The sequence below is a fragment of the Pristiophorus japonicus genome, chromosome 12 (genome assembly GCF_044704955.1).
Source record: "Pristiophorus japonicus isolate sPriJap1 chromosome 12, sPriJap1.hap1, whole genome shotgun sequence".
Taxonomy (NCBI): Eukaryota; Metazoa; Chordata; class Chondrichthyes; family Pristiophoridae; genus Pristiophorus; species Pristiophorus japonicus.
The window spans coordinates 6,430,815-6,502,903 of NC_091988.1; positions in this window are offsets into that span (position 1 = coordinate 6,430,815).

Sequence of the window (72,089 nt, forward strand, 5' to 3'; positions counted from 1 at the left end):
GATGGCAGGACTGACAAATGAGGAGAGACTGGATCAACTGGGCCTTTATACACTGGAGTTTAGAAGGATGAGAGGGGATCTCATCGAAACATATAAAATTCTGCTGGGTTTGGACAGGTTGGAGACAGGAAGAATGTTCCCGATGTTGGCGAAGTCCAGAACCAGAGGACACAATCTAAGGATAAGGGGTAAGCCATTTCGGACTGAGATGAGGAGAAAGTTCTTCACTCAGAGAGTTGTTAACCTGTGGAATTCTCTACCGCAGAGAGTTGTTGAAGCCAGTTCATTAGATATATTCAAGAGGGAGTTAGATATGGCTCTTACGGCTAAAGGGATCAAGGGGTATGGAGAGAAAGCAGGAAAGGGGTACTGAGGGGAATGATCAGCCATGATCTTATTGAATGGTGGTGCAGGCTTGAAGGGCCGAATGGCCTACTCCTGCACCTATTTTCTATGTTTCTGTGATCTGATTGAAACATACAAAATTCTTGCAGGGCTTGACAGGGTAGATGCAGGGAGGATGTTTCTTTCCCCCGGGCTGAGGAGTCTAGAACCAGGGGTCACAGTCTCAGGATAAGGGGTCGGCCATTTCGGACTGAGATGAGGAGAAATTTCTTCACTCAGATGGTGGTAAATATTTGGAATTCTCTACCTCGGAAGGCTGTGGAGGCTCAGTCGTTCAGTCTAGTCACAACAGGGATCGGTAGAATTTTGGATATTAAGGGAATCAAGGGATATGTGAATAGTGCAGGAAAATAGAGAAGATCAGCTATAATATTGAATGGCAGAGCAGGCTCGATGGGCCGAATGGCCTCCTCCAGCTCCTATTTCTTATGTAAAGCTATAAGCGACCTCCTGAAATGATCATCTTTGTCTTGAGGATGAATAGTACACGATGATGTCTGGAGAGTCGCTGCCTGCTCCAAAGGCTCTGATGCATATCTGGTCATGTTATTGGCTGTAAAGAAAACCCAAGCAGGTCAAGATTGTTCGGCCATGAGTTCTGGTTTGTGGAATGGTGATGTGAACAAGTTTCCCACTGTGAGATGACTTGGAGCTCAAATGCCACAATAATTTGTGAATGCTGCGCCAGAGGGAAATTCCAAAAGATTGTGGGGTCGGAATTGCCCCTCTCTTTAAGGCCTGTTGCCACCGCAAATTGGCGGCCACGCTCCGGAGTGGAGTGGCCGCTGGCTTTTCGTGGAATGGCTGCTGATTGCCCAGTTGCCCTCCCGAGTTTTCCCGGCGGTGCCTCAATCCACCCCACCACCCCGCGGCGCTCCGCTGTTGCCGATCCACGGTAAGTGCGCCATCACCGTGTGCACCGCCAATCTACTCCCCCAACCGCGACATTCCCCTCTGAAAATCTTCGGCCTGCCCGGGCGGTGAGGCTGTGGCCTTCTGTAGGGGAGGATGCACTGCCGCTGCCGCCACGTTTGTTTCTTTTGTTGGACGACTGTCGGCCCGACATTTATGCCCCCGGGTTCGGCCGGGCCGCCAACAGGCAGCCTGGCACCCCCTCTTGGGTGCCAGGCCGCTGGCCCAGGCGATACCCTCCCTGGTGGCCCAGTGGGTCAAAGTTCTAAAATCGCGGAGAGGGAGAGCCGTGGTGATGCGACGGCGTGATGACGTTATCGCGGCAGTCACCCCGCACCGCCCCCAGCCTCCGCCCCTCAGGTGTTGTCACCACCCCCATTAAGAGCGACTTCCGGATCCAAGGAAAAACAACCATAAAGAATCGAATGTCGCTGAACCGCAGCTGTGGTAAAAACCATGGAAACAGGGTGGCAGCGCCCTGTTTTGGGTGGGGGCAATGTCTACCCCTGTATCGCTTGCCAACTCATCAACATGGCACCAGGCAACGATGGGACAATTCCCATCCTCCGTTATCTCTGCAAATATTAGCCTGTTGAGAAAGAAGCTGACATCCACTTCAAAGAAAGTGAGGAACATATCTCAGCATTTCTGTTATTTTTAAGTCAGGAAATAAGTAGACTGTAAGTTAAACCTTGTTGGCTGTATTCATCCAGTTTTGCATGAATTTCTTCTTGCAGTATTGAAGTTTAGTTATAGCTTGACCTGTGTGGTCTGACAGAGTCGTGCTTTTTGGCCGATTTGACAGAGCAAGAGCAATCTATACGATTTCTGGTACGTAACCCAATAGTACATGGCAGTATTGTTAATCCTGAAGCATGCTACTCTCTGTCATCACAGGCTTTAGATTGTCATTTTAGGATCACATGGAGCACAAGTTTGCATGTGGAAATTACAGTCTCACTTGAAGACGAGTTAGGAGAGGACCCAAATCATAACCCCAACAACATGAATCACTGGATAGCAATTGGGAGCAGGGCCCCTAGCTAACATAGCACAGATAAGGAATCAAACATATTTGTACTATTTAAAGATGTTTGTTTATTTTGCTGTATTCATTGTGAGTGTTCCCATTAGGCTTGAACTTGTAAACGGTGTTTGCAAAGATCAATTTTCAGAAATACAGTGAAGTCTTTATCAATCTGCACGGTAACTGGATCTTTATTCAAATACGAGCAACAGTTGTGACATTTAAGATGTCCCATGCTGCAAACCTGCAATTGCATTTTGAAAATGAAAGCATTTTAGGTCACTGCTTTAACAAATTGTTGGGTAGAAAACGTGGACTGGAGCACCGTGGCAGACACAGTGCTGACTGCAAAAGGAAGTGTCTGAGGGGTCAGCTCACCCAGAGGAAACAACGTAATCGTTTTTCTGCCTGTACCAAATTTTAAAAGGCAAGTTCTTTTTTATGATTGCAAAATTTCCTTAAATTAAAATGCTACCATCAAATTTGTGCCGGTAAAATACATTGACGGCAAGAAAGTATAAAGAGGTACCTCAAAATTTAATTCACTTTTATTGGCTCCATGATGTTGCCAGGTGAATTGTTTTGCCGTATGCCACCGATTCCACGCTAGTTAAACATTTTGCCACATGTTACATATAAAGTAATGAAGAAAAAAATAACAGACACTCAATACTTGCTGTGAGCTAAAATCATAAGCTGCACTTCCAGCTCAGAAATACGTTATACTTAAAAGTGGGAAAAGAAATCTTATGGGTATCTTAAAATCTTAAATATTGCAAAATTGCTCAGATTTTACAATAAATCCAGTTGCAGTATTGATAAATAAGACTTTATTGTGCATTCGGAATGAAAGTGAAAAATCTTTATGCAATGAGAGCCAAATATTTGGCATAATTTTCGGGCAATAAAGAAAAACAAAATACAGGTACAATACTTCAACAAGTGGCTGAATGCCACAATGCAAAGAGTTAGGATACAAGAGGGATGATCTTTGATGTGTAAAATGTCATTTATCACCCTTCACTTTGCTCAGTTGTTTAACCACGAGAGGGATACCTGGTAACGGAAAGGATCATGAAAGATACGTGTGTGTAATTATTGGCTGCTCAGTAACTGTACACGAGAAATCTGAGTTGGCTACCGGGAAAGTCAGTCGAATTTTAGGTTGTATCGCTAGGACATCAAGTATAAACCAAATCTATATAAAGTTTTTGTACATCTTGTTGTCGGGCATTTGGCACCTGCTGAATATATCTACACACGTATATGTTTAAAATGGCCAAATATAAAATGGCTGTCAGGAGGGCTCCCCCAAGCATGATGGGAACTCAGTTAGTCAAGCAATGAACTGCTGACTGAGGCTGACTGAGCAATGACCCTGTGAGGCCCACTACCAGGAATGGCTTGGATCAACAGCTCGAGACAAGATAACTACAACAAACCATTATAGTGCCTGGTTTGGAATGTCCTTAATCAATGACTCCACACAGCAGAGCCCCGAGGAACAGAGATAAGGGGGGCCTGCATCACATAAGAGGGTCATGAATCAGCCCGAGCTGACAAGAACCGAACATATAGCCCCTGAGGTATCAGGGGAATTCTATTGGGTTAAAGAAACCTATATGTAATCTATAATCGTTATGATTGGATTGTGTCCAGCCGAAGTGGGCTGAAGTAACTGTAATGAACTGTTGTAAAACATATAAATATCGATGGATTTCTTTGTTCGGTGGAGTGGAGTGCCTGGAGTTGGACCAGAGGCACTCTCCCCGCCGGCGTAATAAAAGCCGTTTTGGCGTTGGAACCGACCCAGAGTGTCGAGTGATTCTTGCAGGAAAACATTCGCGCTAACAATCTGCACTTGTTGTACTTCAGTGTTTGTCCTTGCATATGGTGAAGGGTATTGAGGCAGCAGAAAAGGTGCACAGATGGGTGACCAGAATGGCACCTTGTCTAACTGCTCCTATTTACAGGAATACAGTTTAAGAGTTCGGGCTCTTTTTCACCTTGGAGAGGCATAAGCCTTCGAAGGAACATAATTGCAATTTTTTTTAAATGTGGAAGTGATTTGTTGGATAGATTATTTGAATTTTCTCAAAGAGAACTGTCCAAGAGGTTTTTTTCTGAATTGGCCAGAGTATTTTTGTGCATCTCCCAGGAGATTGCATCATTGGTACATGGATCAATGGAGTGCATGGATAAATCATTTCTAGATAAAATGGGCTTGATGGGTCCGATAGTGTTTTCATGCCTATCCTTTCATATATTCAGAATGTTATAGAAACATCGAAACATAGAAAATAGGTGCAGGAGTGGGCCATTTGGCCCTTCGAGCCTGCACCACCATGCAATACGATCATGGCTGATCATGCAATTTCAGTATCCCATTCCTGCTTTCTCTCAATATCCTTTGATCCCTTTAGCCACAAGGGCAACATCTAACTCCCTTTTGAATATATCTAACGAACTGGCCTCAACAACTTTCTGTGGTAGAGAATTCCACAGGTTCACAATTCTCTGAGTGAAGAAGTTTCTCCTCATCTCGGTCCTAAATGGCTTACCCCTTATCCTTCGACTGTGACCCCTGGTTCTGGACTTCCCCAACATCGGGAACATTCTTCCTGCATCTAACCTGTTCAATCCTGTCAGAATTTTATATGTTTCTATGAGATCCCCTCTCATTCTTCTAAATTCCAGTGAATACAGGCCCAGTTGATCCAGTCTCTCCTCATACGTCAGTCCTGCCATCCCGGGAATCAGTCTGGTGAACCTTCGCTGCACTCTCTCAATAGCAAGAATGTCCTTCCTCAGATTGGGAGGCCAAAACTGCACACAATATTCCAGGTGTGGCCTCACCAAGGCCCTGCACAACTGCAGTTAAGACCTCCCTGCTTCTATACTCAAATCCCCTCGCTATGAAGGCCAACATGCCATTTGCCTTCCTTACCGCCTGCTGTACCTGCATGCTAACTTTCAATTACTGATGTACCATGGCACCCAGGTCCTTTTGTGGAGTTACCCACCCTTTTCTTATTAACTCATGGATGGAAAGACTCAGATCAGAAAATCATCTTGGGCGAATCCTGCTTCTCACACTGTGGACTATAATTGATGGGGTAAATCTTGAAGTTTGTTTTATTTATTAGTTCACAGGATGTGGGCAAGGCCAGTATTTGTTGCCCATCCTTCATTGCCCTTGGGAAGGAGCTGCCTTATATGACTGAGTGGCTCGCTGGTCCATTTCAGAGGGCAATTAAGAGTCAGCCACATTGCTGTGGATCTGGAGTCACATATAGGCCAGACCGGGTGAGGGCAGCAGATTTCTTTCCCTAAAGGGACATTAGTGAACCAGTTGGGTTTTTACCACAATCCGATAGTTTCCTGGTCACCATTATTGATACTAGCTTTTTATTCCAAATTTATTTTAATTAACTGCTATGGTGGGATTTGAATTCACGACTCTGAATCAGCAGTCCAGGCCTTTGGATTATTAGTCTAGTAACATAACCACTATGCTACTGCACCCATGCAGAATGTTACATTTTGTAACCTGGGCCAACCAATAAACTATTGGAGGTTCATAGTGAAAATGTGTCTTTTCAATATCACATGAAATTGTAATAGTGGCTGGATTCTATATATTTGAAAGAATCATTGTATAGTTTGACACGGTTAACTCGTTGTTGTCTACAAGGCAACACAGTTTGCAGTGGCTTTCTGAAACTTTACTGGCAGTCCAAGGGAGCTGGAAATGCAGCATTCAGTTAGTCCGTGTCGATCTGTGTCTGGACCTCACTGCAGAAACTGAGAGCTGTTATATGAGACTGACTGAAGGATGCCAAAAACTTTCTGTAAAATGCAGGAAGAAAACCAAGAGAAAGTGGTCTAAAAAAAATAAGAATCCCAATCTCGTCAAAGTAAAATCAATGAAAAGAAAATAAGATATTATCATGAACAGATTTAGGGAGCGAAATTGCCCCCTTTTTGCGCCCCATTAGCACCTCCAGCAGCATAAGGCAGTTTTCGCCCGGGGGAGGAGGGTGCTGCTGCCTCACGGAAAATTGCCCCGGAGGTTTGGGAGGTGCTGCCCCGGCAGTGCCGCACCTTGTGGTTAGCACTCCAGCCCGCCGCGCAACCAACAATGACACCCTCACTGTGCGTGGTGACCCCTTAACGCCCCACGGGGGAAATTGCCCCGCAAGCCGCAAGGCAGATGCCAACGGCGGTTTCGCGGGTCGTAAAGCTGCCGGACGTCCGCTCCTGGTGCGCTGTTTAATGGGGACGCCTGCAGTGCCCGGGCCAGCATCTTTGGTGGTCAGCCGACACTTGGGTTGACCCGAGCATGGTGGCCCGAACATGGACCGGGCTGTCACTCTGCCGCCTGGTGCTCCGTCTTGGGTGCCAGGCTGCTGGCCCCGTCTCTCGTGTCCCTGGTGGCCCAGTGCTGACCACCCACCAAAGGGCCATACACAGTGTGCAGCAGCCCTCCCCTTTAATTGAAGGGGAGGGGCGTTGTAGCACGTTAGTGCTTCGTGGAACATCCATGTAGCGCTGGACTCAGTGGCGCGCTACCGCCCCGAGACTGCCCACAAAGATGGCGGAACGCTGGAGAGAGCGTCAGTAAAGTACTTTTTGAAGTGTAGTCACTGTTGTAATGTAGGAAACGCGGCAGCCAATTTGCGCACAGCAAGCTCCCCCAAACAACAATGTGACAATGGCCAGATATCTGTTTTTTTAGTGATGTTGATTGAGGGAAAATATTTGCTCGGACACCGGGGATAATCACCTGTTCTTCTTCGAAATGATGCCATAGGAGCTTTTACATCCACCTGAGAGGGCAGATGGGGCCTCCATTTAATGTCTCATCTGAAAGATGGCACCTCCAACAGTGCAGCACTTCTTCAGTACTGCACTGTAGTGTCAACCTGGATTTATGTGCTCAAATCCCTGGAGTGGGAACTAAATCCACAACATTCTGACTCAGAGGTGAGAGTGCTGCCCACTGAGCCACAGCTGACAAACATGCAACTTAGGAACAAAGGAGCAGGAGTAGGCCATTCAGCCCCTCGAGCCTGTTCCGCCATTCAATGAGATCATGGCTGATCTGTGACCTAACTCTCTTCACCCAACTTTGGTCCACATCCCTGAATAACTTTGGTGAACAAAAAGTTATCCATTTCAGATCCAGTATCAATGAACCTTTGTGGAAGAGAGTTCCAAACATCTATCGCCCTTTGAGTCTAGAAATGTTTCCGAACTTCACTCCTGAAAGGTCTGGCTTTAACTTTGAGACTATGCCCTAGTCCTAGAATTCCCAACCAGCGGAAATAGTCTCTCTCTATCTACCCTATCTGTTCCACTTAATATCTTGAAAATTTCGATCCGATCACCCTTTAACCTTCTAAATTCTCAGGAACAAAACCTTAATTTGTTTAATCTCTCCTCGTAACTTAACCCTTGCACTCCCTCCAAGGCCAATTTATCCTCCCGAAGGTGTGATGCCCAGAACTGCTCACAGTGCTCCAGGTGTGGGCTAACCAGGGTTTTCCATAGCTGTAGCATAAGTTCTATTTTAGTCCTCTAGATATAGAGGCCAGCATTCCATTAGCCTTTTTGATTATTTTTTGTACCTGTTCCTGACATTTTAATGATCCATGTACCTGGAGATTAGTGCAATAGTTAGGATGGTCATTAGCTTGGATGATGTGGAATCTATATGTGTAGAGCTGCAGAACACCAAAGGGCAAAAAACGTTAGTGGGAGTTGTGTACAGACTTCCAAACAGTAGTGGTGATGTTGGGGAGGGCATCAAACAGGAAATTAGGGGTGCATGCAATAAAGGTGCAGCAGTTATCATGGGTGACTTTAATATGCATATAGATTGGGCTAACCAAACTGGAAGCAATACGGTGGAGGAGGATTTCCTGGAATGCATAAGAGATGGCTTTCTAGACCAATATGTTGAGGAACCAACTAGGGGGAAGGCTATCTTAGACTGGGTGTTGTGTAATGAGATAGGATTAATTAGCAATCTCGTTATGCGAGGCCCCTTGGGAAAGAGTGACCATAATATGGTGGAATTCTGCATTAGGATGGAGAATGAAACAGTTAATTCAGAGACCGTGGTGCAGAACTTAAAGAAGGGTAACTTTGAAGGTATGAGGCGTGAATTGGCTAGGATAGATTGGCGAATGATACTTCAGGGGTTGACTGTGGATGGGCAATGGCAGACATTTAGAGACCGCATGGATGAACTACAACAATTGTACATCCCTGTCTGGCATAAAAATAAAAAAGGGAAGGTGGCTCAACCGTGGCTATCAAGGGAAATCAGGGATAGTATTAAAGCCAAGGAAGTGGCATACAAATTGGCCAGAAATAGCAGTGAACCCGGGGACTGGGAGACATTTAGAACTCAGCAGAAGAGGACAAAGGGTTTGATTAGGGCAGGGGAAATAGCGTACGAGAGGAAGCTTGCAGTGAACATTAAGACGGACTGCAAATGTTTCGATAGATATGTAAAGAGAAAAAGGTTAGTAAAGACAAACGTAGGTCCTCTGCAGTCAGAATCAGGGGAAGTCATAACCGGGAACAAAGAAATGGCAGACCAATTGAACAAGTACTTTGGTTCAGTATTCACTATGGAGGACACAAACAACCTTCCGGATATAAAAGGGGTCAGAGGGTCTAGTAAGAAGGAGGAACTGATGGAAATCCTTATTAGTCGGGAAATTGCATTGGGGAAATTGATGGGATTGAAGGCCGATAAATCCCCAGGGCCTGATGGACTGCATCCCAGAGTACTTAAGGAGGTGGCGTTGGAAATAGCGGATGCATTGACAGTCATTTTCCAACATTCCATAGACTCTGGATCAGTTCCTATGGATTGGAGGGTATCCAATGTAACCCCACTTTTTAAAAAAGGAGCGGGGAGAGAAAACAGGGAATTATAGACCGGTCAGCCTGATATCAGTAGTGGGTAAAATGATGGAATCAATTATTAAGGATGTCATAGCAGCGCATTTGGAAAGAGGTGACATGATAGGTCCAAGTTAGCATGGATTTGTGAAAGGGAAATCATGCTTGACAAATCTTCTGGAATTTTTTGAGGATGTTTCCAGTAGAGTGGACAAGGGAGAACCAGTTGATGTGGTGTATTTGGACTTTCAGAAGGCTTTCGACAAGGTCCCACACAAGAGATTAATGTGCAAAGTTAAAGCACATGGGATTGGGGGTTACATGCTAACGTGGATTGAGAACTGGTTGGCAGATAGGAAGCAAAGAGTAAGAGTAAATGGGTACTTTTCAGAATGGCAGGCAGTGATTAGTGGGGTACCGCAAGGTTCTGTGCTGGGGCCCCAGCTGTTTACATTGTACATTAATGATTTAGACGAGGCGATTAAATGTAGTATCTCCAAATTTGCAGATGACACTAAGTTGGGTGGCAGTGTGAGCTGCGAGGAGGATGCTATGAGGCTGAAGAGCGACTTGGATAGGTTAGGTGAGTGGGCAAATGCATGGCAGATGGAGTATAATGTGGATAAATGTGAGGTTATCCACTTTGGTGGTAAAAACAGAGAGACAGACTATTATCTGAATGGTGACAGATTATGAAAAGGGGAGGTGCAACGAGACCTGGGTGTCATGGTACATCAGTCATTGAAGGTTGGCATGCAGGTACAGCAGGCGGTTAAGAAAGCAAATGGCATGTTGGCCTTCATAGCAAGGGGATTTGAGTACAGGGGCAGGGAGGTGTTACTACAGTTGGTGAAGCCACACCTGGAGTATTGTGTACAGTTTTGGTCTCCTAAATTGAGGAAGGACATTCTTGCTATTGAGGGAGTGCAGCAAAGGTTCACCAGACTGATTCGTGGGATGGCGGGACTGACATATCAAGAAAGACTGGATCAACTGGGCTTGTATTCACTGGAGTTCAGAAGAATGAGAGGGGATCTCATAGAAACGTTTAAAATTCTGATGGGTTTAGACAAGTTAGATGCAGGAAGAATGTTCCCAATGTTGGGGAAGTCCAGAACCAGGGGTCACAGTCTAAGGATAAGGGATAAGCCATTTAGGACCGAGATGAGGAGAAACTTCTTCACCCAGAGAGTGGTGAACCTGTGGAATTCTCGACCACAGAAAGCTGTTGAGGCCAATTCACTAAATATATTCAAAAAGGAGTTAGATGTAGTCCTTACTACTAGGTGGATCAAGCGGTATGGTGAGAAAGCAGGAATGGGGTACTGAAGTTGCATGTTCAGCCATGAACTCATTGAATGGCGGTGCAGGCTCGAGGGGCCGAATGGCCTCCTCCTGCACCTATTTTCTATGTTTCTATGTTTCTATCCCCAGGTTTCTTTGGACCACCACTGTTTCTAGCATTTCATCATTTAGAAAGTACCCTTTTTAGGTCCAAAGTGGATGACCTCACATTTGCTTGCATTGAAATCTATTTGCCGCAGTTTTTGTCCAGTCGCTTAATATTTTAATATCCCTTTTTAATTTTATGCCGCCTATCTTTGTGTCACCGGCAAATTTGGATATATGACTTTCCATGCCAACATCTAACTTGCTAATAAATATTGTGAATAGTTGAGGCCCCAACACAGATCCCTGCGGACCACCACTAGTCACATCCTGCCAGTTTGAGTACCTACCCATTATCCCTACTCTCTCTCTCCTGTCGCTCAGCCAATTTCCTAACCAGGCCAATAATTTGGCCTCAGTTCCATGGGCTTCTACATTATTTAATAGTCTCTTATGTGGATCTTTATCAAATGCCTTCTGGCAGTCCATATAAATAACATCCGTACACATTCCCCTGTCAACTACTTTAGTCATCTCTTCAAAAAATTCAATCAGGTTTGTCAGGCATGACCTCCCTTTCACAAATCCATGCTGGCTCTCTCTGATCAACTGAAAATGTTCAAGGTGTTCTGTAAGCCTATCCTCAATTATAGACGCTAGCAATTTCCTGCCAAAAGATGTTCGGCTAACTGGTCTGCAATTCCCTGGTTTCCCCCTCTCAGCATTCTTAAATAGCAGAGTGACTTGCAATTTTCCAATCTAAAGTAATGGTTCCTGAACCGAGAGAACTTTGGAAGATTATAGTTAGGACATCTGCATTGTGCTCACCTACTCCCTTTAAAACCCTGGGCTGGAAACCATCTGGTCCTGGGGATTTGTCACTCTTTAGTCCAATTATTTTCTTCATTACTGTTATTTTCCTTACATTAATCTTATTGCATTCCTGTCCCCGATTCAATATTAGTTTCCTTGGGATTTCTGGCCTGCTATCCTCTTCCTCTCCTATAAATACTAACACAAAGTAATTATTCAGCATATCTGCCATTTCCTTATTATCATTGACAATATCACCACTTGCAGTTTTCAAGGAGCCACCCTCTTTCTCCTAATATAATTGTAAAAATTCTTTGTGTTGATTTTGACATCACTTGCAAGTTTCTTTTCATACTCCCTTTGTGTAGTACTTCATATCTGTTTTGTGACTCTTTGTATCTTTTCCATTCGCTGAGATCTGTGCTATTTTTTGCATTTTTGAATGCTTTCTCTTTTAGTTTCATGCTGTCCTGTACCTCTTAAGTTGCCCATGGCTGTTTTTTTTTTATGGCAAGTAGAGCTCTTGTCCCTCAGGCGTATAAACTGGTTCTGTATCACATTAAATTCGTTTTTGAACATCTCCCACTGATCTTCTGCCGTTTTACCCATTAACAGATTGCCCAGTTTACTGCGGACTGTCTCTGTCTCATCCTGTTACAGAACTCTCTTAGGATTTTCAAACAAATCTTATTTGTTCTGAACAAAACCTTTGGATAGAGGTCTTTAGCAGATAAGAAATGATGAGTATCACGGATGAAATGTCATTTTCAGATACCAACCTGGAGTAAACCCTTCAGCAGTCAAATTTCACACTTTGTTGGCTGGATGATAGTTAATTTTAACTTTCTATCTTCATTAATACTGATCTGAATTTAAACTTTCTCACTCCAGAATGAGGTATTTTCACTTTCCTTGGAGTGAACCACTCAGACATTTCGAAACAGCTCACCCTTGAATGTTGAGGCATGTAGTTGTTACTTTGCACTGTACATGCAAAAATACATTCTGAAAAGCTGTGAATAATCTCTCCAATAAATAGTTGAGGAAAAGAAAGACAATTTACAAAGTTATTAAAAGCAAAGCACAACTCAATCTGCATATTGCAGGCAAACTGGGATTAAATCTATTGGAACCACTGATATTATGTCTTTGTGACATTTTCCATACAACCCCATTTTCACTATCAAAATCAAAATGTATATTGTAGAACTATTGTTGGTCACATTTATGCAAAACTTTTGCTTATCCTGTGAATTGAAGTCATTCATCGTTTGAGCTCATGTTCTCTCTGAAAGGCAGGAATGTCAACTTACCATCGCACCATGCCCAAATTATGCAGGCATGATAAGGATTCAGTGGTGCAGTTTAAAATGACCTGTATTTAACCTTTAAAAAATCGAGATAGAAAGTGGAACTGGTGGTTCTTTCGTGTGATGATAAATGTCCCATGCTGCAGAAAGCATTAAATAAGCAGAAAAGCATTGACGCCGCCAGTTGGATGAAGCTGCAGTTTTTCTGAAACATATGATACCATCATATCATAGGCAGTCCCTCGAAATCGAGGAAGACTTGCTTCCACTGCTAACATGAGTTCTTTGGTGGCTGAACAGTCCAACAGGAGAGCCACAGTCCCTGTCACAGGTGGGACAGATATTCATCAGGGGAAGGGGGAAGCGGGGGGTGGTGGGACTGATTTGCCGCACACTCTTTCCGTTGCTTGCGCCTGGTCTCTTCACGCTCGCGGCGTTGAGATTCGAAGAGCTCAGTGCCCTCCCGGATGCACTTTCTCCACCTAGGGTGGTCTTCGGCCAGGGTCTCCCAGGCGTCCGTGATGATTTCGCACTTCACCAGGGAGCTCTGAGGATGTCCTTGTAACGTTTCCGCTGCCCACCTTTGGCTTGTTTGCCATGAAGGATCTCCGCATATAGCAGTTGTTTAGGGAGTCTCGTGTCTGGCATGTGAACTAAGTGGCCTGCCCACTGAAGCTAATCGAGTGTGGTCAGTGCTTCAATACTGGGGATGTTAGCCTGGTCGAGGACACTGATGTTGGTGCGCCTGTCCTCCCAGGGGATCCGAAAAAAAATGGTACCATGTACCTTTCAGTAACCTGATTTAGGGTAGACCGTTATCTAACCCCGTATTCCATATTCTCCGTACTTAGTATTGCTATAATTATGAGGAGTTGGAGCCAAAAAACTTATTGACAGCATTTCATGAGCTTATGGTAAGTTTGTAAAAGTTAAAAGTGAGCTGATTGCCTTAAAAAAGAACATTCATTTCAACTTAATTTACTTTGCAAAGATGTGACACAAATTATTCGCCTTTCATTATCCTCCCATTAAATTTCCTGACTTCACATGCCTCCCTATGGTGCTGAAAAGATAATAGTGTTCATAATTAAGTTATACCAAGATTCAAACCTCATCGAGAACCGAGCTCCTCTTTGTGCTTATTGCCAAATTAACCGGGGGAAGGTAACACAGCTGTATGCATGTTATATTGAGATGTCTGAGCATCTTGTATGTTTAAATAACTGCCAGCCAGATATTGCATGTGTTGGAAAGGTTCTATTTTCTTTGTTATATGTGATATTTGCCTGTGCCAATACCTAGAATTACATAGAACATACAGCACAGAAACAGACCATTCGGCCCAACTAGTCCATGCTGGTGTTTATACTCCACACAAGTCTACTCCCATTCCATCTGCCTCGTCTCAGCCTTTCAGCCCATCTTTCTATTCCCTGTTCTCCCATGTACTGGTCTAGTTTAATTTCGAAAGCATCTAAGGTATTTGCCTCAACCTCTTCCTGTGCTGGCTCATGAAAGGTTGTTAATTGCTGCCCCAAATACCAGCAATACTAAGTATGAAGAATATGGAATACAGGATTAGATAAGAGTCTCCTGCAGATTTGATCACGGAAGTAATTATTTATCAACTCTTGCCTCATTGTAAAAATGATACTGGGCTAGAATTTACTGTCAAAATAACAGTCGGGCTAAAGGCACTCACTGTTATCTAGGCGCAAATCGCAAAGCAACTTCAAGCGAAGGCAGATGCATGGTTAAACATGAAACTCAGAAGTTGCTGTCCGAGATGCGCCACTCCATCGTTAGCTTCCGGAAAATGGCATCTCGCTGTCTGCCACACCATCATCATCATCATCAGCATAGGCAGTCCCACAGAATCGAGGAAGACTTGCTTCCACTCTTAAAATGAGTCCTTAGGTGGCTGAACAGTCCAATACGAGAACCACAGTCCCTGTCACAGGTGGGACAGACCGTCGTTGCCTCACCATAGAAATATATTGAATGGCGTGAAATTCCTGTACTTGAATTTTGGTTTGGGTGCACATCTCCTTTAAGGGGCGGTGTGGCCCATTTAGAATGCCGTGCATGCATGGTTTTTTCCGATTTATCAGCCAGCGGGAGCTGCAGGGTGGCGGCACAGTTTTAAGGGAACATTGCTTGCATGGTCGACTAAACTCGCCACAGAAAGTTAGAGTATTTCCATTTCAGTCTAAGTACCCTTTTTAATTCTATGATAATTACTGCTAAACAACATCTCTGGCACTGAAAATTAACATTTACAAGTATGAAGTCTCATTCCTTCAGCTTATTATTGTTATTGGAGATTTAAATATAGATTAAAATTTAAATGTTATTTTTCTTACTTTTTTTCTTTGTCTTTTTTTTTCTCTCTCCTTTTAATCTAATCTTTCTTTCCCTCTTTTCTTTGCCTTCTGTACCTGAATTGGTTTTGAATTCACGATTCGAACTTACACTTCCTGGTTCAGACTTTGCGCTGTTCAGGAATGATTCTTCAACGTGATTGGTTAAGGATTGCTTGTCCTGTTCACACATATTCCAGACCCCCTGTAGAGGGCACCACACCATTCCAAACTCTCACTTGCAGCAACTTGTCATGCAAAAGTTCACTGAAATTGAACAGGCAAGGGCTCGTCTGTCACTGTTCGCTCGTCGGTGGCAGTAAGTTCTGGCCCATTAGGTGTTGTATTAAGTTATGGACAATTTGAAGAAAAAAAATGTGTATTCACTTACTTTAAGCAAACAACAGTTGATCAGATGCACTGCAGTCGATGTTGATACAACGTTAAAGAATCAATTATACAGATACTTCTATAAAATATGCGTCTCTATTTGTTTTATTGCTATAATGACCATGATATCCTGTAGTTCCAGATTAAAATTAGTGAATTGTGTGCATAGTAGCATACCACACAATAGTTGGTTTATTGATGAGACAAATAGTTGATCAACTTTCTGTCAGCTATCATTTTATCAGTTATACTTGGATTGACACTTTTACTCGCAGCTGTTATTTTGTCGATTGCTTGATGCCCAACGTTTTTGTTTGCAACATGCAAATAAAGTCATTACCCTATTGCACTTGCTTGTAATACTCCTGTGAAGTGCCTTGGGACATTTTACTATGTTAAAAGGTACTGTAAGACCACCAGCAGGCTGGGGCCATTGGAGGGAGCAGCGTGCGGGGGTATACCACTGCAGGGAGCAGCGTGTGTTGCTGCAGGAGGGCGACGGCTGCGAAGCCAGGTCGCTGATTTCAGTGCGGGCAGGTACAGCAGGAGGGGCGAAGGAACGGCAAGAGTTTGTAGATGGAAATGACCGGGGCCCAGGAGAGGCGCGAGTTCGGGGCTCAGAAGAGGCGAGGGCCCAGGGGCAGCACAGGCCCAGCCCATACTGCGATATGTGTCTGCGCTCGGTCTGTGCAGCAGAGCTGGTCTCCAGTTAGGCTTGGGTAACCCTTGCCACTGGGCCAAGACCTCGCTCTGTCAAGCCCGTGTGGTGGCTGGTGTGCAACGGTCACCCCACATTAAAACAATCCACGCACAGGCATCTTCCACCCTTCAGGATGTAGTTCGGGATCTGGAATATTAGGTCCTTCATTGAAACACCTGTGAACTCATCCCTTTTTGGTGTGGAAGCAAGTCATCCTCGCTTCGAGGGACTGCCTGTGATGATGACTTGCTGAATGGTGGATATGTTGTGGCCACTGTGCCATCATGTTACAACCTGACTTTTGTTTAATAGTTACTCATTTAGTAAAATTAATTTATTCATGTAGTTATTGACTTACATCTGGTCAATATGTTGTTCAATCACACAATGCCATGCGGATGTAACGTTCTATTGATTGCAAGCCAGGAAGATTAGATTGCAAATCTGAAGCTAAACCAAGGGTAATGCTGACCTGGAGGTAATGTATTCAAGCCTAATGTTTGGTGGAGAGCTACGCGGAAAAAGCATTTGGGACGTTTAGTACCTCATTTCTTTGACTAACAAAAATCCAATCATACCTGTAGCCAGACCTGCATATTGAGTGATTGACTGACCAATCTTTAATAAACTGGCTACGTGTATATTACTAAAGGCCTCATCGCATGACAAAATTGAGATTGCCTCAGTGTAATTCTGAATGATGTGAAATCTGCTGCTGTGCCTTGTTCCAATCTGAGGTTAAACTGTCAACATTTTTAAACATAGTCGTGCATCCAGCTTTCTCATCAAAGGGATGATTTTCTTTGCCATTTTAAAGGTTACATTCAAAAAACAATAATGAGTGTGTCCTTTGTTTATCTGTGTATTCTCAAATGCCCAGGATATAATGAGTAGCAGAGGTAATGAATTATTTCACTGAATTTCCAAATAATGTATGATATTATGCAAAGACTGATATTTTTCTTCGTGCTATTTTGCATATCTTACCGCTGATTAGCAGCAGCACTGAAAAAGCAGTTAAATTAACACTTCAGAATCATTGCTGGGCAGCAGGACCACACACTGTTATTCCTCAATCTGCCCATTGCAGGAAGCCCTCTACAGTGCCGGGCTCATTCATCCAACAATTTAATTTTATTCGTTCCTGGGATGTGGGCATCACTGGCAAGGCCAGCATTTATTGCCCATCCCTAACTGCCCTTGAGAAGATGGTGGTGAGCCGCCGCCTTGAACCGTTGCAGTCCGTGTGGTGAAGGGACTCCCATTTGACCCAGCGATGATGCAAGCGCATCCTGAAATCCCGAACTTGCTGCCCATTTCAAACAGCGTACTCTGAGGTCATACCCACCACAAATTCTGGCCCATCATCTAAAAATGCTCTACGCTTGTGCACAAATTGCAAAACTATTTAAAACTGCTTTACAAAAGATGCTAAAACTGCATGCTTGTTGGGAGGAAGGGTTTGCATTATATTTAGACTGCAGTAGACACTTACTGAACTGATTTATTTTATATAATGAAATGCGCTTCATGCACTAACTTCCTATTTAGGAATAGATATTATGGATCGGTAGGGTGGTCATAGTATGGCTTCCAAGCTGTAGAGAAAGCGCTAAAGCCATCTCCAACCTCCCATTCCTTTCCAAAGTCCATGAACCTGTTGTTGCCTCCCAAATCCGTGCCCAGCTTTCCCGCAACTCCATATTTGAATCTGTCCATTCAGGTTTCTGCTCCTGCCACAGCACTGTAACAGTCCTTACCAAAGTCACCATTTACTTCATATGTGACTGTGACAAAGGTAAACTATCCCTTCTCGTTCTGCTTGACCTGTCTGCAGCCTTTGACACGGTTGACCATGCCTTGCTCCTCCAACGCCTCTCCACCGTCGTCCAGCTGGGTGGGACTGCACTTGCCTGGTTTTGTTCCTATCTATTAATCACCTGCAATGGCTGGTCTTCCTGCTCCCACACTGTTATCTGTGGAGTCCCCGAAGGATCTATCCTTTGCCCCCTCCTGTTTCTCATCTATGTGCTGCCTCTCAGTGATAAATACTTTCAGAAACTAAAAATGTAGTCTCCAGCTAGCAATGTACAAGAACACATGATTGATGTGTAAACTGTTGTGATAGACTCATTTCCATTACTTCAGGGTATTTAATTACCTACTCAGGGTTTTAATTTTACCAATGGCTGTATTAGATTGAACAAAATTGAATTGGTTTATGAGCATAACTGTATCAGTAAATCTAAACTAATTTCTTGACATAATACTGTAAACAGTGCTGTAATGTGTACAGAGGGCGACTGCAGCGAAGAGTGACGTCATCAAGGTCCAGGTCGGTGATCGGAGCGTGGGCAGGTGTTATGCATGCAGCCCTATGTATGTAACCAGTATTCTACTGCCACCAGAGGGCGTATGAAGTATAATGTGGATAAATGTGAGGTTATCCACTTTGGTGGTAAAAACAGAGAGACAGACTATTATCTGAATGGTGACAGATTAGGAAAAGGGAAGGTGCAACGAGACCTGGGTGTCATGGTACATCAGTCATTGAAGGTTGGCATGCAGGTACAGCAGGCGGTTAAGAAAGCAAATGGCATGTTGGCCTTCATAGCGAGGGGATTTGAATACAGGGGCAGGGAGGTGTTGCTACAGTTGTACAGGGCCTTGGTGAGGCCACACCTGGAGTATTGTGTACAGTTTTGGTCTCCTAACTTGAGGAAGGACATTCTTGCTATTGAGGGAGTGCAGCGAAGGTTCACCAGACTGATTCCCGGGATGGCGGGACTGACCTATCAAGAAAGATTGGATCAACTGGGCTTGTATTCACTGGAGTTCAGAAGAATGAGAGGGGATCTCATAGAAACGTTTAAAATTCTGACGGGTTTAGACAGGTTAGATGCAGAAAGAATGTTCCCAATGTTGGGGAAGTCCAGAACCAGGGGTCACAGTCTGAGGATAAGGGGTAAGCCATTTAGGACCGAGATGAGGAGAAACTTCTTCACCCAGAGAGTGGTGAACCTGTGGAATTCTCTACCACAGAAAGTAGTTGAGGCCAATTCACTAAATATATTCAAAAGGGAGTTAGATGAAGTCCTTACTACTCGGGGGATCAAGGGGTATGGCGAGAAAGCAGGAAGGGGGTACTGAAGTTTCATGTTCAGCCATGAACTCATTGAATGGCGGTGCAGGCTAGAAGGGCCGAATGGCCTACTCCTGCACCTATTTTCTATGTTTCTATGTTTCTATGTATCTGTTGGAGTCCCAAGGGATCACAGCATCCCTTGGGAGCACAGTATAGAAGCAGGCCTCCCATGCTGTACCAGCACTTTGGAGTCAGAATAAAGAGACTAAGGTCACACCTACATCTACAGTACTCAGTTACATTACTTTATTTGAGACATAACAGCAGGAGCAGCGAGGTCGGGGCGAATGAGCGGCGAGAGACTGTAGCGGGATGTGAGTTCGGGGCCCAGAAGAGGCGAGGACCCAGGGGCAGCACGGGCCAGCCCACACTGCGATATGTGTGCACACTAGGTCCGTGCAGCAGAGCTGGTCTCCAGTCATCCTGGGTAACCCTTGCCACTGGACCAAGGCCTAGCTCTGTCAAGCCCGTGTGGTGACTGGTGTGCAACGGCCACCCCACGTTAAAAAAATCCACCCACAGGCAACTTCCACCCTTCAGGATGTAGTTCAGGATCTGGAATATTAGATCCTTCATTGAAACACCTGTGAACTGATCCTTTTTTGGCGTGGAAGCAAGTCATCCTCGTTTCAAGGGACCGCCGATGATGATGATGTGTCCGCCCATTATATGTAGCTTTATTTTTTGTTTGTTCTGACAAGTAATTTTGAATTTAAATTGTCGGATAAAACTTCGAAGTTCGAACATTTCAGCAGAAGAAACGTCAAAACCAAAAAGATCCCACTTATAGCATTTTAACAAGATTGAGCGGAAAGTACTGTTTTGCTGAATATGATTTTTTTAACGCATTTGGCAGATTTTGTTGTAGCTGCTTTTTCGTAAATGGCAACAAGTGGTTCAATGTGCGTTGGCTACAGTGTTATGGCTGGCTAGAGGCTCTTTACTATATGAGTGTATATTGTTTTTATTGTATATGTAAGCACTCTGTTGATGACTCTACGAGGCAGGGTATGGCACTTGAACTGTACAGACTGTCGTCCTTTATTGCAGCTCCTAGAGTGCGGACACCAAGGGGTGAGCTCCCTTTTATACTGGGTTACCTGCAGTGTGCAGGTGACCCTTAGGTCTCCAGCAGCAGCACCCTCTGGTGTACAGGTATGGTATATACAGGGTTAAGCTACATTCAGGTCTAGTGTTACAGTACATCATTGACATGCATACATAACAGTTTTATGTGTTGGTTTTATTTTAACATTTTTAGCTTTGGCCTCTGCTACCTGTTTGCTCCGGTTGGTGCATCTCTTGAGTTGATTTGCAAAGCAGCTGTGAACAGCTTGTTTGACTTTTCTAATCTAATGTTTAGAAACACCAGCCATATGTTAGAGCTGAATGTAGGGTTCCAAGTATTTGCAGCCATACTACATTCAGTTTTTATATGTGCCATGGAAGAATGTTGTGATTTCTATTCAGCTCCATATATGGCCAGAATAAGCTGAACAACTGAAAAACCAGCACATTTCCACTTCAATAACTTACCTGGACTTCAGGAAGATGCGATAAACTGCTTTTACCTTGTTGAACATTTGCAGCATTTTGCCGTTAATTGCTGGTAAATATCCAGGACAGTAAGTCTTGACCTGAAACACTCAGAATTCCTGACCCGGTTTTTACTGGCATAGAAACATAGAAAATAGGTGCAGGAGTAGGCCATTCGGCCCTTCGAGCCTGCACCATCATTCAATATGATCATGGCTGATCATACAACTTCAGTTCCCCATTCCTGCTTTCTCTCCATACCCCTTGATCCCTTTAGCTGTAAGGGCCATATCGAACTCCCTCTTGAATAGATCCAACGAACTGACATCAACAACTCTCTGTGGCAGGGAATTCCACAGGTTAACAACTCTCTGAGTGAAGAAGTTTCTCCTCATCTCGGTCCTAAATGGCTTACCCCTTATCCTTATACTGTGTCCCCAACATCGGGAACATTTTTCCTGCATCTAACCTGTTCAATCCCGTCAGAATTTGACATGTTTCTCTGAGATCCCTTCTCATTCTTCTAAACTCCAGTGAATATAAGCTTAGTCGATCCAGTCTTTCTTCATATGTCAGTCCTGCCATCCCGGGAATCAGTCTGGTGAACCTTCGCTGCACTCCCTCAATAGCAAGAATGTCCTTCCTCAGTTTAGGAGACCAAAACTGGACACATTATTCAAGGTGTGGCCACACCAAGACCCTATACAATTGCAGTAAGACCTCCCTGCTATAATCAAATCATAGCAGTGTGCATATCAATAGAGTTTCACTCTCTTCTTCATTATGTTTAGCTTCTTAAGGAGCTGCATCACTCCAGAAAAAGCAGTCGGCACTAAACAAACTGCACGTGACTGATTCATGACCATCTGGTGTGGTATTGGCTATAAAGTCGCATGTCACTTTGGTTTCAAAACGATTGCCTAATGAGTTCTAGATCCCATCTTTAAAAGTATTCATATAGAGCAGGCGATAAAGATGGCAAGTTCCAACCATTTATCACTATTGGGAAGTGGAAAGGGCACACATTTATTTTATTTATTTTTCTATGATAAAATAGGGGAGATGGTTTTATGTAATGAAACTATTAGATTATACCAGATCATAAAATTTACTTCTACATTGTGCAGTGCAATGATTTATGTCTCAAGGTATTTACAAAAAAATAGACTTTGTCCACAATCTTTTGGCACAGATTGTTTTTGCTCTGATTAATAGCTTCCATGCTTTATAGCTAATGATATATTGCAGGAATTTAATACTGAAATGCAGTCTCAGGGAGTAAAACCATATTATCAGATCTAACTGGCATAGCTCAGAAATTAATGATATTTAAATACTCGTTCCTATGACTCCGCGGCTGGTAATTTCTATAAAATGGTTTTATTTGTAGAACAAAACATGACATTTACATAATTTAGCAATGAAAATCTTTATCAATGAGGAACTGTTTCATTCTGAAATGCAATATGTTATTTCTGGTATTTCCCTGAAGGAAATGGTGTTTTATTTGCCTTATTATTGAACTGGGAAATTCTACTGATGACTGACATTAGGGTTATGTAAAAATTCTAATATTCTTGAGCTTCACTTGCACTCAAATGTCATCTGAACTTCTTGGTCAGATGCTGTCATCAGATAATCATTCGTAGAGTCCATTACTTGGCTTATTTAAATAGGTCCACTTCTTCGAGGAAGGAAGATAATGCAAACACAGGTAGATCCAATAGAAAAACATGATTAACGCCATACCGACAGTTGGAACCAGATCTGAATTGGATAGCACTCTGAAGTATTTGAATGAGTACAATTAAATGAACAAAAAAAAGAATAGCACATTTTACAACTTAAGGATGTCCCAAAGCACTGAATGATTAATTATTTTCAAAGTGTCGTCATGTTTTGTTGGCAAACATTGAAGCCAATTGCCTCACATCAAGATCTCACACATAGCAATGAAATAAATAACTGGTTAATTGGTTTTGGTGGTGTTGGTTCACAGATAAATTTTGGTGGGCACAGTGAAAGAATTTCCTGCTCTTCTTCAAATATTACCAGAATAGGCAGGCAGGGTTTAATATCGCATCAGCAAGATGGAACTTGTGACAATGCAACAGTCCTACTATACAAAAGGAACATAAGAAATAAGATCCAGGTCAGTGATTGGAGCGTGGGCAGGTACAGCAGGAGCGGCGAGGTCGGGGCAAAGGAGCAGCGAGAGATTGTAGAGGGATGTGACCGGGGCCCAGGAGAGGCGAGAATTCGGGGTCCAGAAGAGGCGAGGGCCCAGGGGCCTCACGGGCCCAGACCACACTGTAATATGTGTGCACACTAGGTCCGTGCAGCAGAGCTGGTCTCCAGTCATCTTGGTTAATCCTTGCCACTGGACCAAAACTTAGTTCTGTCAAGCCCGTGTGGTGGCTGGTGTGCAACGGCCACCACACGTTAAAAAAATCCACGCACAGGCATCTTCCACCCTTCAGGATGTAGTTCAGGATCTGGAATTTTAAGTCCTTCATTGAAACACCTGTGAACTTTTTGACATGGAAGCAAGTCATCCTCGATTCGAAGGACTGCCTATGGTGATGAAGAAATAGGAGCAGGAATAGGCCATGCAGCTCCTCGAGACTGCTCTGCCATTCAATAAGATCATGGCTGATCTTCTACCTCAACTCCGCTTTCCTGTCCTATGCCCATATCCCTCGATTCTCTTTGTATCCAAAAATCTATCGCTCTCAGTCTTAAATATACTCAGCCATTGAGCATCCACAATCCTCTGGGGTAGAGAATTCCAAAGATTCCCCAACAACGTTCCCGCTAAGCTGCACGGCCGAGCTGTGTCTGGAGGTCCTGCACAGTCCGGGACCGGTATTTCGAATCAGAGATTTTGTGCATGCGTGAAATTTTAAATGAGCCGTGCAGCACATTAAAGGGACCACACACCTAAAACAAAATTAAGGGGAAACGTTGTTCCCAACTCTCTGAGTGAAGAAACATCTCCTCATCAAAGTCCTCAATGGCCAACTCCAGATCGTGAGACTATGACCCCTAGTTCTAGACTCTCCAGCCCAGGGAAAACAGACTTTCAGCATCTACCCTGTCAAGCCTGCTTAGAAGTTTATACGTTCCAATGAGATCACCTCTCATTCTTCTAAACTCCAGAGAGTATAGACATATTCCACTCAATCTCCCCTCGTAGGACAGTCTTCTCATCCCACGAATCAATCTAGTGAACCTTCATTGCACCCACTATCAGCCAAAGATTTATAAGAATGATTCCAGGGATGAAAGATTTCAGTTACGTGGATAGACTGGAGAAGCTGGGGTTGTTCTCCTTCGAGCAGAGAAGATTGTGAGGAGATTTGATCGAGGTGTTCAACATCATGAGGGGTCTGGACAGAGTAGATAGAGAGAGACTGTTCCCAGAGGACACAGATTTAAAGTGATTGGCACAAGAACCAAAGGCGATGCAAGAAAAACATTTTATACACAGCGAGTGGTTAGGATCTGGAATGCACGGCCTGAAAGGGTGGTGGAGGCAGACTCAATAATGGCTTTCAAAAAGGAGCTGGATAAGTACCTGAAGGAAATAAATGTGCAGGGCTACGGGGAAAGGGCGGGGGAGTGGGACTGGCTGAGGAGCTCTTGCAGAGAGCCGGCATGGGCTCGACGGGCAGACTGGTCTTTTTCCGTGCTGTAACCCTGCTATGATTCTATGATAATTATGTCCTTCCTTCGGTATGGATACCAAAACTGTACAGTTTTATACAGCGCCTAAGTGTTGGGCTAGAGCATGTGCTCTGGACTAACAACTTGTCTCCATACCCACCTTACTCAGGGGTGAGAGTACGACCACTGATACTTACAGGGACTATATTAGGGAAAAAATCCAGCTGCCGGTCAAAAAGATAAACTGACTTTGAAACATAGAAACATAGAAAATAGGTGCAGGAGCAGGCCATTCGGCCCTTCGAACCTGCACCGCCATTCAATGAGTTCATGGCTGAACATGCAACTTCAGTACCCGCTTCCTGCTTTCTCGCCATACCCCTTGATCCCCCGAGTAGTAAGGACTACATCTGACTCTTTTTTGAATATATTTAGTGAATTGGCCTCAACAACTTTTTGTGGTAGAGAATTCCACAGGTTCACCACTCTCTGGGTGAAGAAGTTTCTCCTCATCTCGGTCCTAAATGGCTTACCCCTTATCCTTAGACTGTGACCCCTGGTTCTGGACTTCCCCAACATTGGGAACATTCTTCCTGCATCTAACCTGTCTAAACCCGTCAGAATTTTAAACGTTTCTATGAGATCCCCTCTCATTCTTCTGAACTCCAGTGAATACAAGCCCAGTTGAACCAGTCTTTCTTGATATGTCATTCCCGCCATCCCGAGAATCAGTCTGGTGAACCTTCACTGCACTCCCTCAATAGCAAGAATGTCCTTCCTCAAGTTAGGAGATCAGAACTGTACACAATACTCCAGGTGTGGCCTCACCAAGGCCCGATACAACTGTAGTAACACCTCCCTGCCCCTATACTCAAATCCCCTCGCTATGAAGGCCAACATGCCATTTGCTTTCTTAACCGCCTGCTGTACCTGCATGCCAACCTTCAATGACTGATGTACCATGACACCCAGGTCTCGTTGCACCTCCACTTTTCTTAATCTGTCACCATTCAGATAATAGTCTGTCTCTCTGTTTTTACCACCAAAGTGGATAACCTCACATTTATCCACATTATACTTCATCTGCCATGCATTTGCCCACTCACCTAACCTATCCAAGTCACTCTGCAGCCTCATAGCATCCTCCTTGCAGCTCACTCTGCCACCCAACTTAGTGTCATCTGCAAATTTGGAGATACTACATTTAATCCCCTCGTCTAAATCATTAATGTACAGTGTAAATAGCTGGGGCCCCAGCACAGAACCTTGCGGTACCCCACTAGTCACTGCCTGCCATTCTGAAAAGTACCCATTTACTCCTACTCTTTGCTTCCTGTCTGACAACCAGTTCTCAATCCACGACAGCGCACTACCCCCAATCCCATGTGCTTTAACTTTGCACATTAATCTCTTGTGTGGGATCTTGTCGAAAGCCTTCTGAAAGTCCAAATACACCACATCAACTGGTTCCCCCTTGTCCACTCTACTGGAAACATCCTCAAAAATTTCCAGAAGATTTGTCAAGCATGATTTCCCTTTCACAAATCCATGCTGACTTGGACCTATCATGTCACCTCTTTCCAAATGCGCTGCTATGGCATTCTTAATAATTGATTCCATCATTTTAACCACGACTGATGTCAGGCTGACCGGTCCATAATTCCCTGTTTTCTCTCCCTCCTTTTTTAAAAAGTGGGGTTACATTGGTTACCCTCCACTCCATAGGAACTGATCCAGAGTCAATGGAATGTTGGAAAATGACTGTCAATGCATCCGCTATTTCCAAGGCCACCTCCTTAAGTACTCTGGGATGCAGTCCATCAGGCCCTGGGGATTTATTGGCCTTCAATCCCATCAATTTCCCCAACACAATTTCCTGACTAATAAGTATTTCCCTCAATTCCTTCTTCTTACTAGACCCTCTGACCCCTTTTATATCCGGAAGGTTATTTGTGTCCTCCTTAGTGAATACCGAACCAAAGTGCTTGTTCAATTGGTCTGCCATTTCTTTGTTCCCCAGTTATGACTTCCCCTGATTCTGACTGCAGGGATCTACGTTTGTCTTTACTAACCTTTTTTCTTTACATATCTATAGAAGCTTTTGCAGTCCATCTTAATATTCCCTGCAAGCTTCCTCTCGTACTCTATTTTCCCTGCTCTAATCAAACCCTTTGTCCTCCTCTGCTGAGTTCTAAATTTCTCCCAGTCCCCGAGTTCGCTGCTATTTCTGGCCAATTTGTATGCCACTTCCTTGGCTTTAATACTATCCCTGATTTCCCTTGATAGCCACGGTTGAGCCACCTTCCCTTTTTTATTTTTACGCCAGACAGGAACGTACAATTGTTGTAGTTCATCCATGCAGTCTCTAAATGTCTGCCATTGCCCATCCACAGTCAACCCCTTCAGTATCATTCGCCAATCTATCATAGCCAATTCACGCCTCATACCTTCAAAGTTACCCTTCTTTATGTTCTGGACCATGGTCTCTGAATTAACTGTTTCATTCTCCATCCTAATGTAGAATTCCACCATATTATGGTCACTCTTCCCTAAGGGGCCTCGAACAACGAGCTTGCTAATTAATCCTCTCTCATTACACAACACCCAGTCTAAGATGGCCTCCCCCCTAGTTGGTTCCCCGATATATTGGTCTAGAAAACCATCCCTTATGCACTCCAGGAAATCCTCCTCCACCGTATTGTTTCCAGTTTGGTAAGCCCAATCTTTATGCATATTAAAGTCACCCATGATAACTGCCGCAGCTTTATTGCATGCACCCATAATTTCCTGTTTGATGCCCTCCCCAACATCACGACTACTGTTTGGTGGTCTGTACACAACTCCCACTTGCGTTTTCTGCCCCTTGGTATTCCGTAGTTCCACCCATATCGATTCCACATCATCCAAGCTAATGTCTTTCCTTACAATTGCATTAATTTCCTCTTTAACCAGCAATGCCACCCCGCCTCCTTTTCCTTTCTGCCTAACCTTCCTAAATGTGTAATACACTTCAATTGACTTGGTCGGATTGGCTCAAAATCAAGCTTTTGATTTAGAAACTTGAGTTCAGCCTTTCCAGATAACTTTTCACAGAATAAATATTAATAGGAGAAAGAGTCTTGGCCTTACTGTAATAAAAAACCTTCCCCTTGATGTCGTCTCCAAGCTAATAAGATCCTAAAAGAATATTAGTGTTGAGGCAATCCAGGGATCTTCGTACCCGGGTTGATCGCCTGAGTTGAAGTCCTGGTATGGGGGAGTCGGTCGGATCAGTGCTGCACTGCGGTGTGGCTGGTCTGATTGGACTGTCGGGCATGGTGGGTTCATCCTCGTGGTTGACCACGAGGTCGATTGCTGGTTGGGTGTCTGTTGGTTGATCAATGATGGTAATGTCCTCTTCAAACTGTTCTTGGTTGTCAGTGAATCGCAGTTTGGTCTGATCCAAATGCTTTCTGCACGTTTGTCCATTCAGAAGTTTGACAACAAACACTCTATTCCCCTCCTTGGCTAAAACAGTGCCTGCAACCCATTTGGAACCATGACCATAATTAAGAACAAATACAGGATCATTAACCTCAATGTCACGAGATATAGCCGCGCGATCGTGGTACGTGTTATGCCGATGACGCTGGGTTTCTACGTGATCATTGAGATTCGGGTGGACTAACGAGAGCCTGGTTTTTGCGTGCTCTCTTCATTAACAATTCTGCCAGGGAACCCCGGTAAGCGAGTGGGGTCACGTCCGGTAGCTGAGCAGAACCCGAGATAACCGGGTCTGCAGGGAACGGTCCGTCATGCGTTTCAAGCTCTGCTTGATAGTTTGGACTGCCTGTTCCATTTGACCATTGGATGCTGACCTGACATGCTTGATGGCATTGCGGGTCATAAACTCGTTGAATTCCGAGCTGGTGAAACATGGTCCATTGTCACTAACAAGGACGTCGGGCAAACCATAGGTGGTGAACATGGCCTGGAGGTTTTCAATGGTGGCAGTGTACGAACATGATATTATTACACATTCAATCTATTTAGACTAAGCGTCCACTGCTACTAGGAACATCTTTCCTCGAAAGGGGCCAGCAAAATCTACGTGGACCCTGGGCCACGGTTTGGAGGGCCATGACCACAGACTCACTGGGGCCTCCCTTAGTGCTCAACTCTGAGCAAGTGTTACATTGGTGTACGCATGATTCCAATTCCGAGTCAGTGCCGGGCCACCAAACGTGCGACCTGGCGATAGCCTTCATCATGACGATGCCTGGATGGGTCCTGTGTCGGTGACGTATAAATGTTCCCCTGCCTTTTTTTGGCTAAACCACGCGATTCCCCCGTAGGAGACAATCCGATTGGATGAACATTTGGATGAACAAAACGGCTTAATTTCGTCTTGCATTTCCCAGGGAACAGCCGACCAGCTCCCATTAAGGACGCAATTTTTCACGAGTGATAGCACAAGGACCAGGCCAGGTCCTGATCTGGCGAGCCGTGTTGGGTGATCCCTCGTTCTCAAAAACATCCATTACAAGAAGCAAGTTTGCGGGTTGCGCCATTTTCACGCCGGTGGTGGGCAATGGTAGCCGACTGAGGGCATCATCACAGTTCTCAGTGCCTGGTCTGTGGCGGATTACATCGTCATACGCAGATAATGTTAGTGCCCATCTTTGGATGCGGGATGAAGCATTGGTGTTAATAGCTTTGCTTTCTGAAAACAGCGAAATGAGGGATTTGTGGTCGGTTTAGAGCTCGAACCGGAGTCCAAATAGGTATTGGTACATTTTCTTAAATCCGTCTATGCTTCTTTCTCAACCATACTACAGGCTCTTTCAGCCTTAGATAAGCTTCTGGATGCATATGCAACAGGTTGCAGCTTATCTGACACATTGGCTTGCTGTAACACACAACCGACCCCGTAGGAAGATGCATGACAAGCTAGTGCTAAACGTTTACACGGGTCATAACTTGTTAGAACATAGCAGGTTTCTGGCCTTATCGAAGGCTGTCTCTGGGGATTTCCCCAAACCCAGTCGTCACCCTTATGTAGCAATAAATGCAAAGGTTCCAGCAAAGTGCTCAACCCGGGTAGAAAGTTACCAAAATAGTTGAGGAGTCCCAGGAATGAACGCAGCTCCATCACATTCTGTGGTCTGGGTGCATTCTTGATGGCCTCCGTCTTAGAGTCCATGGGTTTGATGCCGTCTGCCGCAATCTTTCTCCCCAAAAATTCGATGTCTGGCGCCAGGAAAACACACTTGGAGTGTTTTAGCCTGAGTCCCACTCTATCCAGTCACTTTAGAACCTCTTCCAAGATGTGCAAGTGTTCGGTGGTGTCACGACCAGTGATCAGGATGTCGTCTTGAAACACAACAGTGCGTGGAACCAATTCCAGCAGAATCTCCACGTTCCTCTGGAAGATGGCAGCAGCTGAGCGAATCCCAAAAGGGCATCTGTGGTATATAAACAGTCCTTTGTGCGTGTTGATGCACGTCAATCTTTTCGAAGATTCAGCCAGCTCCTGTGTCATGTAAGCAGAGGTTAGATCCAGCTTGGCGAATGACTTTCCCCCTGCTAGCGTTGTGAATAGGTCCTCCGCTTTGGGTAGCGGGTACTGGTCCTGTAACGAGACTCGGTTGATCGTTACCTTGTAGTCTCCGCAGATTCTGACCGTCCCATCACTTTTCAACACCAGAACAATTGGACTGGCCCACTCGTTGAACTCGACTGTTGATATAATTCCCTCTCATTGAAGTCTGTCCAGTTCAATCTCGACTTTCTCCCGCATCATATATGGAACCGCTCGAGCCTTGTGATGAACGGGCCTTGCATCGGGGACTAGATGGATCTGCACTTTGGCGCCTGTGAAGTTGCCGATGTCTGGTTCAAATAGCGATGGAAATTTGTTCAGCACTTGAGCACACGAGGCGACATCCACCGAAGACAGTGCTTTGATGTCGTCCCAGTTCCATCGGATCTTTCCTAGCCAGCTTCTGACGAACAGCGTTGGGCCATCGCCTGGTACAATCCATAGTGATAAGTCATGCACAGATCCATCGTACGATACCTTCACTGCCGCACTGCCAATGACTGGTATGAGCTCTTTGGTATAAGTGCGCAGCTTTGTATAAATCGGACTTAATTTTGGCCGTTGTGCCTTGTTGCCCCAGTTTCTCAAAAGCCTTCTGGTTCATAATTGACTGACTCGTCCCCGTGTCCAATTCCATGGAAACTGGAATGATGTTTAATTTGACTTTCAACATTATCGGAGGGCTTTTGGTGATGAATGTGTGCACCCCATACACTTCCTCTTAAGCCATGGGTTGAGTTGCCTCCCTTACTCATTCAGCGTGATCCGTGCTGGATCGATCATCTTCTGCTGACTCTGCCACATGGTGAATTGCAGCACGTTTGTACATTCGCTGGAGGTGCCCCATTGTTCTGCAGCCTTTGCACACGTAGTGCTTGAATCGACCTTGATGGGCCCGATGATTACCCCCGCAGCGCCAACATGGTGCTAATGGATTCGCATTCACGTCCCAAGGCGGACTCTGAATCATCCCAGGTCTGGCCTCTGCAGGTGTGTAGGCCCTGCCATGTACAGTTCTGCCTGCTGAAGGCGTTATTTTATGCACAGTACTTGCCAGTGAGCTTCGATGCTGAGAAGATATCTGCTTAGTGTTATTGTTCGTGGTCATGAAAACCTGGGCTATCGTGATGGCCTTGCTCAGATCTAGAGAACTCGACAGGCAGCAGTTTGCGAAGAATGACCTCGTGGCCGATTCCAAGCACGAAAAAGTCCCGCAACATTTCCCCCAAAAATCCAGAAAATTCGCATGGTCCCACAAGGCATCTTAGGTCGGCAACATAGCTTGCCACGTCCTGGCCCTCGGTGCAATGGTGCATATAAAAGCGATACCTGGCCATTAAGATGCTCTCCTTCAGCTTGAGGTGTTCCCGAACCAGCGTGCACAATTCTGCATATGTCTTGTCTGTTGGTTTCGTCGGTGCTAGCAGATCTTTGATCAGGCCATATATCGTGGACCCACAAACGGTGAGGAGAATCACCCTGCGCTTAACCACGTTACTGTCCGTATCCAGCTCGTTGGCCATGAAGTACTGGTCAAGACAATCAACAAAGGCTTCCCAATCATCACCCTCAACAAATCTCTCCAGAATATCAACGACAGCCATAACCGCGTGAAAGTTCGGGATCTGTTACTCGTCGCCAATTGTTATGTTCAGAATAACTCCACAAGACTGTATGCTATAAGCTCAAACTGATGTGACCTTAGTCTCTTTAATCAAACTCCGGAGTGCTGAAGCAGCATGGCAGACAACCTTTTATACCTGCTTGGAAGGGGTGTGCAGGTGACCCTTGGGTCTCCAACAGGTGCGCCTGCTGGTGGTAAGTCTTACACTATTATAAGGTTTACATACATAACAATTGGAATAATCGTCATTCTCCATCAGTTTACAAAAGCTGTGCACAGAGTAGATGGAGGGGTGGCAGATGAGAAAAAGTTGGATGTCAGGAGATGCTCTGGGGTAATATATGATATGGTACATGAAAGATTATTAATTTCCAGTTCAAACTAAGCCTAATGAGGGAGTTTACTGTCTGAAGCGAGGTTGCAATCAAGAAAAATAAGCTGAGGGAGCATACGATCGATGAAGCCACAATGGAAGAATACTGGAGAAAACTTGCTGGAAGCTAATAGGTTATTATTAAGAAAAAATGGACAAAACGGAGCTTCATACTGGAGCCTGTATGTCAAACTAAAGTACTAAAAAATGTGTGAGGGGACTCAATGGGGCAGAAGGTTTACATTAAGAATGGCAAATTAAAGCAGTTGGGTTCTCAATGTAATGATATCAGTGAGAAAGAAATCTCAGTTTTGTGGTGGGACTTGTCACTGAATCTTTCTCAGGGTTGGAATTGGTTGGTAGCGATACCTCCATTTTGGTGGTGGCTGGATGTTTTTCAGATTGGGAGGTGGTTTGCTGTGGTATCCCCCAAGGGTCAGTTTTGGGTCCTTCACCATTTGCAACTTTTATAAATGACCGAGATTCAAATGCATCACAACATTTACAGATGATACGAAAAATGGCAAAGTGATAGATCATGATGAGGATAGATCATAGTGAATGAATCGAGGTTTTCAAGATAATGGGAGGTTTTGATAGAGTAAATATTCTCTCTGGCAAGTGGTCATAGCCAGAGGTCATAGATTCACAATCACTGGAAAAAGATCTAGAGGGGAGACGAGGAGAATTTCTTTCACTCAGAGAGTTGTGGGCATCTGGAAAGCTCTACCTGAAAAGGTGGTGGAACCCGATTCCATAAATAATTTTAAAAGGTGCTTGAGTTGGGGAATTTACAGGGTCAAAGCGGGGATATGGGATGAAACATGGCTGCTCTTTCAAAGAGTCAGCATAGGTACAATGAGCTGAATGCCCTCTCTCTCTGCTGTCATTTTCTATGATTGTATGATTTTTTTGAGGTGGGGGGAGGGGGTTAGGATGATTAATTTGGTATATTCATATTTTTGGATCTTTGTATCGGTGGTGAGAGGACTTTTCGAGCCTTTAGTTTCAAGATTAATAGAGTTGGATTGGATTGATTTGAGCTGAACAAAGCCATTGAATCTAATCAACTCTGAACTTGCATTTAAACTGCTCAAGCAGCTCCGTTTATGTGAATATAAAAGACATGTATTTATTCATCCAAGCTTATGTGTGATGTTGTCAGTGCTCCGACTAAAACAGAATGCTGAGGAGAAAATGAATTTACCATGGGTGTCCCTAAAGAGAAGGTAGGCATCACTGACGTTAATATGTTGCTTACTTTTGCTGAATACTTAGAGATTCTTTATTATGAATTTATGAAGAAAGATAATATATCATGTCTCATCTAAGAAATCTGGAAAGGTAAAACGATCCGACAGCTTAAATATTGTACCGAAGAGATGTAACCTGTCTGAGGAATTTGTTTTGGGAAGTGTGTGGGGGGCGGGGTTGCGTGGGTGAGCTGGAGGGATTCACGGTAACAATATATTCCATTCAGAAAGCAATTATTTTGATATTGACATCATAGTACCCTTTTTAAAAGAGAACGCTAACTGATTTTAATTCAAGTAATTCACCTTATAGACGCTGTTAATGTTCTATATTAAATGTTTTACAATCTGGAATCAATAGACTGTGGAAGAGCTGATAAAATAGGCCTGTAGTATCTTACTGGGATTGTATTTGGCCTGCATAAATTATTCATGACCAAACTGATACAGCATCAGCTACTAAGAACCCAATATGAAAGTAACAGACTTGCTCTATCATTCATAATCTCTGAAAAGGCAGTCTGAAATTCGAACCACCGGCACTTGCTGCTATGTCTCAGAGTAATATGATATTGGAACATTTGAATGGACTACGCAAAACCATAGAAAGGAGCTTTGATTTCATTTTCTTGATCTGACCAAACCAACTTGCACCTGAGAAGAAAGTGGTTATTGATCTTTGTAATGCTTCAAGCTCCTTATTAGGAGATGGTTGTATCTTCATTTATCTGTGGTATGCTGTATTCTGGTGAGTAACCCACAACTGTTTAGTCTTTTCACAAATTTATTGCAGTGCAAAGTGGTTATTGTTTTTTTTAAAGATTCCTGATCCCATATTAAACTTCAATCATAAATAAATACATAATGCTGAATGATGGAAATTTGCATTCCCTGCATTTGGCACTCTCCATCTTAAGTTGGCACAGGCATTTTTTTCCTTTATGGTTGAATGCACAGCACAATGCATGTTAGACATTTTCTCATAAGAAACAATATTTCATAACATTTAATTTTTAAAAGCATACACTTTAGCTTGGCTACTAAAGTTATACATGGAAGAAAAATGATAAGGTAGTTGTTGGTCGCTGCATATTGCTCACATCCACAATCTCAGGTCAGGATTTTACTGTTGAGCATACACACAGCTGACCAACAGATTATAGTGCATTTTCCCCAAAATTAAACACACTGGTTTTTGGAAGGAAAGCATTTTATTTAACCCAAAGTCACCATTTTCTTCTGGGCAGAAATCTGCCATTATTACTCTCACCCACACAGCTTCACAACTTTGGGCAGGTTAGCGGAAGATGTGCAAGGATTACTACTTTAATCCTACAAAAGTCCCATTTTGTGAACCTTTGAAATGGCACCTGCATTTGTAACCTCTCCCAGTGAAATCAGGCACTGAATTTCATATCCATATTCAGGCCGACGACGCTGAGGCTGGTATGATTGCCTGTAATCGAAAAAACTAGCAACAGCTGCAATACTGTATTCTGACCAATTCAATGATGTCACTTGTAACTGAAGAGGTACAGGTCTTTAAAGGAGAATAGAATGTGGGTGGAGGCCATGGCTAGCAACTGTCTTAAGTTTTACAAATTGTGAGCAAGATGCTCTGAAAATATGAAGCAAAAGTTACTTTACATTTTCTGCTTTGGCGGATTGTACTGAGTAATAGGAATTGCTCAATATCACAGTGTATTTATTGAGTCACTAAAAATAATAACCTAATTAAAATGTGATCTGCATTGTATTTGTGATTTCATACAAATGGTTCAAAAATAGATTACATAAATAATTGATAATGGCAGAATGTGTCTGACTTCCTTTATATTGAATCTTCTTCCTGACAATAACTAGAAATAGAAGTGCTCTGTAAGATTACAGGCAAAGTCATTACATTCTGGTTTGGCTCATTGTTGGTCTGAAATCATCAGCTGCCAATGAAATAAGCAATTGTCATTTTTATCTTTAAAAATGGAAATGTGTCACATGAGCTGTGGTTACCCCCTCTGTACTTGTCTTTTCATAAGAGTGTGAATCATGCCAGTTGCAGCAATGCACAAGAAAAAAATGTTTGGTTATTTTGATGTTCAGAGTACTTGTTTAAGGAATTTCTGCATTGTTAGACTCGGTGGTTGGCTCCCGAGAGACCAATTATAAAGGTCTACAAGTTTGTTCGTTTTAGCCTTGGTGCCTTTTTAATGACAACTCTCAGTAAGCTGCAACTACGAAACTGTCTTCCTCTGTATGAATGTCTCAGATGAATGTCTATTACTGTCTCTACTGGTCATTTTTAAGTGACCCTCTAATAATATTTATCATAGGAACTATTCCAGAGATACTGGATCTAATGTTACAAAAAAAAACTTTTTAGCGACTGATGGTGAGTGACAAATTGGTGTTCGGCGTATCAGTAAAGCTGCATTAATCAGCAATATGATTATGTGACACTAAACATAGCTATCTTGAGATATTACAATTTGCGCCTTCTTTAATTGTCCTATATTAAAGCAGTGTAATGAAATAACTGGTTTCCATCATGCAAGTAAGTGAGGTGCATAATATAAAGAATACGTTTCTTCGCTTTTGGCATTATTTTTTTGTTGAATTTTATGTACAGTGTAGTGAGGGATGTCAGTTCTGGGAAAATAAGCATTTCGTACTGCAAGGACAGATCATAGTTATGGTCATGGTTTCTTTACTACAGCAATATGTCTGAAACTCAAGCTCAGAAAAATATATATGTAGCACGGGCACTGTGCCAGCATCATTTATTTCCATTTTTTGGAACAGCTTATGTGATTCTGCCAATTCAGTGGTGAACTGTGACTCACTTGTTCTGCGTGCCTACACACATAAGGAATTGCATTGACACTGACCAGACTCATTTCACTTGGAATTCAGTGAACAATCATAAGAGAGAGAAGTCTTTAATCCTTTCTGTTGGGGTACAATATGAAGCCAGGTCTGAAAGGTGAAAGTGCAGTATGATAATCTGTACTTGATGTCTTCTAGTTGAAAAGGTGATTTCTGTAACTTGATCATGGATATGGCCCAGAAATTCCTGTAACACCATTCCTGCGGGCAGTGTGGTAAAATAAAGCAGAAAAAATGTGCACGAACCATTCTCTCCTGTGCCCTCTTGAACTTCTGATTCTGTGAAGATTATTCCCGGGCAGCGTATGACGTCACGCCACCCGGGAACGCAGCGCGCGCAAAACCTGTGGCTTCTTTCGGAGTCTGTCCCGCCCACAGGAACTGTCAAAAGGAGCTCATTTACATAGGCCATGCCCCTGATTTTGTTTTACCTTCAGTGCTTCAGCTGCGTTAGAGATTACTACAAAGCTTTGAAAGGTGAGATTTTTCAATGAGTTTTTAATCTTTTAGAATAGTTTAAAGATTGTCTAATTTATTTTAAACATTTTAACAGCTTTAAACACTCTAAAAGTTAATTAAAGCAATATAAAGACTGTTAAAAACCTTTTAAATAATATTTTAATTGTTTATTGTCTAAACTGACCATTGCTTTAATTTTGGGGCGAGGTACCAGTAAATGGGGAGATAGGAGAGGGGCACCAGCAAATGGGGAGATAGGAGAGGGGCACCAGCAAATGGGGAGATAGGAGAGGGGCACCAGCAAATGGGGAGATAGGAGAGGGGCACCAGTAAATGGGGAGATAGGAGAGGGGCACCAGCAAATGGGGCCAACTTGCAATGATGTTTGTGAGTGAAAGAAGGTCAGAATGTTTTCTAGGGTTAAAAATAGAAATAAGAAGCTTCTCCTGATGGCTAAGTTGGCAGATGCTGGACCAGGCAGACGAGGAAAATCAGAGAATTGTACCTCATCTGTGTTAAGTTAGCTGAGGCCAGCAGCAAGCTCGAGACAACACACCAGTATACTACAAACCATTACAGAAAGCATTAGCTACTTTTACTATTGAAATGTTTTCATTCAACACGTAGGCTTCAAAGCAGCTATAAAGAACCAGCTCAAACAATCCTTCTATCTGCAGTGCTGATGTCAGGCTTTAAAAAGTAAAATTCCCGTAACGTACACTAATTACCTGGTTCCTCTAGCACCTCTGCACATAGAATGCAGGCTGTATGCCTGCTTTATCTCGCGCAGAACTTTTGTGCCCTAATCCTGGGCAGAAGATCTCTAAAAGTCGGCATTTTGCGCGAGAACTCATAGTTCTCTAACACATGGGGAAGACCTGTCACACTCCAGCTGCACAGGTCGGAAAAGCCGGTTTTCAGTGCATGCGCATTGTGCTACGGATCCGGGAAGGCATCGGAAAACCGGCTTTTCCGATGCCTTCTTGGGTCCGTAGAAACATCATACAGGCCCGAAACGTCGGAATTTCTATTTCATGATCTTTATTAGTTGGGTAAGTGTAAACTTGTGCTTTGTTTTTGTTGAACGTAGAATTGTGTGAAGGGGGAAACAATTGCATTGAAGTTTCCGAATGCTGCAATGTATTATATATTTACAACATGCCATATATTATATACATGGTGACTGTGAAGTAAATCTCAGGGTGCAGAGCATCGATGGTACTCCCGCTCCAACTGGTTTCACAACAGGAACTGGCCACAACGGTCTACAAGAAGCTCATGTTCTCTTTGGGTTTTTAAAAATTTGTTCCTGGGAAGTGGGCGTCGCTGGCAAGGCCGGCATTTATTGCCCATCCCTAATTACCCCTCGAGAAGGTGATGGTGAGCCACCGCCTTGAACCGCTGCACTCCGTGTGGTGAAGGTGCTCCCACAGTGCTGCTCGGGAGGGAGTTCCAGGACTTTGACCCAGTGACGATGAAGAAACAGCCGATATATTTTCAAGTCAGGATGGTGTGTGACTTGGAGGGGAACTTTGGAGGTGGCGGTGTTCCCACGCGCCTGCTGCCCTTATCCTGGTCGAGGTCGTGGGTAATATGTCCTTACTATACAGTATAAATGCACACGAGGCCCATACTTGAGAGAAGATCACGCTGTGACCAGTTACCTTTATTACCAAGACCTCAAGAGGCAGACGGTAGGTGGAGCTTCCCCTTTTATACCGGAAATTCCAGGTTAGGAGTGTCTCCCACAAGTTTGCCCCCTGTGGTCAGTGTTCTCAAGGTATACAACTAGGTCAGCTTATACATGGGTTACAATGACAGTTGAATACATAACAGTGGGTTTGGGAGATGCTGTTGAACAAGCTTTGGCAGTGTCATCATCATCATCATAGGCAGTCCCTTGAAATTGAGGAAGACTTGCTTCCACTCCTGAAGTAAGTTCTTTGGTAGCTGAACAGTCCAATACGAGAACCACAGACCCTGTTACAGGTGAGACAGACATTCATCGAGGGAAGGGTTGGGTGGGACTGGTTTGCCGCACACTCCTTCCGCTGCCTGCGCCTGACCTCTTCACGCTCTTTGCGTTGAGACTCGAAGAGCTCAACACCCTCCCAGATGGACTTTCTCTACCTAGGACGGTCTTCGGCCAGGGTCTCCCAGGTGTCAGTGGTGATGTCGCACTTTTCCAGGGAGGCTTTGAGGATGTCCTTGTAATGTTTCCGCTGCCCACCTTTGGCTCGTTTACCATGAAGGAGCTCCGCATAAAACATTTGCTTCGGGAGTCTTGTATCTGGTATGTGAACTATGTGGCCTGCCCAGCGAAGCTGATCGAGTGTGGTCAGTTCTTCAATACTGGGGATGTTAGCCTGGATGAGGACACAGATGTTGGTGCACCTGTCCTCCGAGGAGATTTGCAGTATCTTGCAGAGACATCGTTGGTGAGATATCTTCAGCGACTTGAGGTGCCTTCTATACATCGTCCATGCCTCAGATCCATACAGGAGGGCGGGTATTACTACAGCCTTGTAGACCATGAGCTTGGTGGTAGATTTGAGGGCCTGGTCTTCAAACACTCTTTTCCTCAGACAGCCAAAGGCTGCACTGGTGCACTGGAGGCAATGTTGAATCTACACATCAAAGTCTGCCTTTGTTGATACGAGGCTCCCGAGATATGGGAAATGGTCCACGCTGTCGAGGGCCGCGGCATGAATCTTGATGATTGGAGGGCAGTGCTGTGTGGCGGGGTCAGGCGAGTAGAGGACCTTTGTTTCACAGATGTTAATGGTAAGGCCAATGTTTTCATATGCCTCAGTAAGCGCCAGCCCTTATACATCGCCTTTTTCGATCTTACAAAGGCCTTGGACACTATGAACCATGAGGGTTCCTCCTCCGTTTCGGATGCCCCCAAAAGTTTGTCAACATCTTTCACCTGCTTCATGAAGACATGCAGACCGTGATCCTTACCAACGGATCAATTACAGACCCAATTCACGTCCGGACCGGGGTCAAACAGGGCTGCGTCATCGCTCCAACACTCTTCTCAATCTTCCTCGCCGCCATGCTCCACCTCACAGTCAACAAGCTCCCTGCTGGAGTGGAACTAAACTACAGAACCAGTGGGAAGCTGTTTAATCTTCGCCGCCTCCAGGCCAGGTCCAAGAACACCCCAACCTCTGCAGTACGCGGATGACGCCTGCGTCTGCGCACATTCTGAGGCTGAACTTCAGGATACAGTCAATGTGTTGGCAGTGTATCATGTAGATGTTACACACTCCAGACACAGTGCACCAGTGATGAAGGGGGTGAATATTTAAGGTAGTGGATGGGGTTGCCAATCAAGGAGTCTCCTTTGTCCTGGATAGTTTCAAGCTTCTTGAGTGTTATTGGAGCTGCACTCATCCAGGCAAGTTGAAACTATTCCATCACATTACTGACTTATGCCTTGTAGATGGTGGAAAGGCTTTGGAGAGTCAGGAGGTGAGACACTCGCCGCAGAATGCCCAGCCTCTGACCTACTCTTGTAGCCACGGTATTTATGTGGATGGTCTAGTAGAGTTTCTGGTCAATGATTGCCCCAGGCAGTTGATAATGAGGGATTTGGCGATGCTAATGCCATTGAATGTCAATGGGAGGTGATTAAACTTGCTCTTGTTGGAGATAGTCATTGCTTGGCACTTGTGTGGTGCGAATATTACTTGCCACTTATCAGCCCAAGCCTGAATGTTGTCCAGATCTTGCTGCATGCGGGCACGGACTGCTCTATTTTCTGAGGAGTTGCGAATGGAACTGAACACTGTGCAGTCATCAGCGAACATCCCCACTTCTGATCTTATGACGCAGGGAAGGTCATTGATGAAGCAGCTGAAGATGGTTGGGCCTAGGACACTGCCCTGAGGAACTCCTGCAGCGATGTCCTGGGGCTGTGATGATTGACCTCCAACCACCACAACCATCTTCCTTTGTGCTCGGTTTGACTCCAGCCAGTGGAGAGTTTCCCCCCTGATTCCCATTGACTTCAGTTTTACTAGGGCTCCTTGATGCCACACTCAGTCAAGTGCTGCCTTGATGTCAAGGGCAGTCACTCTCAAACCTCATCTCCGGAATTCAGCTCTATTGTCCATGTTTGGACCAAGGCTGTAGTGAGATCTGGAGCCAAGTCGACCTGGCAGAACCCAAACTGAGCATTGGTGAACAGGTTATTGGTGAGTAAGAGCTGTCAATGAAATCTTCCATCACTTTGCTGATGATTGAGAGGAGACAGATGGGGCGATAATTGGATGGCTTGGTTTTATCCTGCTTTTTGTGGACATTTTTCCACTTTGTCGGGTAGATGCCAGTGTTGTAGCTGGACTGGAACAGCTTGGCTCGAGGCACAGCTAGTTCTGGAGCACAAGTCTTCAGCACGAAGCCGGGATGTTGTCAGGGGCCCATCGCCTTTGCTGTATCCAGTGCGCTCAGCCGTTTCTTGATATCACAGGGAGTGAATTGAATCGGCTGCAGGTTGGCTTCTGTGATGTTCATGAAGCCTCCTCTTCCCATTACTTGTTTAATTGTCCATCACCATTCACGACTGGATGTTCTCCCTTCAAGTAGAAGCAGTTTTGCAATACATTGGAGCTCCCAATATGGTGTAATCCACCTTGGTTATATTGTAGGGTGGATACAACAGCACAGGCAACAGCAGACAAGCAAGTGCACATGTACAATTGTGTGAAAGTTGTCAACCGTAACTTTCACTTCGGTTTTCAGGAATTCCCCGGTGGCTTGGGTGGGAGGCATGTGTTCAAGTTAATGAAAAATCACCCTTCTGGTCTTTTTGGGTGCGTGGGTGTTCAGTTTGCAACTGGCCAAAAAATTGGGACCAGTACTGCGAGTAATACCTGTTATATTTAATACCTGTACACCCGCAGCATTGCTCCCTAATTCTTAATGAAACCATTTCGAAAGCTTCTCCAGATGCAGAAATATTACCCTGTTTACATTATAAAGCGTCAACTGAAATCAGAGCTGCCATTGACAGTGCTACAGTATAAAGGGTCCATCACTGGCATATTCACTGTCAATTGAAAATTGCACTGTGTAAGAAATTCAGAATGCTCCAGTCTCCAACTGACAGCATAAATGGATCATTTTATTTTTTTCAGTATTAATTCTGTATCCCTTTCAAATAGAACTTCTTTGGTGATAAAATTCCAGGTTTGATATTGATGCAAAGATAATGTGTCTGCAATCACCCAACATAAACAAAGGTAATGCAGCAGTTTGAAGCTCTTTTGATTGCACATTGGTTGGATATGACTGACTGTTTCTCATTAGCAGTTGGTGTAACACAGCACTCTAGGAATAGCTTTGTTATTTGTATTTGTATTTCCTTGAGAGATCAACATGGCTCTAAACATCAACAGAGCACAAATATAACAGTGTGGCATTGCAATTTTGTTGAAAGCATTTAAACCAGTCAGTTTTATTCAAAAGTGCCTCAAGAAATAGAAGTAGACACTGCAGAGATGATGAACAAGTTTACATCAATTATTTGGTTTGTTGTTGAAGCATAAAACGCTACTTAGCAATTATCTGAGAAATGAAAAAGATTTTCTGTTTCTCAGAACAGACCACATCGATATCCATAATAAAAGTTAACAAGATAAAACATCACAAGATAAAAGTTCACGGGGTTGGAGGTAATATATTAGCATGGATAGAGGATTGGCTAACTAACAGAGAGCAAAGAGTCGGGATAAATGGTTCATTCTCTGGTTGGCAACCAGTAACTAGTGGGGTGTCGCAGGGATCAGTGCTGGGACCCCAACTATTTACATTCTATATTAACGACTTGGAAGAAGGGACTGAGTGTAACGTAGCCAAGTTTGCTGACGATACAAAGATGGGAGGAAAAGCAATGTGTGAGGAGGACACAAAAAAATCTGCAAAAGGACATAGACAGGCTAAGTGAGTGGGCAAAAATTTGGCAGATGGAGTATAATGTTGAAAAGTGTGAGGTCATGCACTTTGGCAGAAAAAAATCAAAGAGCAAGTTATTATTTAAATGGAGAAAGATTGCAAAGTGCCGCAGTACAGCGGGGCCTGGGGGTACTTGTGCATGAAACACAAAAGGCTCGTATGCAGGTAGAGCAAGTGATCAGGAAGTCCAATGGTATCTTGGCCTTTATTGCAAAGGGATGGAGTATAAAAGCAGGGAATTCTTGCTACAACTATATAAGGTATTGGTGAGGCCACACCTGGAATACTGCGTGCAGTTTTGGTTTTCATATTTACAAAAGGATATACTTGCTTTGAAGTTCACTAGGTTGATTCCGGAGATGAGGGGGTTGACTTAAGAGGAAAGGTTGAGTAGTTTGGGCCTCTACTCTTTGGAATTCAGAAGAATGAGAGGTGATCTTATCGAAACGTATAAGATTATGAGGGGTCTTGACAAGGTGGATGCAGAGAGATGTTTCCACTGATGAGGGAGACTAGAATTAGAGGGCATGATCTTAGAATAAGGGGCCGCCCATTTAAAACAGAGATGAGGAGAAATTTCTTCTCTGAGGATTGTAAATCTGTGGAATTCGCTGCCTTGGAGGGCTGTGGAAGCTGGGACATTGAATAAATTTAACACAGAAATAGACAGTTTCTATGTTTCTATGATAAGGGGTTATGGGGAGCGGGCAGGGAAATGGAGCTGAGTCCTTGATCAGATCAGCCATGATCTTATTAAATGGTGGAGCAGGCTCGAGGGGCCATAAGGCGTACTCCTGTTCCTATTTCTTTTGTTCTTATGTTCTTAAATGAAATGAGATGTGCATGGCACAAAGCTGTCGTTTGAACTTCTGAAGACAGTGTTCTCACATGATCATTAGAACTTTCTTGTCATGTAACTATTTGTAGTTTTTCTCATTTGGTTTCATATATTTTCCCTGTAGCTAGCGAAGTAAAAATATGTCAAGTAAAGAACAGAAATGCTGATACTGATATTTTAGTGAATATTAAAGGAATAGTTTTAAGCTTATTAACCCATTTGGCTCGACCACATGTTTGACTATTGCTATTTCAGTGCTGGCTGTTTACATTCCGATGGGTTACATGCATCCTGCCTGTTCTGTTTCCTTAAGCATGACTTTCTCTGTCTTCATTCTTTCAACCCTTATCAACAAGTCACACCTTGGTCTCTCGCTCTACTCCTCTTGCACCCCCTCCTCCAGTGAGCATCTCAACTTGTTCCATTCCTCAGACCTTCAACATGCTCATTGTCTACCGGCCCCCGTGCCCCACCCCAAGTTTTTCAGTGAGATATTCTCTATCCATTCCTTCCTCAGCCTCTGCACTGAGCCACTTCTCATCCTTGCTGATTTCAGTCTTCATCTCACTCCCCTTGCCGTCTCTCCTCAATGCCTCCTGTCCTTCCTAAACCTCTCCTTCCATATAAACTCTCCGACCCATATTCATGACCATCCTCTCGGCCTTGCATTCTCCTGTGCTGCCTCTGCACCCACCTTGAAGGTAATCTCCAGCCACTTCCTGTGCATCCCTCACCTGCATCCCCAATCCATTTCCAACCACACTTCCTTCTGCATCTGTCCTAAAAAAACTCTCTCCATTTGCAAGTGCACTTTCAAACTCCCAACTGCATAGCTTTTAGCCGACCGTTCGCTCTCCATACTTCTGCAGTTCTCAATTTGCTCAACCATTCCCTCACCTCCACCTTTAATATCCTTGACTCCAGCAAAACCTTGACTCTCTCCAATCCTGTTGTTCCCCCCGGTACTTTCCCCCAATTTCACTTTCTCAAGCCAAAGATGTGCAGACTTATGTGTATCTGGCACACAACTTGTTTAACCATCCATTACCAGATCTGCTATCAGTCTTCGCTGTCCTCTGCCAAAACCACCCAATATTCCAGGATCATTCAACAGAGCAAAGATAATCCTGGGATTTTTCTCCCCACTACGAACTTTCTCCTTAAACCTCTCCAACCGCACCTCCAACAAGTGTGTGGAGGTCATGGTCTTCTTTATCACATCGATTAGGGTCATTCCTTCAGCTGCTTGACCTCTTCGCCTTTCCCTTCATATCAAGTCTCCCCCTCATGCTGCTCCTGTCCTAGCTCTGAACCCATGTATCTCTTCTGTTTCTGTCCCATATTCCTCCATGTCCCCTCCAAGCTTATCAAGTCCATGAGTCCCATCTCCTGCTCCCTTGATCTCAATCAGATTAAACTGCTGACCATCCAACTTCCCTCCCTGACCCCCACATGAGCGGACATTGTACATGGCTTTCTCCCTTCAGGTGCTTTCTGCATCCCTTTCAAAATTGCTGTCTTCACCCGATTCCTCAAAAAACCCACGCTTGACTCCTCTGTCCTTACAAACTGCCAACCCCAAATCTCCTCCTTCTCTTCAAAGTGCTTGAAAGTGTTATCATTTCCCAAATCCATGCCTATCTTTCACGTGACTCCCTGTTTGACATCTCCAATCAGGATGGGCAATTTGCAAAACTGCTCCCTCATCACCATCAGCAAAACCATCACTAGTTCTATCCCAGCTATTCCTTTCTGGCACACATCTAGCATAGCCATCCATGCAGTATAATGTGGATAAATGTGAGGTTATCCACTTTGGTGGCAAAAACATGAAGGCAGAATATTATCTGAATGGCGACAGATTAGGAAAATGGGAGGTGCAACGAGACCTGGGTGTCATGGTACATCAGTCATTGAAGGTTGGCATGCAGGTACAGCAGGCCGTGAAGAAGGCAAATGGTATGTTGGCCTTCATAGCAAGAGGATTTGAGTATAGGAGCAGGGAGATCTTACTGCAGTTGTACAGGGCCTTGGTGAAGCCTCACCTGGAATATTGTGTTCAGTTTTGGTCTCCTAATCTGAGGAAGGACATTCTTGCTATTGAAGGAGTGCAGCGAAGGTTCACCAGACTGATTCCCGGGATGGCAGGACTGACATTTGAGGAGAGATTTGATTGACTAGGCTTGTATTCACTGGAGTTTAGAAGAATGAGAGGGGATCTCATAGAAACATATAAAATTCTGACGGAATTGGACAGGTTAGATGCAGGAAGAATGTTCCCGATGTTGGGGAAGTCCAGAACCAGGGGTCACATTCTAAGGATAAGGGGTAAGCCATTTAGGACCGAGATGAGGAGAAACTTCTTCACTCAGAGAGTTGTTAACCTGTGGAATTCTCTACCGCAGAGAGTTGTTGATGCCAGTTCATTGGATATATTCAAGAGGGAGTTGGATATGGCCCTTATGGCTAAAGGGATCAAGGGGTATGGAGAGAAAGCAGGAAAGGGATACTGAGGTGAATGATCGGCCATGATCTTATTGAATGGTGGTGCAGGCTCGAAGGGCCGAATGGCCTACTCCTGCACCTATTTTCTATGTTTCTATGTTTCTATCACTTTACTTAACTGAACTACATCAAGCTTTATTGGAACTCACTCTTCTATGCCACAGCTATCCTCAATTAAGGATCATGCTGGAGAGGCAAACATGAGCCCCGACTTCTTTTCTGTATTACCATCCATCTACTTAGAACCTTTTCCCCTTCCCCCTCTACCCCCACCTCCAACAACAAATGCAAAGAGCTCATGGGGTTCTTGGTCACCAAAGTAAAGACTATCAGTTCAGCTGTGCCTTCTGCTTCCCTGCCACCCCAGCTCCCTTCCCCTTGTCGACCAAACCAAGCCTCCCTCAGCCCCCTGATCATAGCTCTGAACCCCAATTGCTGTCTCCCGTCACCCCATTGCTCATCTCCAAGCTTATGTCATCCAAGCAATCCATCTCCTGCTCCCTGCTCCCCATTCACACTATGTAAATGATTCCCTCTCTTCAGGCACTGTTCTCAATTCCTTTCAAAACCATTGTGATAATTAATGCCCACCTTGTTTAAAAAAAAATCACCCACGACATCTCTGTCCTTACAAGTTGGCAACTCATCTCTAATGACCCTTTCTTCTCAAATCTTTGAATGCATTGTTCCATGGCCAACTCTTCTGCAAACTCTCTGTTTGAATCTCGCCAAGCAGGCACCCATCCCTAATATCTTCTTTGGCTCTGCATTTATTTTATCCTTACACCAGTTATTTTTCTGTGTAGAAGGTGCAATATAAATATATAAACGCATGTTAATGGCCCAGATTTTGCGGTCACCGGCAAACGACTGGCGCTCAGCATTCATTGTACTTAGAGCTGTCCGCAGACTTTTTGTGGGCTTTTGAGTGGCAACTTACTGTTACCCAGTGTCTGATCCAGCGCGGAAACCCTCTAAAGGGGATCTGGGATCTGTGTGAACAGGGCAAGCAACAGCGTGTCTCCTCACCAATCAGATTGAAGAATACTCACTGAGACATGCAGAACCTAAACCAGTATAAGTGTAAGTTAGAATATTTAATTTGATGTAAAAATCATGTACAGAAAGCGAAAGAAAGGTGGGATTAAAAGAGATAAGAGACAAAAAAAAATATTTTTTTTCAGTTAATTTTTAATTCTCTTAAATTCTCCAACAGTAAATAAAATCTGAAAGAAAGTGACTCCATACTTACAAAAGTTAATTTTCAGTGCCAGAGAGGTTGTTTGGCAGTAAATAAGACTTGAATGGAGAAACCTGAACATTTTCTGCATGTTCAGTGGGTAACTAGTGGGTAAGTACAGCTGCTTCATGTCTTTCATGTGTTTGAATGTTGAGTCTGTTGGCGAGGAACTGGTGGAGGAGCAGGGCAAATTGGACAGCAACTTTCAGCTTTCTGCGTTTTATTGTGCATATGTGGACATCAGAATATGCTGTCCAATTCACAACATAATAACGTTGAGTGCTGATAGCTTCACCTTTATTCTTACTGCAAGTAATTTCTACAGACTCAAAAGACTACCTGGCTACCCTTTGGCTGAATCTGTTTGTTCCTATTTTTGTCAGCCTTTCAGTGGGAGCATCCTTTCCTTTCAATTCGAAGGTCGTGCATTCAAGTCACACTCCAGACACTTGAGCCCATAATCTAGATTGACACTTAAGCGCAGAACCGAGGGAGTGCTACACTGCTGGAGGTTCCATTTTCTGTACGTGATGTTCAACCAAGGTCCCACCTGTCCTCACAGGTGGATAGACAAGATCCCGGGGATTATTCAAAGAACAGCAAGGGAGATCTCCCGATGTCACTTATCCCAAAACCAACATCACCGAAACAGATTATTTGATCATTCATCTCTCTGCTGTTTGTGGGAGTTTGTTGTACGCAAATTGGCTGCCACGTTGCCCTATATTACAACGTTGATGACACTTAAAAAGTACTTCGTTAGCTGCAAAGGGCTTTTGGACATCCTGGGTGACAAATGACATGATATAAATTCACTGCTTTATTTCATCTTGTTCCTCTTTCTTTCTTGTCATGTTATGCTCCCAGATGTTGCTTCACTGGTGAATAAAACCAATGTTTAGTTGCTGCAGGAGCTGTTCCTGACACTTACCCATAATACGATAATGTGACTGAGCCTGGAAACTATGGTAGAACCCATCACATTAAGAGGGTGTTGAATTATAAATTGCCTTACTTCTGGTTGGGATTCATGCCTAATTGGAACATTTGGGTTCTTGTGCCTTGAGACTATTTTCTGTGGAATGAAAATGGATCATACCAAAAAAACTGATGCGTAACTGGACTCTGTACCATTTGTATCAGTGTTTGAATATTGCCTCACCTTTATAGTATATTTGATTCAAGTATAAATAAATAGAGTTAATTTTATCTTGTATCAGTTGGATCCTAAATTTAATCTTTCTGTAAAAAATTGACAGTAGAAATGGTGGAAATTCCAATGCACTGCATAATCGGGTAATTTAATTCAGGACTATACAAACAAAAACATTGATTTCCAGATGTGGGGCTCACTTGCAGGGTGTTTGGTACAAACATTGAAAGGATAATTGTGATTAAAAAGTCTGAATGGTCACGGGGTTTCAAAAGTGATTCCATTCAGGAGTTGCTCACCACACTGGCATCAGTCCTCTTAACAGTCTCCACTGTTTTCTCTCATCTGCCCATTTATTTTCCATTACCAAGATTATCTTCAGTTCCCTTGCTTCAAGCTTAAGTAGCAGCCTATGGGAACATGGAAAATAATTGGCATTTTGCTTCATGTTTCAATAGCCTTGGCAGCTAAAATGATTTCTCCATTTCTAATACTTACCGTTATTTGATTTTATCTGAATACTTTCGATTTTCATTCAGTAATGCTAACTGAGAATTGTCAGCTGAAAGCTGAGTCATGCTTGTGACATCAGAACAACTGAATAAAAGTAAATGGCCTAATGTTGCTTTTCATTATAGAGAATCTTTCCAATAAAACAACCTAACTAGAATTTTTAGTGCACTTTATTTATTGATCTGGCTATAATTGAATATGCCATGTAGATCACTAGAAAATGAAGGGCAGACAACATTATTGCACCATGTTCAGAGCCACTCAAGAATGCTTGACATACCATAGCAGTTGGAATATCCTTTCATTCCCTGTGATCCTATTAATATATTGCATGATAGGGTAGAAACTTACAATTTTCTCCCTGATTACCGGCAATGCTGTTCTCTGGACAACAGATTGAGAATGTGACAGAGCACACCTCACTGGTTCCTCTTCTCCCTCTGCTGGGTGATTTTTTTCCATGCAGGGTTCAATTCAATGGTTTGGGCTCAAACTTTCAAAACTTACTTCACAATAGCAGATCAGTCAGACTGTCAAAGTAAGTCTTATTGATATTTCTGCCCTGTAGAATTTTCTCAGGTTTGATCAGGGTGATGGGGTGAATTTTTGTCCACCCGGGTGTCGAGTAAAAGCTTTCCTGAGTCAGTTCAGGTGGTATTAAAAATAACTGCTTTTCCATTAACAGCTACAGCAGAAATTCACAGGGGAGTCTCACTGGACATTTATGTTAGCCTGATGCGAATATCCTGCATTGCAGCTCTTGACAGAAACAGCAGGCCGATGGTGAGTGGTTCTCTCCCTGTTCACAATCCGAATTGTTTTCTTGGTAATGTTTACATGTGGAACGCATGGCTGATGAAAAAAATTACCACTAACTCAAATTTACTGCAGGTGAGGTCAGAGATTAGGATGTGTGAGTTGCTAATTTTGGAGGCCAATGCTGTATTGCAGAAACTACCAAGCTGCTTCTGAGAAAAACAGTTCCATTTTAAAACAAACTATAGCCTCTAGCTCAGGACTTGTATTGAAGATGTATTATTATGTCCTCTTGAGGGATTGCCTATGCATTATTCTGTAGATTAATTTGTTTAAATAGCATTTTACTAGTGTACGATAAACAAGATCTGTTAATTAATTGGTAATCAACAGCAAGGAATCTTCTAGGCAAAAGTAATGATACATTGAAACTATTTTGGGGGCTCATTTTGTAAGGACCCATTATAATAATTAAAATGCTGCTAAAACACAAGTCAAGGTGTATTCTTAGCAGAAATTCTGGGTCAGTAACCATTGGCAATTGGGATAATAACTGACTCTTAAAACTGAGAATTTGTGACCTGCATTTTTGCTGAATTTTAATATAACTTTATGAGTGAATAGCTCAACATATACTTACTGTTCATTGCTTCACAGAATCTTGAATTAAATTTGATTGTCCTGCTCCACCACATGTTGCTATCATGTTCTGACCATAGGAACATTGTAAGTGAAGCACTGTTCATGGCACCGACACCGAAAATACTCTGATTAATGTTTTATTCCTGGTCGATGCATTTTGCATTGTGGCTCATGAAAGATTTATTTTAGGGCAAAGTAAACTTCAGTTGTAGCCTGAGATTTGTTTCAATGTCGACACAGGAGACATGTTTTTGATCTTTTACCAGACAGATATTAAAACTGATAGAAAATCAGGAATAAGCTGAAACAGACAGTTTTTTTTGTTGCTGCATTTTTCATTCCAAAAGAAAGGGGAACAGAATTGGTAACAAAAATGTCTTCAAATGCTGATGTTGCATTCGGACGCCTTGTTAATGACATTTCAGAGAAAGATGCAGCAGTTTCCTGCTGGAGAACATTAAAATAACTGGCTAGCAGTTATTTCACCTGTTCAACAAGGCTGAAAGAGCTTAGCTCTTTGACAGGATTATTTTCAACATAGATGTTGCATGAAATGTTCCTGTCTGCCATTGAAATGGCTCTCGCAGACCATCCAGCCCCACCTCCAGCTGCCCATTAACGCCCCTCGGGACTTTAATCATCTGAGCAGAGCTTGTCTCTGGAGCACTTCAGATCAGCAGTAAACTGTTGAAAAGTCCCAATATACTTGGCAGCTGTTCATTTCATTCTCCATAATGGGGAATCAAAATCTCACGGTTTGGATGTTTAAATGAATCATAACAAAATGCAAAGAAAGCCAGAAATAACCAATAAATTCATTTAAATACACTTTTCAGTGCATCTGCACGCAATTTGTAAATTTTGAATTATAGTTTACTTGTTTTGCATCTCAAAATTCACACACAAGAGCAATTACTTTGATCAAAGTAATACACCGTGTAGAAGCCTTAGATGGTCATCAGTAAATCCAGCTATAGATGTTCACTCCTGCTTAATCTACAGCTTCCATTCTTAAGAGCTGGGTTAATTTTCTTGGTCAGCACGACACCAGCTAAGTGGCTGATCGCATATGAAATGAGCATTATTGCAGACAAGTCCTGATTGGCTAGATTTCTGCTAGTAATGCAAACACACTTTAGAATGAACTCGCCACCCTCAAATAATTAGGATTTGAATTCAGCTCTATTTAAAAAAAAATTTTAAGTGGTGAGATTAACACCCTGCTTTCTGAAAGTGGAAAATATCATATCAGAAGGTGTGTAGTTGACATTAAAATGTTATTTTAAGTTTACTTTCAAGGGATTAGATTTGAAAGATTGCCACATGCTGGGACTGTGGATCCACAGTCAGACAATATCTGTGCAGATGGCCTCAGTCAATGAAGGTTTGTTGAAAAAAATTACAGCAAATATTCACATTTTAGGGATTGGAATATTTTTCTGAACTTCGCAGGAACTAGTTTCACGTAGCCATATAAAGGCATGAATGTTAACCACTTTAACTGACCACTCTGCTGCCCAGCTCCTGGACAGGAAAGGGCCCAGGAGTTAATCTTCCAAACTTCCTGTGAAGAGGGGTCAGATAAAAGAGCAAAGACTCACATGTTCAGGGTAAGTTGGCAAGTTTTGTTAGGAAATGCAAGTAGGGCTTGGCCAGTCTACCTTGAGCAGAGAGCTGATCAGGCCCAGACCAACTCTAGGTCTGATTCAGTGATGGCTGACTAAAATAAAGTGTTACTTGGATAACTCCAAGATGCTCCCCACTTTCATGAATTTATATTGCAAGGAGAGACTGAAATTAAGTTAAAGTAAGGTGGAATTCATTACAACTGTTGCGATCGCTTCTTGATTGTAAAATAAACCCAGCTTAATCATATGTATCACTAAAGTGTTAATTTTCATGTGAGGTTCACGATATCCAGTTGATTCAACAAGGGGTTATCATTGCGACAGCCCATATATTTCACTATGTATATCTAAATATTGGGTAGTGAAACTAAGTTCCAGGACAAATCGATTATTGAAAATGATAACGGCATTATATGATTGCATCCAGCACTGTTTGTAAACCTTATCAAATGCTTTACAAGAGCAAATGCATTTGGCAGAAAAATGTGAGATTACCTTGGTTCTACTAATTTGGTAATAAAAATTAGATCCTGGCTTGTTGGGTAAGCAAATATCTGTTTTCCATTTCTGGAAAGCAAGCTTCTTAAAGCAGCCATATACTTCAAATGTGTGCGATTGTTTATGCATGCCATACAGTTAATCATGAAGTGTTTTTTTTAGTGGTACTGTATTTGATGCTTGAGCTCCAGGTTATGGATGTGTTTGTTCAAATCGGGAACGAGGATCACTTAAACAATCTTGTATAAAACACTCAAGGATAAGTTGTTGGAGAAATGTCAGGAGTTCTGTGGTTTCTTCTCAAGAAACATTTGTTCTTTGACCTTTTACGAGATAGAAAAATCACCGTTTACTAGTGAAGGGATAAAAAGAGTCCTTGCAAGTCATCCCTTTTCAACCCAGCCAAATTGACTTCTGGCTTCATGTGCAAATTAAGTGAACAGTAGCTTTGTAGGCAAGTGCAGGAGTCCTCTGCAGGTGCTTCTGTTGAATTTCCTGGATCACTTTGTGTTTTGAATGTATCCAAAACAGTAAAAAAAACTGTAAGCAAGTTTCAGAAGGAGAGAGATAGATTAATGCTGTAGGATACACCCTTTGTTGCTATCTAAAAAATATAGAGCGAGAATTTCCACGGCATCTCTGTCCAGTTTCTCAGCTTGGTCGGTTTGGGCGGAAAACCACCCGGTGGAAATATCGGAAAACAGTTCCACCGGCGGTTTTACGGAGCGGACCGCTGGCGAGCACTGTCCAAAAACCACCACTGCCTGAGTTTTGTCCCAGCGGTGACCCGTAGGTCAGTAGAAAAGAAAAAAAGTACCCACACGAAACCAGCTGGAGCTGGGCGATCGGGAAAGCCCGGCAAAAAAAAGGTAAGTTAACGTTTTCTTTTACTTTTTTAGCGATTATGTGTAAAAGGGTCCTGAGAATGTATTGTTCTTCTTTAATTTTTGTATTTTGAAAAAATTATGTTTAGTGTTTCCCCCCTCCCGAGGCCCAACCCGCAGCCTCAGTCCAAATTTGAGTAATTACCGCCCAATTAGATAAAGTTCCAACCAATCGGCCCAGGATCATGTTTTCCACAGAGAATCCGGGTGTAAGGTACATTTTTTCCGCCGGGCGAAATGTTTTCCATTTCTTGTGGAATTTTTCACCCGTGGTAATTTTAAAACATTATTTTGGGCGGCAATCCGCGCTGGCAGATTTTTGGGAAATTCTAGCCTATGGTGTGTGCCAAAGTTCTCTATAGATGGGTTGATGATTTTGCCGCAGCGAGATTCCAGTAAGTACTTTTCCCGTGCAGAAGCTAACAGAAGCAGTGCAAAATCTTCTCATAATAGGCCCAATGGGTCAGCTATAACTAAACTGTGTATTCAAGCTATAACTAAACTGTGTATTCAATACAATTGACTGATTATGTGAAGAAACTGGGGTTCGGTAACAGTTTGTATAAATTAACACGGTAACTATTTGTCCTAAGTCTCCCTTTTGCACATGCGCAGAAGCAAGAGTTAGGACAAATATCACCGGCTCCACCACCCCCCGCGCCCCCCCCACCCAGCGCAATTCTCGCTGACACTTTTCTGCGCGTGTATCCAACACCACGTTGCCTCCTATCCATCCAGCAGCACCCTGAGGCAGGAGCAGCCGACTGCATTCGCCAAGCCTCCCGTAGCCCTGAGCCTCTTGCAGTGCCAGGAGAGCGCGCTTGGGGTGGGGAAAGAGCTTGGGGGGCGGGGAGAGAGAGAGTTTGGAGTGGGGGTGTGGCGGGGAGGGGTTTGGGGGAAGAGCTTGGAGGGGGGCAGAGAGAGAGAGCTTGGGTGCGGGGAGAGAGAGTTTTGGGGAAGGGAGCGGATAGAGCCAGGGGCGGGGAGGGGGGGGGGCTGTGGTGGGTGGGGAGAGAGAGAGACACAGGACACAGGTGGCGGGTATCGGCGTGGGGGCGGGAGAGAGGGAACTCGGAGAAGATGTATCACGTGCTTCATGTCCCCTGGTGTAAAAAGGAACATCGTTGGGGTGGATGAAATCCAGAAGCCATGACACTGTCACTATTCACTTCATACCCAATAAACATGTCAACAATCCAGACACATTGCCCCATAGAAACATAGAAACTTAGAAAATAGGTGCAGGAGTAGGCCATTCGGCCATTCGAGACTGCACCGCCATTCAATAAGATCATGGCTGATCATTCGCTCAGTACCCCTTTCCTGCTTTCTCTCCATACCCCTTGATCCCCTTAGCCGTAAGGGCCATATCGAACTCCCTCTTGAATATATCAAATGAACTGGCATCAACAACTCTCTGCAGCAGGGAATTCCACAGGTTAACAACTCTCTGAGTGAAGAAGTTTCTCCTCATCTCAGTCTTAAATGTCCTATTCCTTATCTTAAGACTGTGTCCCCTGGTTCTGGACTTCCCCAACATCGGGAACATTCTTCCCGCATCTAACCTGTCCCATTCTGTCAGAATCTTGTATGTTTCTATGAGATCCCCTCTCATCCTTCTAAACTCCAATATATAAAGGCCCAGTTGATCCAGTCTCTCCTCATATGTCAGTCCTACCATCCCTAGAATCAGTCTGGAGAACCTTTGCTGCACTTCCTCAATAGCAAGAATGTTCTTCCTCGGATTAGGAGACCAAAACTGCACACAATATTCCAGGTGAGATCTCATCAAGGCCCTGTACAACTGCAGTAAGATCTCCCTGCTCCTATACTCAAATCCCCTAGCTATGAAGGCTAACATACCATTTGCCTTCTTCACCGCCTGCTGTACCTGCATGCCAACTTTCAACGACTGATGAACCATGACACCAAGGTCTCGTTGCACCTCGCCTTTTCCTAATCTGCCGCCATTCAGATAATATTCTAGCTTCGCGTTTTTGCCCCCAAAGTGGATAACCTCACATTTATCCACATTATACTGCATCTGCCATGCATTTGCCCACTCACCTAACCTGTCCAAGTCACCCTGTAGCCTCTTATCGTCCCCCTCACAGCTCACACCGCCACCCAGTTTAGTGTCATCTGCAAACTTGGAGATATTACACTCAATTCCTTCATCCAAATCATTGGTGTACATTGTAAATAGCTGGGGTCCCAGCACTGAGCCCTGTGACTCTCCACTAGTCGCTGCCTGTCATTCTGAAAAGGACCCGTTTGTCCCGACTCTCTGCTTCCTGTCTGCCAACCAGTTCTCTATCCACCTCAGTATATTACCCCCAATACCATGTGCTTTGATTTTGCACACCAATCTCTTGTGTGGGACCTTGTCAAAAGCCTTTTTAAGTCCAAATACACCACATCCACTGGTTCTCCATTGTCCACTCAACTCGTTACATCCTCAAAAAATTCCAGAAGATTTGTCAAGCATGATTTCCGTTTCATAAATCCATGCTGTCTTGGACCGATCCTGTCACTGCTTTCCAAATGCGCTGCTATTTCATCCTTAATAATTGATTCCAACATTTTCCCCACTACTGATGTCAGGCTAACCGATCTATAATTACCCGCATTTTCTCTTCCTCCCTTTTTAAAAAGTGGTGTTACATTAGCTACCCTCCAGTCCATAGGAACTGATCCAGAATCGATAAACTGTTGGAAATTGATCACCAATGCATCCACTATTTCTAGGGTCACTTCCTAAATTACTCTGGGATGCAGACTATGAGGTCCCGGGGATTTATTGGCCTTCAATCCCATCAATTTCCCTAACACAATTTCCCGCTTAATAAGGATATCCTCAGTTCCTCCTTCTCACTAGACCCTCGGTCCCCTAGTACATCCGGAAGGTTATTTGTGTCTTCCTTCGTGAAGACAGAACCAAAGTGTTTGTTCAGTTGGTCTGTCATTTCTTTGTTCCCCATTATAAATTCACCTGAATCTGACTGCAAGGGACCTACATTTGTCTTCACATATCTATAGAAGCTTTTGCAGTCAGTTTTTATGGGCCCAAGTTTCGGACCGCGCCTAGAACGGCGCAGCCCTGACCTGGACGCCCGTTTTGCGCACAAGAAAGTGCGCCTTAAAAATACTTACCGATTCTCCGGCTCCCTGCAGGTCCTCTGGAGCTGGGCGCGGCGCAGCAGGAGCTGTAGGGGCCGGAGCCAGGTCCCTGCGCTGAAAACAGTGCCGGGACCTCTGCACAGGCGCGCTACAGTGGGCGCGCATGTGCAGTAGCTCCAGGCGCCCAAAACTGTGTGGGAGGGGCCGAAAGCATGCAGCCCCTAGCCCTGGCCGAATGGGCTGACTGGGGCTGCGTGGATCAGGCTGCACCTCCCACGCCCAGCACCTGCTTCCTCCCGACTGGACCCGACTCCTCCCCGCTCCCCCCCCCCCACCCAGGACCCGACCCCACCCCCCCCCCCCCCAGGACCTGACCCCGGACCCGACCCCCGCTCCCCCCCCCCTGCCCCCGGACCCGACCCAACTCCCGACTCCCATTCTCCCCCCACCCCCCCGGACCCGACCCGACCCCGGACCCGACCCCCGGCTACCTACCTGTAAATCCGGTGCTGGGCCCGAAGTCTTGGGCCTGGCCGGGCCGGGCCCATTCAGCCTCCCTCGCCTCTCTCCCCCACCCCCCCTGCTCCCTTCTCTCCCCCACACCCCCCTCCCTTCTCTCCCTCCTCTCCCTCCCTCCTTCTCCCTCCCTTCCTTCTCCCCCTCCCTTCCTCCCTCCCTCTCCACCGCTCCCCCCTCCCCCTCTCCCACCCTCTCCCCCCTCCCCAGCTCCCGCCCTCCCTCTCCCCCCTCCCCCTCCCCCCACCCCCCTCTCCCTCCCTCTCCCCCTTCCCCTCTCCACCCCCCTCCTCCCCTCCCATCGCTGTCAGAAGCACAGACACTGACAGACAGAGAGTGAGAGACACACACACACAGACAAACAGACAGAGAGATAGAGACACTGACAGAGACACACTGGGGAGGGGCTGTCCCAGCACGTTGTTGGAGGGCTCCCGGTTCTGCAGTCGGTAAGTGGAAAATGTTTTATTTATTGATTTTTTAATTTTTTTAATGTTTTATTAATTTTTTTTGATTGATTTATTGGTTGATTTATTGATGTATTTAGCATTTATTATTGATGATGGCTCTTTATTTGTAAAACTGAAGTGTTTAATGTTTGTAAACTTCCTTTTAAACTGCCCCCCCCCCCCATTCCCTACGCCTGATTTGTAACCTACGCCTGATTTTCTCAGTGTAGACAAGGTTTTTCTGAGCGTACAAAAATCTACACTTACTCCATTCTAAGTTAGTTTGGAGTAAGTTTTCACTGCCTAAACTTTCAAAACGGGCGTAAGTGGCTGGATATGCCCCCTTTTGAAAAAAAAAATCTGATCCAAACTGAAACTGTTCTAACTGACTGGAACTGGAGCAAATTAAATGCCGAGAATTGCAATTTCTAAGATACTCCATTCTAAACCAGTTGCTCCAAAAAAACAGGAGCAGCTCAGGCCGAAACTTGGCCCCTATGTTCCTGGCAGGCTTCTTCTCGTACTCTATTTTCCCCCTCTTAATTAAACCCTTTGTCCTCCTCTGCTGAGTTCGAAATTTCTCCCAGTCCTCAGGTTTGTTGCTTTTTCTGGCCAATTTATATGCCTGTTCCTTGGATTTAACACTATCCTTAATTTCCCTTGTTAGCCACGGTTGAGCCACCTTCCCCGTTTTATTTTTACTCCAGACAGGGATGTACAATTGCTGAAGTTCATCCATGTGATCTTTAAATGTCTGCCATTGCCTATCCACCGTCAACCCTTTAAGTATAATTCACCAGTCTATTCTAGCCAATTCACGCCTCAAACAATCGAAGTTACCTTTCCTTAAGTTCAGGACCCTAGTTTCTGAATTAACTGTGTCACTCTCCATCTTAATAAAGAATTCTACCATGTTATAGTCAGTCTTCCCCAAGGGGCCTCACACAACAAGATTGCTAATTAGTCCTTTCTCATTACACATCACCCAGTCCAGGATGGCCAGCTCCTTAGTTGGTTCCTCGACATATTGGTCTAGAAAACCATTCCTAATACACTCCAGGAAATCCTCCTCCACCGCATTGCTACCAGTTTGGTTAGCCCAATCTATATGTAGATTAAAGTCGTCCATGATAACTGCTGTACCTTTATTGCATGCATCCCTAATTTCTTGTTTGATGCTGTTCCCAACCTCACTACTACTATTTGGTGGTCTGTACACAACTCCCACTAGCATTTTCTGCCCCTTGGTATTCCGTAGCTCCACTCATACCAATTCCAAATCATCCAAGCTAATGTCCTTTCTTACTATTGCATTAATTTCCTCTTTAACCAGCAATGTCACCCCGCCTCCTTTTCCTTTCTGTCTATCCTTCCTAAATGTTGAATACCCCTGGATGTTGAGTTCCCAGCCTTGGTCACCCTGGAGCCATGTCTCCGTGATGCCAATTACATCATACCCGTTAACTGCTATCTGCGCAGTTAATTCATCCATCTTATTCCGAATACTCCTCGCATTGAGACCCAGAGCCTTGAGGCTTGTCTTTCTAACACACTTTGCCCCTTTAGAATTTTGCTGTAATGCTTTTTGCCTTAGGTTTCTCTGCCCTCCACTTTTACTTTTCTTCTTTCTATCTTTTGCTTCTGCCCCCATTCTATTTCCCCCTGTCTCCTTGCATAGGTTCCCATCCCCCTGCCATATTAGTTTAACTCCTCCCCAACAGCACTGGCAAGCACTCCCCCTAGGGCATTGGCTCCAGTCCTGCCCAGGTGCAGACTGTCCGGTTTGTACTGGTCTCACCTCCCCCAGAACTGGTTCCAATATCCCAGGAATTTGAATCCCTCCCTTGTGCACCACTCCTCAAGCCACGTATTCATCTGAGCTATCCTGTGATTCCTACTCTGACTAGCGCGTGGCAATGGTAGCAATCCTGAGATTATTAATTTTGGTCCTACTTTTTAATTTATTTCCTAGCTCCCTAAATTTGTGGGTGGGGGTAAAGTCTTGTGCTTGGGTAATGGACTTCGGCTGGAACTTGGTGGCTTTTGGGGAGATCTATCCTCTGTGGCTTCTGAAGTCAAAACGAATTGAATTACAAATTGGAAAGTCGGTCAGAACTTGGACTGGGCGGTCCCAGTTACACATTCCAGAGGAACTTCAGGGTGTGTCTTATCCTCCAAGGGGACCAATCAGCAATAGGTCTGGAAAGCCAATCAGAGAAATGGCTGCCTTTCAGTCAGTACAAATAGACGCATCCTTACATTAAGGCATGCTGATTATCAGAATTGTAGTCAGAAAAGATTGATTTAGAATGACTCACTGTCTTGTTCCCAAATTTTAGCTTGGTTCATGGCAAGAATACCCACTTATTCAAAGTATCGTTTTTTTTTCAATGTCAGTCTGTGGGCATTGCTGCAAGGCCGGCATGTATTGCCCATCCTAAGTTGCCTTTGAGAAGGCAGTGATGGGCTTTTGTCTTGAGCCACGAAGATCTGTTTGCTGAAGGTAATCCCACAATGCTACTATTAAGGGATTTGCAGAATTTTTGCCCAGTGACAATGATTAAATGTTCACTTTTCTTAAAGTGGAGCAGTGACTATTACTCTTTCTTATTTGGAGGAAATCTTTTTGACCACTGCAGGTTATGCATAAATTAAGGCTTTTCTTGAGGTAAAATCAAAGTTGAAAGAAAATTGCAGTATTTCTGCTCATTCCTATACTTAAAATTGAAAAAGATACAGCTTTAAATTGGTCAAGCAGCAAGCTGAATGACAGTTGATGCGTTTATGGTTCTTAAATCAGCCAATCATTGTCAGTTGACAGTTCTTCAATGATGAGAGTTGACACACATACAAATGTACCACTGGGTAGCTGCAAAGCCAAACAAAGGTCTGAAGGCATGCATATGTTTCAGTAAATAATGCCCAAACTCCAAGAAAATTTTCAGCAATCGTTTTAGTTTGAATTGTGCTTGTGCCCGGAATGTATAATTACGAACAATTCGACATCAATTGGAGTTGCAATCGTATAAAGAAATATGCACACTGCAAAATATTAAGTTATACTTTTTGGTAAATATACCTTCCTATCCCAGCCCACCCCCAGCATTCTGAACAAACATGTATTCTTTTAAAATCGGTTTGTAAACAATCAGCTGAAACAGAATGGAAAAAAAAAGACAAACAGTGAATTTATGTTTGATTTAGAAACATAGGGCCCAAGTTTCCACATGATTTGCGCCTGATTTTTAGGAGCAACTGGTGGAGAACGGACTATCTTCGAAATCGCAATTCTCCACATTTTTTTTTCTGCAGTTCGAGTCAGTTAGAACAGTTTCACTTTGGAACAGAATTTTTTCTTCAAAAGGGGGCGTGTCCGGTCACTGAAGCCTGATTTGAAAGTTTCCACAGTGAAAACGTACTCCAAACTAACTAAGAATGGAGCAAGTGAAGATTTTTGTAGAACTGAAAAAACCTTGTCTACACATTAAAAAATCAGGCGCAGGTTACAAATTAGGCGTCCAGAACGAGGTGTGGGGGGGGAGGGGATGTCATTAAATTCTATAATAAATCCTTATTTATACTTATACAAATATTATACAAATAAATCCAACCTGAATAAAAATTTATAAGCAAAGAAAAGATTAAATAAACCATCTTCCTACCTGTGTGAAAGTGCTTCAGCCAGGGAGAATTCTGCAGGAAGCCTCACAAGTTGAGGCAGCCGTTCATTCCCGCCGGGGTGGGAGGAGGAAGCCGTTCCCGCGGGGGGGGGGGGGGAGGAGGGAAACGACTGCCTCAACTTTCTGAGGCTTCCTGCAGCCTTCTCACTGCTGCAAGAAGCCTCAGTGCTGATGGCAATGTGCTTTTATTAAAAAATGTTCAAAAATTAAACAGCTACAAAGAACTACAAAAATGGCCGAGTGCCAATGTTTCCTTCACACTGCGCGTGTGCGAACGCTCCAACGCGCACGCGCAGGGTTGCCGGCAGGAAAAAAATGAATTTAAATGGTACCCGCCCCCTCCCACTTACAAAATCGGTGCGAGTGGTAGGCTCTGCCCCCCTGGGCGCCGCGCCAAGCAGACATGGAGCTGCAGGGCGCTCCAGAATCGCGCGTTTTTTTTCCGGCGCCGTTTTCGGCGCGAAAAACGGGTGCCCAGCTCGGAGGGGCGCCCATTTTTTATCGTGTGGAAACTTGGGGCCATAGAAAATAGGTGCAGGAGTAGGCCATTTGGCCCTTCGAGCCTGCACCACCATTCAATAAGATCATGGCTGATCATTCACCTCAGTACCCCTTTCCTGCTTTCGCTCCATACCCCTTGATCCTTTTCACCGTAAGGGCCATATCTAACTCCCTCTTGAATATATCCAATGAACTGGCATCAACAACTCTCTGCAGCAGGGAATTCCACAGGTTAACAACTCTCTGAATGAAGATGTTTCTCCTCATCTCGGTCCTAAATGGCTTACCCCTTATCCTTAGACTGTGATCCTTGGTTCTGGACTTTCCCAACATCGGGAACATTCTTCCTGCATCTAACCTGTCCAATCCCGTCAGAATGTTATATGTTTCTATGAGATCCCCTCTCATCCTTCTAAACTCTAGTGAATACAGGCCTAGTCGATCCAGTCTCTCCTCAGATGTCAGTCCTGCCATCCCGGGAATCAGTCTGGTGAACCTTCGCTGCACTCCCTCAATAGCAAGAACATCCTTCCTCAGATTAGGAGGTTAATTGTTAAAGCCTTTTAAAAATTATTCTTTAGACTCTGCTGAGGTACATTAAAGTTGTTGAATGCTCTATGGAAGACTTCACACTGCTGTTAGCATATATCCAGTATAAGAATCCCAGTATTTAGTATTCAATGAATCCATTAAATAATCACCACAATTACAACTTGCCTATGAGCTATTGGTGTCACAATTAATATTTAATGTCTTCCACTTGAGAAGATGCCATGATAAGTGCTTATTGCAGAGCAGTCCCAACTCTTTTAAATAGGCTCCTCTCTGGGGTCCTGCACTCATCCATTCCTCCAGTCATCGGTGGGACAGACACACTGGATGAATTGATTCAAGGGGATGTCCTTGGCGTCCATGCTCATCACACCATTGCTGTCAGTGTGATCAGTGCACTTTGAAGCTGATGCTGCCTTTACCACCAAAGAAAGCATCTGCAGAGTATTTCTGAAACATAACAAATACTGATTGATAAACAAAGGAAGTGAGTCATTATCCGTGTAGAAATAGGATCAGCTCCGCTGGGCAGGGCCACATTGTTCGCATGCCAGACACGAGACTCCCAAAGCAAGCGCTCTGCTCGGATCTCCTTCACGGCAAGCGAGCCAAAGGTGGGCAGAGAAAGCATTTCAAGAACACCCTTAAAGCCTCCCTGATAAAATGTAACATCTCCACCGACACCTGGGAGTCCCTGGCCAAAGACCGCCCTAAGTGGAGGAAGCGCATCCGGGAAGGCACTGTGCACCTCGAGTCTCGTCACCGAGAGCGTGCAGAAATCAAGCGCAGGCAGCGGAAAGAGCATGCAGCAAACCAGTCCCACCCTCCCCATCCCTCAACGACTATCTGTCCCACCTGTGACAGGGGCAGTGGCTCTCATATTGGACTGCTCAGCCACCTAAGGACTCAGTTTTGGAGTGGAAGCAAGTCTTCCTCGATTCCAAGGGACTGCCTATGATGATGATGAGAAATAAGACATTTGCCTCAGACTACAACACTCATGTGCTCCACGTCCTCTGTTTTCCTGACATAAATGGCAACCAGAAAACTAACTAAAGTTGACCAACAGCTTCAAAAGGGCTGACAACTCAAAAGCAACCCTTACTGTAAGCCTATGACACATTTAAGCACATCATTACACTGAAAGTGGAGTAGGACACAGATTGCACCTTAATATAAGAACATAACATAAGAAATAGGAGCAGGAGTGGGCCATAAGGCCCCTCAAGCCTGCTCCGCCATTTAATGCGATCATGGCTGATCTGATCCACTTCCCTGCCCACTCCCCATAACCCCTTATCCCCTTATCGTTTAAGAAACTGTCTATTTCTGTCTTAAATTTATTCAATGTCCCAGCATCCACAACTCTCTGAGGCAGCGAATTCCACAGATTTACAACCCTCTGAGAGAAGACAGTTTTAAATGGGCGACCCCTTATTCTAAGGTTCTGCCCCCTAGTTCTAGTCTCCTCTATACGTTATGGGTAAACCCAAAAGTTTATATTGGAGGAGATAAACCGAAGTACATGAAAGCTTGAAGGGGGAGGAAATACAAATGTTGGAAACATCACATTTGTTTTCTAGGCTGGTCTGAGGGAAGCAACTCCAATCAGAAAATTTAGACCTTTGACACTTGGTGCTTTTTCCAGCGCTTTGGAATCCACAGTGTACTCGGGCATTGCATTTATAGCTTAAAAAAAGGAAGGGACATCTGCTCTCATTTATTGAAAATTACTGCTTGACATTTGGGATTGAAATATTTTTCATTATATTGTAACATTTATTTCTCTCAGTAGCCGCAGATAGTGATTTCCAGAGAGAAAAAAAATCAAAATATTTTTTTGAAATGCCGAATACAGGTTGAACCTTCCTTATCCGGCAGCCTCGGGACCTGGCCTGTTCCGAATGAAGGATTTTTGCCGAATGAGGGGAGGTCATGTGTTTGGGTGGAGTGTGCCTTTAAGCACTGTTGCTGGGCTGGGCTGCTGCTGCGGTCAGTTTGTGTGTGTGTGTGTGTGTGTGCGCGTGCCGATTGGCTGGAACGACTGTCAGTCAGCCAGTCAATGTGCAGGGGGCTGAGAAGAGTTGGCTGGCAGGCTGGCGGGCCATGAAGAGTCGGCCCGACCCGCGACGGAAGCTCTGTGTGGGGAAGATCGGCCGGCCCGAGGGATGTGGCTGCAGGAGTTCCCGCAGGGCGACGAGGAGGAGAGAGATTATATTGGGGAGTAGGATTTTGTTGGTCACGTTCTGCACATGCACCAGCTGGCGGTCGGGAATGGACCCGGATGAGGGGTGGTCGCGGATAAGAGCGGTTCAACCTGTAGTAAACGAAGGAGTTATGTGCCATCTTATTGAACATAGAGCCATTCCAATCAGGCAGTTAATTTTCAAGTGTGCACACTCCTTCCAAATGTTGCCCCTCACTCAGCTTGCACCAACCAGTGGGGGGGGGCATGATGCATTTCTGGAGGAATTCTCCCTTGGCTCCACTCTCGTTCAAAAGTCTGTCTATCTCCGCCTTAAATATATTTAATGACCCAACCTCCACAGCTCTCTGGGGTAAAGAATTCCAAAGATTCACGACCCTCTGAGAGAAGAGATTCCTCCTCATCTCAGTTATAAATGGGCGACCCCTTATTCTGAAACTATGCCCCCTATTTCTAGATTCCCCCACGAGGGGAAACAGCCTCTCTGCATCTATCCTGTCCAGCCCCCTCAGAATCTTATATGTTTCAAATAAGATCACCTCTCATTCGTCTGAACTCCAATCAGTATAAGCTCAATCTTTCTTGGATAGGTTAAGCGAATGGGCTAAGGTTTGGCAGATGGAATATAATGTCGGAAAGTGTGAGGTCATTCACCTTGGGAAAAAAAACAGTAAAAGGGAATATTATTTGAATGGGGAGAAATTACAACATGCTGCGGTGCAGAGGGACCTGGGGGTCCTTGTGCATGAATCCCAAAAAGTTAGTTTGCAGGTACAGCAGGTAATCAGGAAGGCGAATGGAATGTTGGCCTTCATTGCGAGAGGGATGGAGTACAAAAGCAGGGAGGTCCTTCTGCAACTGTATAGGGTATTGGTGAGGCCGCACCTGGAGTACTGCGTGCAGTTTTGGTCACCTTACTTAAGGAAGGATATACTGGCTTTGGAGGGGGTACAGAGACGATTCACTCGGCTGATTCCGGAGATGAGGGGGTTACTTTATGATGATAGATTGAATAGACTGGGTCTTTACTCGTTGGAGTTCAGAAGGATGAGGAGTGATCTTATAGAAACATTTAAAATCATGAAAGGGATAGACAAAATAGAGGCAGAGAGGTTGTTTCCACTGGTAGGGGAGACTAGAACTAGGGGGCACAGCCTCAAAATACGGGGGAGCCAATTTAAAACCGAGTTGAGAAGGAATTTCTTCTCCCAGACGGTTGTGAACCTGTGGAATTCTCTGCCAAAAGAAGCAGTTGAGGCTAGCTCATTGAATGTATTCAAGTCACAGTTAGATAGATTTTTAACCAATAAGGGAATTAAGGGTTACGGGGAGCGGGCGGGTAAGTGGAGCTGAGTCCACGGCCAGATCAGCCATGATCTTATTGAATGGTGGAGCAGGCTCGAGGGGTTAGATGACCTACTCCTGTTCCTAATTCTTATGTTCTTATGTTCTTCATATGACAATACCTTCAGCTCAGGAATCAACCTCGTGAACCTTCTCTGAACTGCCTCCAATGCAAGTATACCCCTCCTTAAATAAGGAGACCAAAACTGCACGCAGTACTCCAGGTGTGGTCTCACCAATGCCCTGTACAGTTGAGCCAAGACTTCCCTACTTTTATGCTCCATCCCCCTTGCAATAAAGGCCAACATTCCATTTGCCTTCCAAATTACTTGCTGTACCTGCAAGCTAACTTTTTGTGTTTCATGTACAAGGACTCCCAGATCCCTCTGTACTGCAGCATTTTGTCATTTCTCTCCATTTAAATAATAATTTGCTTTCTTATTCTTCCTAAATAAGTAGATAACCTCACATTTTCCCGTATTATATTCCAGCTGTCAAATTTCTGCCCACTCACTTAAACTATCTATATCCCTTTGCAGATTCTTTGTGTCCTCTTCATAACTTGCTTTCCCACCTATCTTTGTACCATTATCAAATTTGGCTACATTACATTCGGTCCCTTCATAGAAACATAGAAAATAGGTGCAGGAGTAGGCCATACGGCCCTTCGAGCCTGCACCGCCATTCAATAAGATCATGGCTGATCATTCCTTCAGTACCCCTTTCCTGCTTTCTCTCCATACCCCTTGATCCCCTTAACCATAAGGGCCATATCTAACTCCCTCTTGAATATATCCAATGAACTGGCATCAACAGCTCTCTGCGGCAGGGAATTCCATAGGTTAACAACTCTCTTGGTGAAGAAGTTTCTCCTCATCTCAGTCCTAAACGGCCTGCCCCTTATCCTAAGATGGTGTCCCCTGGTTCTGGACTTCCCCAACATCGGGAACATTCTTCCCGCATCTAGCCTGTCTAGTCCAGTCAGAATCTTATATGTTTCTATGAGATCCTCTCTGATCCTTCTAAACTCCAGTGAATAAAGGCCCAGTTGATCCAGTCTCTCTTCATATGACAGCCCAGCCATCCCGGGAATCAGTCTGGTGAACCTTTGCTGCACTCCCTCAATAGCCAGAACGTCCTTCCTCAGATTAGGAGGCCAAAACTGAACACAATATTCCAGGTGGGGCCTCACCAAGGCCCTGTAGTAAGACTTCCCTGCTCCTGTACTCAAATCCCCTTGCTATGAAGGCCAACATACCATTTGCCTTCTTAACCGCCTGCTGTACCTGCGTGCCAACTTTCAATGACTGATGAACCATAACACCCAGGTGTCGCTGCACCTCCCCTTTTCCTAATCTTCTGCCATTCAGATAATATTCTGCCTTCGTGTTTTTGCCCCCAAAGTGGATAACCTCACATTTATCCACATTATACTGCATCTGCCATGCGTTTGCCCACTCACCTAACCTGTCCAATCACCCTTCATCCAAATCATTAATATAGATTGTAAATAGTTGAGGCCCCAGCACTGATCCCTGTGGTAGCCCGCTAGTTGCAGTTTGCCAACCAGAAAATTACTCATTTATCCCGATTCTCTATTTTCTGTTAGTTAGCCAATCCTCTATTGATGCTAATATATTACCCCCAACCCCTTGAGTTCTTATCTTGTGCAGTAACCTTTTATGTGGCACCTTATTGAATGCCTTCTGGAAATCTAAATACACTATATCGACTGGTTCCCCCTTATCCACCCTGCTCATTACATTCTCAAACAACTCCAGCAAATTTGTCAAACATGATTTCCCTTTCATAAAACCATGCTGACTCTGCTTCACTGTATCATGATTTTCTAAATGTCCTGTTACAACTTCCTTAATGATGGACTCCAGCATTTTCCCAATGACAGATGTTAAGCTAACTGGTCCATAGTTTCCTGCTTTCTGTCTCCTTCCTTTCTTAAATAGGGGCATTACATTTGGGGTTTTCCAATCCTCTGGGACCGCTCCAGAATCCAGGGAATTTTGGTAGATTACAACCAATGCATCCACTGTCTCTGGAAATAGAGTTGAGAAAACAGGAGGTGGTTCTCATGGTGAAGATGAGCATGTTGAGGGCATAATGGGAGACAGTAAGGAAACTAGAGAAGGATGTGATTCAGGGTTGCGGGGAAGGAATGTGTTTTCGGAGAAGGTTGGTCTGGTGGGCTATGGGAAGCGAGGTGTTGATGAGCCACTGATGTAATACCAATAAAGTCACAAGCTCTGCATTGTTCTACCTGGCAGTTGTATGTACAAGCTGTGTCTCAAGATATCACGGATTGGTGACGAGGATGGGATTTTTGGATTCCCTTGCTGAAATTTTTGTTGGAGGATAATCCTGCCCAACCAATGGAGAGACTGTTAGTGGTTTTTCATTTTGCAGAAATGCGTAAAAATCTGAGGTACATTTCGAGCACACGTGGCTGAACTGTCGGTGTTACCAGAGTCCAGATGGCCACGCCACTGGGAATAATGGGAGCTTGGGTGAATTCCATCGCAACCAAGAGGCTTTGGAGCATATATGGAGTGGCTAGAAATGTTTTACAACGTGAATAGTATTGTTGAAGTCCCCAATGATGTAAATCATAACTGGATGGTTTTAGAAATGAAAAGGGCTGGTTTCTCGACTGAAGCAGGCCCCAAGGTGTATGAAACACTGAAACATTTGCTTGTTCCATCAAACTTAAGGACACGCCATTGAAGGAGATTGCACAGCAGTCCTGAGCCCCTGGAAATTGATGAAAGTTATTGTTTCGGAGTACGCGATCAATTAAATGATGAGGGCATCAGTGAGTACATTGTTGCATTAAAAAAGCTCTCCATTCACTGTCATTTCGGAAACTTTCAGGACCGAGCATTGCGTGACAGCTTTGTGGGTTGAAAAATGAACGAATCAGAAGTAAATTGTTGACCACGCCTAACTTGACTTTTGATTTAGCTTGTCAGACAGCTACGTCAATGGATAAGGCCGACCAATACTCCTCAGAATTTTGCAGTCCAGTCGTCAGACAACTGAGGTGAATCGGCTGCAGGCTAAAAGTAAAAGGCAGTTGGGTCTCAAGGCCTCAGCAACTGGCCATGGTAACAGTGCATGGAAGTCGTGGGACAACACTGTCGCTATGTGAAGGCAGAATGTTTCTACTGCAAGTAAACTAGGCATCTTGCAAAGACGTGCCAACAGAAGATTAAACCGACCGGTTCATGTCATCAGGAGCACGAAGGTATATAACAACGATTTGCAAAGTATCGTCATCCAAGTAGACATTGCAGGAACCAGGATGCCCATGGAAATCGACACTGATGCATCTGTGAGCGTCATACCAGAATCACAATATCACGACAAGATGTGTGATTATCGACTCGAGAAATCAAAGATAGAGCTGTGAGGCTACTCAGGAGAGCAAAGCCCTGTGGTAGGATGTGTATCCATACCAGTGAAATACAAGGGTCAGTATCAGAGTTTGCCTCTCATAGTATTATGGACGTGGTAACAGGATACTTAGAAAATAATAATAGGATTGGGAAGAGTCAACACGGATTTATAAAATAGAAATCATGTTTGACAAATCTGTTAGAGTTTTTTGAAGTTGTAACGAGCAGAATAGATAAGAGGGAACCAGTGAATGTGGTGTATTTGGATTTTTAGAAAGCATTTGATAAGGTAATGTAGTGGATTATTTCAAATAAACACTCAACATCAGGTCTGGGTTCGAGGATTCAAGTAGTCTTTACTTTGCACCAGTGGGGAGCCTGCCTGCTGGTTTGTCTATGGCCAGGCTTCTCCAAAGATACAAAATTCCACGCAATCTTTTGTACACTAATGATGCATGTCAGCCTCGTGCACAGTCCCCCAATGCTGCTCAATTGGCCCAAAGCCCGCGGGCACAATTGGTGATTAACTAATTCCCTTTCACGTCACACAATCATTGGCCTATGTCTCATACCAGATGGAGTTTCTCCAAGGTGTCACTTCTGACCCCTTGCCCTGTTTAACTGCCCCTCTGGGCCTCCTGTGGTTCAACGGTTTGGCCTCCTGTAATTGTCCTCAGGTTACACAGCTTGTAAGAATTAATCATTCTGACATGTTATTTAGCGCTATCTATTCTGCCCTTTGAACAACTTTAGAAAGCTGACCACGATATAAGCCCTTTTTAGTTCCGAGACCTATTCTTAACCCTTTAATTATAGCAGAGCTTGAAAGCCCCACTTCAGGTGCCACATGAGGTGTTTAAACAAAATTAGGGCTCATGGGATTGTGGGTAATGTACTAAGATGGATTGAGGATTGGTTAACAGAAACAAAACAGAGAGTAGGAGTAAATGGGTTATTTTTGGGTTGTCAGGCTGTAACTAGTGGGGTACCGCAAGGATCGGTGCTTGGGCCCCAGCTATTCACAATCTATATCAATGATGTGGATGAGGGGACCAAATGTAATATATCCAAGTTTGCTGATGATACAAAGCTAGGTGGGAATGTAAGTTGTGAGGAGGATGCAAAGAGGCTTCAAGGGGATAGAGACATGCTAAGTGAGTGGGCAAGAACATGGCAAAAGGAATATAATGTGGAGAAATGTGAAGTTATCCACTTTGGTCAGAAAAATAAAAAAGCAGAGTATTTTTAAATGGTGAGAGATTGGGAAATGTTGGTGTTCAGAGGGACCTGGGTGTCCCTGTACACGGATCACTGAAAGTTAACATGCAGGTACAGCAAGCAATTCAGAAAGCAAATGGTATGTTAGCCTTTATTATAAGAGGATTTGAGTATAAGAGTAAAGACGTCTTACTGCAATTATATAGGGCCCTGATGCGACCACACCTGGAGTATTGTGTACAGCTCTGGTCTCCTTACCTAAGGAAGGATATACTTACCATAGAGGGAGTGCAACGAAGGTTCTCCAGACTGATTCCTGGGATGGGTGGATTGTCCTATGAGGAGAGATTGTAGACTCGGCCTATACTCTCTAGAGTTTAGAAGAATGAGAGGTGATTGCATTGAAACATATAACATTTTTACAGGACATGACAGGGTAGATGCAGGGAGGATGTTTCCCTCTGGCTGGGGAGTCTAGAACCAGGGGTCACAGTCTCAGAATAAGGGGTCGGCCATTTAAGACTGAGATGAGGAGAAATTTATTAACTCAGAGAGGATGGTGAATCTTTGTAATTCTCTGCCTCAGAGAGCTGTGGAGGCTTGTGGAGCTGTCGTTGAATATATTCAAGACAGAAATCGATAGATTTTTGGATATTAAGGGAACCAAGGGATATGGGGATAGAGCAGGAAAGTTGAGGTGGGAGATCAGCCATGATCTTATTGAATGGCGGAGTGGGCTCGAGGGGCTGAATTGACCTACTTCTGCTTCTAATTCTTATAGTAGTGGCAGAAGACAAGCCTGCCTAGATGGATAGAAATTGGTTGGGATCACTGAAGCTGGATTGGAATGAGATTTTTCATGTGGAAGAGAAATTTGCATTGAAAGATAATGTCATCAAACAGTATCTGAAGGTGTTCCGCAAAACAGGCAGTCCGATTCAAGTCGAAATCTCGACTCTCAATTTAACTAAAAATATGAAACTCTGACACAAACAGCTCCGGTAGATGTCCCTTTAATAGTTTTACTTGCTGCAAGGAAAAGTCTTGCTAAGTCAAAGGCTCAGCAAAGACTCCTACAGAGGTACAAAATCACATTATCTTTATACAGAAGAACAAACGAAGAAATTATGGTTCCATCACGTGTATCTGCGGTCAGCAAATACAGATAAGGAGTTCTTCAATCACTTAATTAACACCACATCCTTGTTTTAGTCTATATCTCTACAACCTTTATCTAGTATTTCTCAGGTTTAGCATAGCAACAGTTATTAGTAGGGAGTATAATTCTCACAGGACATTCTTTCTGTTAGGGAGGGTAAATTCAAGGTTCCCTCACTCACACAGATGGCTCCTGCCTTTCTTTAATTAGCTATCAGTCAAGGTTAGCATGTTTGTGCAGAAGCAAACTGTCTGCTGCAGGGGCTTCTGGGAGAACTGCGATTCCATTTTGTTTTATTACAAAAGGGTACATTTGAAAGAAAGTGTAACTTCTAAAAGTAAATTTCCACACTTCAAAGAGTTTGTCAGAATGCAGAAGGATGCAAGACCAGTTTACTGTAAGCCACGTCCCATACCATATTCACTTAAGGAGAAAGTTCAGCAAGAACTCTAAAGACTAGAAACTGAGAACATTATCTCCAAGGTAGATCTGAGAAATTGGGCGACACCCATTGTTGTACCTAAGTCAGATGGTAAGATAAGGTTGTGAGGTGATTATAAGGTAACCATAAA